At 37.7% G+C, this 72,089-nt stretch overlaps 2 protein-coding genes, 1 long non-coding RNA gene and 1 pseudogene across 3 annotated transcripts; all 4 read right to left on the bottom strand.

Moving 5' to 3' along the window:
* Positions 1 to 235: 235 nt before the first annotated feature.
* On the bottom strand, positions 236 to 6,599 carry LOC149043711 (uncharacterized). The gene is made up of 2 exons (XR_016187963.1): positions 6,333 to 6,599; positions 236 to 2,930 (listed from the first exon to the last, which is right to left on the bottom strand). It is a non-coding gene; the product is annotated as an uncharacterized LOC149043711 (long non-coding RNA).
* Positions 6,600 to 14,447: 7,848 nt separating this feature from the next.
* On the bottom strand, positions 14,448 to 18,656 carry LOC149043710 (cell adhesion molecule CEACAM1-like). Its single transcript, XM_089210636.1, has 2 exons — positions 17,486 to 18,656; positions 14,448 to 16,028 (listed from the first exon to the last, which is right to left on the bottom strand). The coding sequence occupies exons 1-2, from the start codon at positions 17,679 to 17,681 to the stop codon at positions 15,682 to 15,684; spliced, it is 543 nt and encodes a 180-aa protein (XP_089066762.1). The 5' UTR covers positions 17,682 to 18,656; the 3' UTR covers positions 14,448 to 15,681.
* Positions 18,657 to 26,029: 7,373 nt separating this feature from the next.
* On the bottom strand, positions 26,030 to 29,882 carry LOC149043709 (uncharacterized; annotated as a pseudogene).
* Positions 29,883 to 42,757: 12,875 nt separating this feature from the next.
* LOC149043708 (uncharacterized) lies at positions 42,758 to 67,723 on the bottom strand. The gene is made up of 20 exons (XM_089210682.1): positions 67,571 to 67,723; positions 63,493 to 63,840; positions 59,916 to 60,170; positions 56,552 to 56,824; positions 51,431 to 51,481; positions 50,514 to 50,602; positions 50,258 to 50,313; positions 49,153 to 49,331; positions 48,694 to 48,804; positions 48,554 to 48,572; positions 48,390 to 48,420; positions 47,337 to 47,640; positions 47,058 to 47,168; positions 46,417 to 46,607; positions 45,618 to 45,740; positions 45,308 to 45,378; positions 44,734 to 44,774; positions 44,448 to 44,544; positions 44,265 to 44,364; positions 42,758 to 43,857 (listed from the first exon to the last, which is right to left on the bottom strand). Exons 1-20 carry the CDS (start codon positions 67,635 to 67,637, stop codon positions 43,792 to 43,794), a joined length of 2,583 nt encoding a protein of 860 aa, XP_089066808.1. The 5' UTR covers positions 67,638 to 67,723; the 3' UTR covers positions 42,758 to 43,791.
* Positions 67,724 to 72,089: the final 4,366 nt, after the last annotated feature.

Below are 72,089 nucleotides of genomic sequence, written 5' to 3'. Positions count from 1 at the left end.
TATCATGTCCAATGCAGTGATCGAGGTTCATAGTATATTCGTTGAAGCTACAAACTGCAACATGAAGATCGTCGATTGGTAGTGCAATTTTTTGACAAATGCACACACGAAAAAAAAACTCTTGCTGTACTAAGCTCCTGGACTAACGCTTTGAAAATAAGTCATCAAGATAAAGAGACGGCCAAAACGGCGTGAAAAAAAATTATTTACAAAACAAATATCAATCGGGTGCAGACCAGTTTGCGATCTATGAAGTGAAACCACGCAGTTGAACCAGGGACAACCGAAGGAAAATCGATGGAACAGCTTGGTAAAGGACATGATCCCAGGACAAAGATCCTATCGAGTCAAACTTCTTCCCGAGTCATTATTTCATTGTACCTGTCATTAATGCATTGTGCCTTTTTAGTAGAACTACACCTTTTTTCCTTCCTATTTGTTGCAAGCGTTTATTTCCTTCTAGAGAGTAGAGGTAAAGTGAGATGACATAATTACTGGCCACACTAACATGACCTCAATGTCTTAGCTGTAACTTACGTAGGAAACACCTCTTTCATCTTCATAAGTCCTACAATTGAGAAAGCATAAAAATATTTATTTTGAGCAAAGAATCAGTTTAAGTGGAAGTTTGTTATACGATGATACCATATCTGGAACATTACATCGACACAATCCAAGTGCCAGTAAATTCTTACCTCTGTTTCCCTACAGCGCCTGAAAAAGAACGAAAGGAAAAAAAAGACAAATGATGTGGATGTGGGTCAAGATTTGCTTTTGCTTAATAAAGAATCTTGCAGCCAAACCCTCTATCATAGATTATGAATTTTTTACCTACCTTTCTTACGTAGCCAGATTATGTAAATAATTAGAAGAACGATTATGAAGGCAAGAACCCCATTTATGGCTAACGAGACGTTGTTAGATGGGCAGTTACATTCCTCAGGACCTAAAATGATTCATTTTACAAAGCTTGATCAGGTAACATTCAAACAACATTTACGGTGATCGTGGTCAGTACACTGCTCTCACTACCTAGCTTGCGCTCATAAACGAAAACCGTTAACTCTAATTGGCTAGGTACTAAGGAAAAGCAAGGTGCTACTCTCTCTATAATAATTTTTAAAAGAAAATTTTGTTCGATTGAATAAAAAAACAACAGAGACAAAAACACAACTTAGAAATATGTGACTAACAGGATTGAGTTGTTTAATTAACAGATACGGAATACAGTTAGAAAAAGTCCATCTTCGGGACGAATACGTGTAAACATTTAACAATAATATTTCTTGGTAAAATGTACCTTTCGTTGTGCTTTCCGAGTCGTCTGCGGGCATAAACACTTGTTTAATTGATTCTGGATCGACTTTAAAACCTCCGAATTTGTCTTGCCTCGCAGCATCCAACAGGACAGTCAAAACATTGCTGACGACTACAGTTCGATTGAACCTCATCATGAAGTCGAGAACAACACTGCCACACCTTGGTAAGGGGAGAAAGATGTAAAATGCCGAATCGAACACCGTGCCGAAAAGAGTAAGGTGCATTCAAATGTAGATTATTTTGCATTAAAGAAGATTTTTTCAGAGCAGAGACACCAGTTTAACGCTATAATACGCCAAACTGAGATAGAGCTCCTCCCCGCCCCAAAACACAGATTGCGTTAGCGTTTGTTGTTTCAGTGTCGAGACAAACTGCACCTTACCTGGTGTTCACGGTGTTGGCGGATGAGCAGCCAAACTTTAAGGCAATTTGACAAGCCTAGAAGGACATTTGAAAAAAAATGTAAATTCGAATACTTGTTTCATAGTTGAAAATCGTTCAGAATGTCATTTTTTTTTAACAGAAATATTGAGATTTCGTTCAAGAGCAGATTGATTAAGATTCCCTTTTGATTATAATGATAAATCTTATGACAGTATTGTGTAAACTCCGGTATATGGATCAAGTAGATTATCTAACCATTTCTGGAAATTTCGCAGCAACTTCTGAACGTCTGCTACAGTTCCCCTGTATTGTCGCTGTCAGGTAAACTTCTGTGCTTTCTGAAGCTAAAGGAAGGCCGTGTCCTTTTACATTTACAAAAAACATGAAGAGCCTTGATTCTCAAAAACTGCTGAGAAGTTGTTTCTATCTAGCAACAATTCAGCTTGAACATTGTCCAATAATCCCAGCAGAGATCGTTCTGACAGAGTTTGCTACTAAGCTCGAGAGTAAACTTATGTTTTAATGCACGCAATAGCATAAACATGTTACGATTAGCCTTTTTCACAATGTTTTGATATTTGATACAGAAACTAGTAACATGTGTAAGTAGGCACACAGAGGGATTGAATTATATTTTTTGAACGAATACTATAGTTCGTTCCCCCCCCCCCACTCCACTTGAAAAATAGTTTTGCAAATAGTTTTGCAGAGCCTCATGAATCATGTTATTTGTGTTTGAAGATGGCCAGCATAATAGGCCTCAAAATATTGGAAGGAGTCTTAAGAGAAATAAAAATAATACATTTATACATTTATAATTATGCTTATTCTTATTCCTTCCATAGTGGAAGGTACAGACTTTTACTCATAAAGATATTTTGAGTCGTGCATGACACCTGACGAGATTCACATAATCGTATAAGTTTGTCTTTGATGAAAGGTAATTACGGAATAGTAACAACTTTACAAACAAGTATTTCAATTTTGATATAGATTTAGCAGTCTGTGTTATGACTGTTTGTGAGACTAAAGTCCTTCGCTAAGTTCCAGACCCTTAGTGACTTAATTCACTCTTGGTCTTTTACTCAAACTCATTTCGTAACACCAAAGAACATGCTATTATGATGATATAGTTTTACATGGTGGCAAAACAAAACGCCTATAAAAACAGTTACCTGCGGGAGTTGTTTGGGATGAAGTGGCAACTGTACTTGAAACTGTTTGAACTGAGGAAAAATAAAATACGACTTAAAATGATCGAAAAGCAATTTTAAATTTTATGTTATCATCATACCAACCTCAAACCACATGATAATAATAATACCTTACCTTAAATATTTTTTTCACGGAGGTTTAGGGTATGATAGACTATACTTCCTAAAACTTTTATTATTACTCATATTATTGTCATCAATATTATTATCATTGATACTATTATAATTATTATCATTGTCAACACTACCACTAAAAAGGACCCAAAATGTTAGAGACCTACAGACAGGTCCATAAAATCTTAGAACAAAACTGACCTTTCAGTGTTAAACTCAATAAAAAAAAAGATATCAATGGACGGGGCCAAGTTTGAAATAAGATGGAGCAGCCTAATGGTTTCTTCTAAAATCAAGAAAAAGCGCATTTCCAAGTAAAATGGACAAGGTTTTCTAGCACCAGGTTCGCAGTGTTAAACTTTGCGTGCAGAAAACGTTAACTGATCGAATTAGGCCAGAGACCAACGGCTGACTTTAAATCGCTGCATTAGGGTATGTACCTCGCACCAATCAGATTGCCGCATAAGGGTTTGTATCTCGCACCAATCATATCACATTATTTGGATACCTTGCACCAATCACAGTGTTCTCTTTCAAATTGTGTCGTGGAATCAAGGGGCTGTGCACAAAGAATGACATTACCAGAAAGTTTGGGCTCATTCATTTAAGAAGTGTAATGGGTTATAGCCTTCGCAAAATCCTTGTCGATTAACGTCGAGGTTTATCAGGATATAAAAGATTCACTGTAATTAAAGACCATACGTTTAACGCCACAAAATGAATGCATAGCTAATCTGTTTGCCCGCGAGACGAATATTTAGATGTAAGGATGTGTACATGTGATTCGACTGAAAATAAATAATTAATACAAATATCTAAGCACATACATAACGACAACAAGACTAACGACAGAGCTACAAAAAATAGAAACGAACTTACAATTTGTGGCGTAACCAGGTCTGGTATTAAAACTCTTAAGCAAAAGTAACACGGCGTAAGCAAAAACTAACGAAACGACTGACTTATTTGAAATCAACTAGTAATGAGAATTGTGTAACCAAAACAAAGCCTATACTAGCGAGAAATATAACGCTACCAGCACTACGTAATTCTTACACAACCTCATGCAAAAACGCGAGCTTAATTGAATCGAAACAGAACATCACAATAGTAGTTCAATTGAAAGAAAAACAATATGAGATCTTTTCGCAATTACTTGACAATAGACAGAAAAGCAAATTCAAGTTGCTACATTCTAACCCCTTAAGTTTACTTTAAGTATTGGGTGACTATAATTCAAATAATAAATAACGAAAGAGTCCCTTAGGTTACTCCGCTAGTGTTCAAAGTTCACGCACATCTGGTGCACAGATTCAAAGGCTTTTTTCACTTTCAATAAACAACGCGATAGTCAGGTAGATGAAGTAGAGTCCTTCTTCGGGAGTAGGATCTCTTGTTCGAGGAAACAAAGCTTTGAGATTGGCCTCGTGAATGAAGAGGACTTTGTCGCAACCTCGACAGATCAGATAAATCCATCCCTTCCGAGGTGAATTTCGAGAACGCGACCCAAAGGCCATTGATTAGGGTGAACTCTTTCATCAGGAAAAAGTATCACGTGGTCTGATCCATTTCTGCCGTTCTTGCAAGGTACTGAACCTGCTTCCAGCGACGTTAGCAGTACAAATCATTCTTAACGAAGACTCCTGGTGGCTAATTTAAATGCGATCAAAGTAACAGATGGTTAGAAGTCAAAGATTCTGAATCAACAGGACTGCCACTGCTGGGAGTCAATGGTCGACCATTGAGAATTTCCTCAACTGCTGCCATCAACGTTCGGAGCGCCTTTCCAGAACCAACCCTTACCTAAGGACTCTTAAGATTTTTCTCACTGAACAAATCATGCGTTCTCAGACTCCTCCCACGTGTGATGCACCAGAGAAATTAAACTTCCACTTGATATTATTCTGGTGTGGGAAAACTTCTATCTTCTGCTTATTCCAGTTGTTTGAGGCTTCACGAGTTTCTCTCGGCCACTTGAGTTCATACCATTGTCACTCCTTATCATCTTTGGCGTCTCTCTTTTTCTGGTAAATATGCAAAGACCGCTAATAAACGAATCTGTTTCGAAAGACTCGGTCACTTTAATATGGATTGCTCGAATAATCAAGCAGGACAAAAGACACCATAATTTTCAACTGTCTTGCTCCACGTACAGTGGACAAAAGAAATCTATGCCAACGTTAGAAAACGGAGGTTTATCTGGAATAAGCCTGTTGCCAGGTAAATCTAACATTAATTTTTGGCCCTTGGCAGCATTTTAACTTCGGCATGTCAAACAGATACCAAGTACTCTTCAAACAGCAGCCCGTCCCTTGAAGATCCAGTACTTTTGTCTCAAACTGGTCAGGACATATTCTTGGCCTAGATGACCCCCAGACTCATAAAATCCATAATGAGTAGCTTGGTAACATGGTGCTTTGAGGGTAACAGTAATTGATGTTTCAATTGCTAATCCTGTGGAGAATTTTCAAGCCGATCACCAACTCTCAACATTCCCTCTCCATCCAGAAATGGTTTCAATTTAAAGTCTCCTGCATTGTCTTGGGCCGTCTTTCGAAGACCAAAATTGTCCCAACTTGGTAAAGACGTGCTGCCAAAAAGGTGTACTCAACATGCTCCTTAGATAAGTAATATTCAGGCCACCAAAGGAACCTTAAGGTATCAATATCGTTTGGATCAACCATAACTTGATGGAACATGGTTTCAATGTCTGAGGAGAGAGATACTGGTTCCTGACGAAATCTTAAGAGGAAACCAAGCAGACTGTTAATCAAGTCGGGACCACTTAGTGGTTGGTCATTGAGCAATGTCCCTTTGTAACGGGCTGTGCAGTCAAACACCACTTGCAGTTTCCCAGGCTTATTAGGATTGAAGCCAGCATATAATTGACTGGTGGTATCTTAACTCGAGGTTGTTCATTGTCGTTTTTTATAAATTTTGGCTCATTTCGCAAACCAATATTTCAATTCATTTCGATAAAATATCAGTTCAACTGAAACTGACATCGTACACTACGTCTGAAGAAAACATTCCCCATCCTCGAAAATCTGTTCAAAACACCAGGAACATCAACAAATGTCTTCATCAGCTTGAAAATACTACTAACTAGCACATGTGTTGGTTGCTAGGCACAACACGTCAACTTCATCACCAGGGTCCCTATTCCTCCCTGTTTGGGGTTGTAATGATTCACTGTGTGGAAAGTTTTATTGAGGCAATGTAAACTGGTATAAAACATTTTTCCCGTTTTGGATTATAATTCCAAAGTACCTAAAAATGCTTTAAGATGTATCTACTCACCCTTTATGTTAAGTCTCACGGTGGCTTTTGCTCCATCTCCAACGTCATTATGTGGGACACATTTGTATTCGCCATAGTGCTGAGATCGATTGACGTTATTGATAGTATACTCATTGTTGCTGTTCTCGCTTTGGAGGCTGCCATTGAAATAGAACTTGTAAATTGATACTTGTGGCACAGCAGCCATAACTATGCACTTGAATGTAACAGTGTCTCCTTCAGTGACGGTATTTTGTTCAACACTTGTAGTGAGCCTCACACTTTCAGGTTTGTCTAAAAATTTAAATCAAATCAAAATCTTAATCTCAGTTTATTTCATCGCTCGTATATTTCGCTCGGTTGTAAGTCATAACCTCTTTTAACAGTCTAGAGGGTGCATGACCATGCAACAAGGAAGGGTTAATCTTGTATCGTTCATGGAGTGCTTTGGCAGAAAGTATAACGCCCATGGTTAGAATGCTGACTATAAGCAAACCACTTTAACTTACACATTGCACACTGAAAAACAATGGCATTACTGCAGCAAGAAAAATAACACCAGCTATATTTTACTACTATAACTATTTTAAATCCTCTGCTAATAAAAATGAGCAATTTGTGAAGCTCAGCTTTTTGTCTTAACGGACATAAAACGTTGTCGCTCTTGAAAATTTTTGATGAAAATTCTTAATTTTGAGCCAGAAGACGAGTGCAACAGTGCCCTAGACGCTGCACGTGAGAGGATCTCATCTCGCAAAAAAGCGGAAACCCAATTTAAATCCAAGACATTCCTTATTTTCCTCAATTGGTACCAGAATGATGCGTTTATCTAAGAAATTCCTGAGGAACAAAGCCTCCCATGATCAATTTAAGAGAAACCTTAAGTCAAGTGCCTCATAGGCTAGAAGCTTCTCGGTAGAGGAGCATCTTCAAAACTATCAGGGTTTTTTGGCTCGACTCCACTACCAAAAATGCAAACAAACCATTCAATTTTTTGTCAACAATCCAAGCTTCCTCAAGTTTGCTGTTGCGAAGTGCTTTAGCAGCAGCAGAGAAATAGTATGTAATAATAATAATAAAGATCTTTATTAAGAGAAACACGTTCAGAAACAAAACGTCTGGACTTACAATTTCCTACATATATCTATCTATTATGTATATACAAGACTAAGTAACTACACAAATTCGAAAAGACATCTATTGAAAAAGCAACGTTTAAAGCGTTCGGTTCTAACTGGAGGCAGGATGTAATTACGTCTTCTTTTCCTGAGGCTCCTAGCTCTCTGAGCTGGTAAAAATTCATGTAATGGATTTGCGCTGTCAGAGGTTATCTCGTCCCAAAGAAGCCTGTCTTTCATTCTAATTACATCCATTATGGGAGTGTATTTGCTAGTGTAGCCATAACGTAAAGCTCTCTTACAAAACTTGTCAATATGAGAGAGATATTTACTGTAGTGGACAGAAGCCCACACCTCAATTGCGTAAGTGGAAAGTGACATAATTAGACTGTCAAACAGCAGTGTAAGTTCTTGTAGTGAGAAGCCGTAGTATTTGCAGACTCTGAGGATGTACAGTCTAGAACTTGCTTTGCTAAGCATATTTTCAAATTGAACGTCCCAGTTACATGGATCTTCGTTTACAGTAACTCCTAGCAGCTTTAGTTCGTTCTTTCTAGTTATTCCGTCCACGGGCTCTGGAAGGGGTATTGTGGTTTTACCTTTAACAACCATCTCAAAGGTCTTCTTCATGTTTAGTGTCATCAGGTTTTTATCCGCCCAACGTTTGATATTTTCTACTTCATAATGTGATGAATCTGTAAGATTAGAGCCAGTTGTGACAGGCACACTTGCTGTGATATCATCAGCATATTTGATCAGTAGGGTTTGGGGGCTGACCGGTGTAATATCATTCACCATGATAGAGAACAATAAGGGTCCAAGCACAGTTCCCTGGGGAACCCCTCTGTTGACGTTGAGAAAACTGGTAACCACTCCATCAACCACTACTCTCTGTCGGCGATCACACAGTAAGCTTATATCCAGTTCTTAATGTATGGATTGATGTCATACGACGCCAACTTGCTGAATAGAATGCGATGGGAGACTGAATCAAAAACCTTACTGAAGTCGAATGAGAAGGCTCTTACAAAAGCCGTATCTCGGTCTAGTCGCTCAAGCCAAAAATGTTGGCACTTAATAAGGGCCATAGTTGTGATGTGTTCCTTCTTATATGCGAATTGGTCAGGTCCAATCGCTGACTTGAGGATGGGAGATACTTCTTGTTTGCAAACGAGACGCTCAAAAATTCTCATTATGATGTTGGTTACAGAGATGGAACGGTTTGATGCCTAAGTGAGCAGTTGAAAATTTTAGTGATCACAGGTGCAAGATGGTGAGAATAATCGCGCCAAAGCCAATAGGGAAACTCATCAGGCCCCGAGGCGGTTCGTTTCTGATGCGACAGTAAGTTTCGTACATCACATTCGTTCACAGTCGGCAGACGGGTTCCTGCTGGTATTTGCAGACGCGTTGGAGCCTCATATTCGTCGTCAGTGTTGATGGTCTGGAAATATGTGTTGATGACGTCAGGTGAAATCACCGAGCTGACTGTCTTTCTGCCAGTTATTCTGTTGGCTGTGTCCCACCATCCTTTAGAGCCTCGATTATGTTTTAATCCCTCGTTGTTCACAGCGTTTACTTGGTTCGTGCGAATGAGTGCGTTGATTTTCTCTTGACGCATGATGTTCTCCGCTTGGTTACCCCGATGCGCTGTTTTGTTTCTGACTTTGCAGAGATGCTTTACCAGGGGGGACATGTAAGGCGGGTCCCTGGACGATACTCTAACCCGGACGAGTGGAAAACTCTTATTGAACATCGACCATAGGCTTGTATTTAGTAATTTCACGCTTTCTTCAGGATTATCTAGGTTGTTGATAGAATTCCAATCGAAAGCACTAAGCTTAGTCTCCATAGCAATTTTGCGGTGGTGTCTGGTATCGCGGAAACTGACATATTTCCGTTGAGGTTTAGCCGGGATAGAGGGTAGTACGGTGACAGCCAAATGATCAGATCTCACCAGACCCTTGTGCACCTAACCGGGCTTCCAAAGCAGTGGACAGTTAGTCAGAAAAACATTAAGTATTTTGTCCCGCCTAGTAGGTACTTTAACCATCTGATGCAGACCATGTTGTTGCATAAGATCTTTTATTTGCAGCTGATTTATGTCACCTGCAATTACGATCTTGGTGTTCGGATCATCGTGCAGAATCTGATCACAGGTTTCAGATAGGAAATTGAGTAGATCAGCTGGTTCGTAGATGGGGTCAGGCGGATGGTAAACACTGGCAGCGAAAAACTCGGAATTTGGAGTTGTTATTTTGCACCAAAGAGTCTCAAACTCAAACTGTCCATTGGCGTTGATTGCTTTTATTTTCCAGTCCTTCCTACAGATGACAGCAACCCCTCCACCGGCACGTATTCCATTCCGGTCTTTTCTAACCATCACATAGCCGTCAGGGCAGATCAAGTGGGACAGGATTTTCTTGTTTAGCCAAGATTCCGAGACAAAACAAAGATCAATATTATTACTGCTCAGTTCAGCATACAAGGCTGGGGCAGCATCAGCTTTCGCTAGAGAGCGAGCATTTATAACCATGCATTTCGGAACAACTTTAGGAGCAGTGGGAGTCTTTTCAATTTTCACTGAAATGAGCGATCGGGATAGATTTGTCGATTTATTTCGCATTGTCGTGTAACGCTTGTTGACGTTGCGTGACGGACGACGTGAAACAACAGTAGGAATATTTGAGAGCGAATTATTCCGCTTTTCCTTGACCCACTTGCCAGCTCTACAACCCCGATAAGCCGTTCTTCTGTGCATGTGGTTTAAGGTAGGGCGAAACTGTGGTGTAGATGTTCTATTTGGACGTAACCGGTACAGCTCATCTCTGGAATAAACGTAGCGACGGGTCGAGATGTCGCGGGTAAAATTAGCATAATCAGCATAACGTAAGTTGCCAACAACATGTTCAAAAGTTCCAGAAAGCTGTGGAACTGTTGCTTGATTTTGACTGTCGAGGCCCTGACATTGTAAAGTAGCGGTATTGGGGCCAGGATTGATTTCGACATCCATTGCCACGGTTAGATCCACTGCAAAGTGACGAAAAAGGCTGACATATCCGTGCTTAGTCCAAACGCTAACTGGGCGAGATGAGAAGCTTGAGTTTCGTAGCTTGCGCGATAGAACATGGCTAACTTTAACCCTACTATGCGCTGAATAGCCTCTTAAATTGTAGAAGAACGGGGTATTTCGAGTTAGTTCGAAAGCCCCAGCGAGAAAGGCAATAAAAAGTGCCGCCTTTCGTAACGTGGCCGCCATATTGGGCGCTAATGTAAACGGCTTGTTTGAATGAAAAACCTTTGGGAAACTAAATGAAGGAGGGAATTCATCACAAATCCCTGGATACCTTTATAGTAATGCTATCGAGTTGAAAAGAAGGCAATTTCCCAGACACAATTCAGGATATTTTTCCATACTGTATTGATATCATTTCTACAATTCCTGCTGACTGCCATCGTAATTAGATGTTGAAAGTAAATGAAAATAAACCAGTACGAGGAGAACAAGAAGTGTTATCAAGTTCTTAAAACATTTTTGTGAATGCGATATTTTATACATGGTTCTAGCTTTCTAAATCGTTCTTTTCTTCTGTCAACCTAACTCTTCTAACAAATCCAAAACTGTGATAAGAATACATGAAATACATTTCTCAACTGCTTAAGTTGAGTATATACTGCGATGATCTTCATTTGCTTAAAATGTATTTTCCGCAGTACAAATATATGACTTTCATGTATTCTTATCACACCTTCTCCATCTACGGGTATATAACGAACTCACAATTGACCAGCTCCCAGTTGGCTTGATAGCTCAGTTGGTTAGAGCGCTGCACCGGTATCGCAGAGGTCATGGGTTCGATTCCCGTTCAGGCCTGAATTTTTTTCAGGCCTTATTTCTCAACTGCTTAAGTTGAGTATATACTGCGATGATCTTCATTTGCTTAAAATGTATTTTCCGCAGTACAAATATATGACTTTCATGTATTCTTATCACACCTTCTCCATCTACGGGTATATAACGAACTCACAATTGACCAGCTCCCAGTTGGCTTGATAGCTCAGTTGGTTAGAGCGCTGCACCGGTATCGCAGAGGTCATGGGTTCGATTCCCGTTCAGGCCTGAATTTTTTTTTCAGGCCTTATTTCTCAACTGCTTAAGTTGAGTATATACTGCGATGATCTTCATTTGCTTAAAATGTATTTTCCGCAGTACAAATATATGACTTTCATGTATTCTTATCACACCTTCTCCATCTACGGGTATATAACGAACTCACAATTGACCAGCTCCCAGTTGGCTTGATAGCTCAGTTGGTTAGAGCGCTGCACCGGTATCGCAGAGGTCATGGGTTCGATTCCCGTTCAGGCCTGAATTTTTTTCAGGCCTTATTTCTCAACTGCTTAAGTTGAGTATATACTGCGATGATCTTCATTTGCTTAAAATCCAAAACTGTTAAAAATTTGAAATTATTTTTAAACCAGAAATGGATAACTGTGCTTGTGATAGAATAGTATGGTTTTGGATATGGTTATAGTAAATCAACAGTCGAATTATTGCTGTTTTGTATTACACTGTCTTCTAAACCTTAGCCAAAAATTCAAGTTCGTAAGAAATAGAAACTTTAGTCACAATTCCTAAAACTGTTTGTTTAAAATTGTTAAGATTATGATATATATGAAAAAACAATACTTGCAATGTTACACACGTGTTAGCGAGCGCAAGCTCTCTTCTGGGAGGAAAAATCCACTTGTGGCGTACTCCCCCTGAAGAGTCCTGACCTTAAGCCCATAGAAACCTTATGGCGTGAACTCAAGTTGTATTTGGAATCAAAAGTAAAACCTCACAACAAGCAGGTGCTTGTAAATTGTATAAAGAAGTTCTGGAAGAGGAAGGTCACGCCGGTGAAGCGTGCAAAATACATAGATCAGGTTTTTCAAAAGGTTGTTCCAGCTATGGTGGATGCTCGAGGTGCTGAAACGAAATATTACAAAAGGCTCTGTTAAGAGCCACCGCATCCTGCCCCACCAAACTCTCTGTTAGACATTGCATTATGGGTCGCTCAAAATGGCTCTTTCAGGAGCCACCGAATCTGATGACAGTCAACGATCAATATGATCTTTGTATCGCAAAGAATTTCCTACAATATTGATATAGTTAAACAGTGGGATATCGTTAAGAAACTTCGTTTCTCACACTAAAATTGTTAAATGAAACAAAGCATGCAGAAATTACAAAGATTATGATCAGTTTGCGTAAAGCGAAACGAAAAGGGAAAAAAGAAAAGAAAAAAACTCCTAGGTTGTGTGGAGCCATTCAATTATGGAACGTTAACCGTTAAATGAAATATAATTATATTGACATCACGAAGATTATGATCAGTTTGCGCAAAGAAAAACCAAGATGATTTTCGTCGAGTCATTTTCGCCAAGTGATTTTCGCCAATGTTTATTGAACCTCAAGAAACTTACATCGAATGAAAGCTAAGATGAAGTGGTATATTGCAACATAAAAAGAGCCTATAAATGCAGTGAAGTTCACAGAAACGGACTCGGCGTTCTTTCATTGTGTTAATCACAAAAAATGGCAACGTAACCTGTGACACGAATTTCGTTCTTACGACTGGATCGAATGAAATTCACGTCATATGTAAGGTTAGATCTTAAAGTTTAACTAATTTTTGGTTTTAAGGGTGCTAACAAACACGGTGAAATTTTTCAGAAAGTAACTTGCTTTCCTCTGGAAGTCTCTGCTGGCAAACGGATCAAACTTTGAAAATATTAGTTCAAAACACCATCTTTTTCTCGGGATTTGAAACTAACGTCATCATGAAGCAGGAAAACTGCTCTCGATTACCTTCCAATAGCAATAATAATACTTTACGGGCGAGTTAAGAATTATCACTATGCAGGTTTTTTTTGTTTTGTTTTGTTTTTTTTTTTTTAATTTAAACGACCTGAGACAAAACTATCAAGTGATAAAGGCTTGGAAAAATGCTTTCACGAAACAACGCCTACGCGTGTCTAACGTCATTATAATTATTTTAACAACAATTAGAAAGCGAAAGGACGCCAAACTTAATTATTGTCAACGTAAAGTTGCAAACAACTAGGTAGTTTGCATGTAATGTAAACCAAAAGAGACCAATCAGATTACAGACTTTTCGATCTGACTTAGCCGTAAGAGAAGAGTAAAAGCCCAAAATCGTCCGCTTCAGCCACTTTTATTATCACCATTAAAATTGAAAATCTATCATGGAAAGAAAGTTCTGAAAGCGTGAACAGTATTCGGACGTTTACCGTTCAACAATCATCAATTCGTCCCAGCTTAAAGAGCGGCAGAAAGTAAAGGTGATCTCGGGAAAGACTCGTAAGAAGCACATGGCAGTTGTGGATTGCTACCCCCGCTAGAAGTGGAGGTTCAGCAAACTTTCACAGAGAGCGACCTGCCGCCACGGCAAACAAGAGCAAAGAGGAAACTGGTAAGTATTCGTTCAACAGACTGCCTCTGAGTTCGACATACCTATACTTGTTAAGTTGAAGAGATTTTGATGCATTTTGATTTTATTCGCTGATTCCAGAGTCACTTTGGCAGAAACAAATGAAACAGCGGGAGAGAAAAGTTACAAACAAAAAAAACAGGAAAAACCTAAAGGAAAAGTAAGTATCAGCAAACATATATTTTTTCAATGTTAATAGAATTTGTTGCTAAACTTCAAGAAAAATAACACCAACTATGTTGTTACTAGTATAACTATTTTAAATCCTCTGTTAATAAAAATGAGCAATTTGTGAAGCTCAGCTTCTAGGATTCTTGTCTATCCAAGCAGTAAACTGACGCTTTTTATCACGAAATTTCTCTGAACTTTTGTTTCAAAACAAACATTCAACGAAACAGCACTCTTTGTTCAACGGAACTTTTGCTCAAAGAGCCTCAAATTGTCACTAGAACTTTCGCACGGAATTTCGACGAAAGTTCACTTGAACAAAAAGCAAAATTCGCGCATTTCCGTTGCGTTACTTTTGCACAGTACTGTACATTTAATATTTGTTTGCCGAAGGTGAAGTGAATATTGTTGAACGATCTCCAAGACGAAGTTGAAGCGATTATTCAACAATCTTCACTGGGCCCAATGCTGCAATCTCATTGGCTAGGGCGAAATGCCATTTCTGGGCATTTACGTCGTTTTTGTTTGTTTGTTTGTTTGTTTTTTTTGTTTGGTTGTTTTGTTTTGTTTTTTCTTTACCTGATAAGAACAGAAAGCGGTCCAAATTGTAAATAGACCCTGATCACTGAATCAAATTGGTTGTGAGCTACTAAAAATTAAATAGTAAATGCTGAAGGTGTGAGATGTGGACCCCATACCTGGCTTTGTATTGAACTTTAAGTTGTAACAGGTCATGTTTTGTATGTGGTGTACTCCAAGAAGGCTTCAAAATCTAGAGATTAGCATGCTGTTCAGGCTTGCTTTTTATCAGCTCCTGACAACAGAGGTCCAATACCTGCGCAAATGTGAACGCTGAAACAATTAGATATCTCTCATAGGGGGGCGGCGGCATAGTGCTTGCAAGTTACACAACCTCCAAAAATAGAATGTCATAGAAATCAATTACCCAAGTGCAGAGTTTGTCATTCCTTTCCCTGTCTCTAAATGAGAAAAAAGTGACGCTTGTAATCCTCCATAGCACAGTCCGTCACTTTTGTGTCATTTGGCAGTCGAGTATTTAGTATAAGGTGGCAAGGCTTACGAGTAATAAGATATAAAATAGATTCTCGCCTTGAAATAATATATTTTGAATGTCACACATGCAAATATGTGCGCAAATCTTGGGTATGCAGTTCTAGTTTGAGCCGATTTTCGCACCTGTTAGCTGATCTCAGCTATCAGTAAAAAAAAAAGACGTTTAATATCTCAGCTGACAGAAGTTTGACCAATTCTCAGCTTTCCATTAAGCCCCAACCAGAGCCCTCACACAGAATCAGAATATGCGCTAGACTTGTGCGCCAGTCAAACGGAACGAATTTTGGATTGTCACAATGATTCGAAAATGGTTTTAAGCCCTTTTCTGAGTTAAACACAGTCCAACTGACGCAATGACTTGGCAAAAAAATGTCATATCCTTCTCATTAACATAACATGAGCAATAATTATACGTAAATTCAATTGTCCCAACCAATAATTGGGACCAATGCATACAAAGCCGAAAAAGATTTGATGCGGAATTCTGTTTCCTTTCATTTTTGAACAGATTTTTCAGTTCCAGGTAACTGTCACCCCAATAACATTATTCGCACTGTAAATAAAGTAAATCCAGAAATAGAAAATTAAGGTTAAAATATACTTACACTGAACTACAATTGATGTGTCAATAGAAGTGACTTCCACTGAGTTATTGGCTTGACATGTATATTTTCCTGCATCTGTTCTGTTTATATTTTCGAACTTTAAAAACGTAGCTTTCTTCCCTGAACTTTCCATTACTCCATTTCTAATCCATGCTACATCCGGCAGTGGTCTCCCAGAAGCTCCACAGGCCATGGTGACAGGGGATCCTTCAATGTAATATTTTTCTCTTAAAGAGATGTTTATAAGTTGTGCCTCTGAAAGGTAAAAGAGATTATATCATTCCTCACATAGCGTAGCAAATCTTACTCGGACGGAGTCTTAAAATTTACCAAATTTCAATAAAATAAACAAAAGCATCCAGCAATTGGCCCCCAACAACCAACTAGCATAAGGAGGCTCAAACTTCATTCAGTAAAAGTTAACCTGTTGGCACTAGCTACTGGAGAACTTGCTCACAGGCTAAATTATAAAGTAGAGCCCCAACCTGGGGAATTAAGGGCTAATTCAGGAAGTTATACTCTTTGGGCTAAGGACCCAGTCTTCTAAGCTACTTCCATTCCTTAGGATAAAATGTTTGCTGCCGCACAAACAAATAGGAACAGAGCCAATCAAGCCACACCCCACTTGGAACTTGGTCTGACAAAGGATCTACAGGAGACATCCTCAACCCAGAGAACAGAAATTTTGATGAAAGAGAAACTATGGATTCTTCGCAATAAAAAGAATATACTAGTGGCATGCTGAATGCTGCCTGCCCATTACTTAAAGTTAAAGGAAGGTCCAGTCTTAGTTAAAAAAAGATGTTTGGCCCTGGATTTTTTCTACAAGTGAAATATGAGACATGGATTGGCTTTGGGCTACAAAAACCAAACACAAATGATGATTCTTTTGCCCCTTTTAAGCCATAATAACCTGGTATCTTTCTATTGTAATAAAATTCGAGAAGAGAAGTAAAGTGACAGTGTTGTATTACAGTTAAAATAAACCAACAGAACATAGCAAATGCATAATTAAAATAAAGGAAAGAAAGAAGATTATGTAATGGCGGGTGAGCTCAAACAATTTTTATTCATGAGTCATAAATGATTAAAAACAAGCAAGTGAACATAGTAAACAGTGAGTTTGGATTCTTCACAGGCAAGTACAATCGTTCAAGCAAACAATGAGTACATGAGTATTGAGACCTTACAAATGTTTTCGACTTTGATCATGGTCAAATGACAAGTCTCAATTTTTGTCCCTTGGTATCAGAAATTACTTGAGGAAGTCACCATTCTGTTGGCAAAATTTACATCTGGAAACCTCTAAGATCATAAAATCCTCAGAAAGCAGCAAATGGCACAGTTCCGACTTTCATTGCGTTTGGCAAGTCCTTTTAAAAGGCAGGATTGTTTCTAGATTTGACTGGCCATTTTTAATTGACAGCTTTGCTAAGAGAAAATCTCTGTACTCAAATTAATAATGGTTATCTATGCATAACAGAGCAACCCAGTAATTGGTGCCAGAAGAATAAAGCAACAACTCTCTGATAACTCATTGATTTCTTACTGATGAGAAACAGTAAAGTAAATGGTAGAATTACATTACAGCAAAGTAGTTTGTGCATATTTGTGTTATTGTTTATTTTTCCAGATCTCAGAAATATGAGAGACACAAGTTGAATACATTTGATTTATGTTTGATTATTGATGTTTATGTCTGTAATACGTACCTGCCACAATAAGCTGCACTGTACTTTCTACCAAGTAGGAAAAGCTTCCCCAAATCTCACATTTAAATTCAGTATTGTCTCCAGGGTTGATGTTCTTGATAACCAGGGTAGCTCTTCCTTCAATTCTAACTCTTCCTTTGTAAGATGGAGGAATATTAGGATTTTCTTGGACACCATGACTACCATTAACCATCATTTTGACAAATGTATCATCTACCAGAACACTATAGATAATGTTCTGAATGCTATTATGTGGATCAGTGTAGTCCCACACCAGGTTAGCTTCGCTACCTTAGTTAAAATAGCTTGGATCAGAAGGTTCCTGGGTAAAACGCACATCCACACCCTCTAAAATAGACAACCATAAACTGAACATAACATTCTCAGCTTTTGAGTTACAAGTGTGAAGATAATATTTAAGACGAAAGGCTTAAATAGAGTCCACCACCACAGAGGCACTAATTTAGTGTGAGCAATAACAACAATAAGTGTAAATATGCACTACATTGGCATATTCAAGCTAATATCAATCAGCTCAAAATATACTTTCATTTGCTAAGAAATAAGGTTCAATAACAGTAATGTGAAACTATTTGTGCCTTTTGGAAAATCATTTTTGACAAGTTCCACTTCCTTTAATTTCCAAAATGTGTAAAGTGGTGAATTTCCAAAGTTTAAATGAGGTACACTTGAAGAAATTTTTTGAAGAAGAATTTGTTGAGGTGGAAAAATGGAAAGTGGAAATTTCCACAAATATTACATGTAAAACCATTGAATGAGGGATTTGTTATTGCACACATTTCATTTTCTAGTCTTTTGGCTTCTAGTTTCGGAAAATTTGTATGGTCTTATCTGAGCATCCTTCCCACCACATAAGATGTGCAGGAAAGAAGAAAACAACAGAAAAGAAACCATTTAAGTGTTCTTGATGACCAGAACAAAATTCTTGCGGGCTTTAAAGTTTAGTGCTGAAAAATTCATGTCTAAAATTAGAAAAGAAATCAAAGTTCACACGCATCACTTCTGTCTGTATTCTTGCCCTGTTCTACAGTGTGCTACCAAGGCATATTTAGTGTGTTCCATTGCCTAATAGGGTAAAATAACAATTAATAGTGAACAAAAATTAACAAATATTTGCTGAAGGTGAAGTAAATATTATTCAATTATCTTCCCGTTGCCTTCAGCAAATAATTGTGTTAATATGATTGCTCAGGTACTTCTGAGGTCTGATATAAATTCTGTAAAACGGTAAAAAAAATTTGCGCACATTTTGTTACAGTTGTGTTGATTACTTGTATAAAGATGAGCAAGGAATTTTAAGAAGTTAATTTTTTTTAATACCAAAAACTTTATCCCTTTCTTTCAAAAAGTGTTCTGCTAATCTTTTAGCATCTTTTGTGCTCTTTGCAATTTAATTTTCTCCTATTGCATTTGTCACTCCCTCACAAACACTTGACAGAAGATGAGGCAGCGATTTTGAAATTTAGCACCCTTGCTATGAATCACCCTGCACACTGTGATTATGGCAAGATATGATGCAATCCCTGACCAATCAGAGCATGTGCATCTCTATAATCACCTGAGTGAGCAATTATACTAACAGTATAGTTATCTGAGTGAAGTCATCACATAACACAGGGTATTAGTTACAACAATGACAGCACAAACAACAATGCAATGATCAATATCATGTCACATGTGCAAGATTTTCTGAAAACTTTGGCATATTAAGCTGGCATAAAAATTCCAATGTTATAGCAATAGAAATAAGAAAGACACCAAACACAATTTTCTACTTTCTATAGCCTTGGTCATAGAAAGGATGTCAACAAAGGTCAAAACTTGTATTGTCCCTCCTTTAGCTTTAAATATCTTTGACCTCACTTCTACCATCAGGAAGGTTTTACATAACAAGCTGAATTCTACCTGCATTTTGATTGCTTCTTTCATGTAATTATGATCTATTAAAGGACAAATGCATTTTTTTGTCTTTTCATTAAATAAAACAAATAGATTCCATGTTACTGTTGCTCTGTACAGTTATAATTCACAGAAAATGTCAAAATGTGCTAAGAACATCAGTGACACACTTAACTGCCCCCAGCTTGTTCGAGGCATTCAGTGAATAAAACATGATAGCACAATAGTGAACTGTTCTGTAGTCTCCCTCGCTTTTTCACTCCTCCACTACTGTTGTGCCATTTGCTATTCTGCTCCATGTTAATAACTGACAACTGGAACAAGCTAAGCTGAATCTTATGTGCCACTTTTTTGTTCTTACAAAATTCTGATGTCATATGTCATCTATTACTGAACAGATGCACAGCAACTTGGAAGCTATTTTTCAAGTAAATAATGGAACATTATGGTGGATTTGTTTGAGTACTTTTGTATAAATTGATTTCCAAGCTCACTGGTGGTTAGGCACCAGCTATTCCCCTCAGCTCAGAGCATCCACAACTACAAAATGGCTTCCCACTCTCCAGTGTGGTTAAAGCTACGAAAATATAATTTCAATAAAAGAGGCAGCCATCACAAAAAACAACAAAAACAGCTACTAAATGTACTTTGATAGCATTGAATGGTGAATTAAATAACCTTTCAAACTTAAATTTCTTACAGAAAAAATCAGATTTTCTGACACTGTACTGCAAAGCTTTATACAAGTGAAAGATAAAAATTCAACTTTTTTTGTACCTTAGTTTGTATCACAAAGCATTCTGATGTGTTCTTATTGTGCCACTTTTTTATTCTTACCATATTCTAACATAACATGTGATCTATTACTGAACAGGTGCACAGCAACATGGAATCTTTTTTTTAAGAAGACAATGGAAAATCATGGTGGATTTTTAAGTGCTTTTGTATAAATTAATTGCCAAGCTCACTGGTGGTTAGCCACCAGCTATTCGCCTCCGCTCAAAGCATCGCACAACAACAAAATGGCTTCCCACTCTGTTGTGGTAAGCTAAGAAAATATAATTTCAATAAAAGGAAGAAGCTGTCACAAAAAATACAAAAACAGCAACCAAGTGTGCTTTGATAGCATTGAATGGCAAATTAACTAACCTTTCAAATCTTAATTTCTCACAGAAACTGTGCTGTAAAGCTGTACACAGGTGAAAAACAAAATTCAACTTTTTTTGTACCTTTATACTTTTTGTACCTTTGTGTCATTAAGCATTCTGATGTTCTACTTATCTGCAGGACAGCAGGACAGGTACGAAATGTACTTATTATGTGAAGCACTTCTGCCAAAAAAAAGACTGGATTTGGTAAATCCTTGATTAACCTGGAAAGCCAAATTTACTCTTGCTTTTTTCCACTGTGATAATCACATATTAGAAGCCTGAAAGAAGCCAGTTGGTTCATACACCTTGGGACCACAAATTATTAAGTGGTAGCATCTTTGTAACATCTTAAACTTAATATTAATTTTAGTTTATTCACTCGGAAGAATCTGTTTCCATTTACAACAACAGTAAGTTTGGAGCAAGTGCATTACCAAGTTTAATATTATACTTTAATTGGTATGACTGAGTTCCAAAAATGGTTAAATATGGTTGGGACATGTAAGAAATATAGATGCTTCATAGTTAGTGAGTGCGTGCAATTTCAATTCTTGAGTTGTGAAGAATAAAACAAAGAGTGAGGAACAAGCAAGTTTTTGGCTAGACTATAAGTAGATAAAAATCATACAAGCAAACTAAACATGATGAAATTTGAGGAAGTGTGGGCTGTGTGTGATTCATATGCAGAAAATAGAGGGACATTTACATTCCTGCAAGAACAAAGGAATGTCAAAAACAAGGAATAAATTAGTTGATTGAAAAGCCTTTCTTATATAGCATGGGAATTATAGTGCCAATATGAAACAGAAATTTTTGGTCATTCACGTAAGCACAAATCAAATTGCAATCATGGATTGCAATGTTTTCTTGTCAGAGTCAGAATCTAGGAATTTAAGTCTTTTATACCATTTTGGAGGAGATTCCACTTAAGTTCCCCAGATTAAAAATGTCAGGGATTGATCAAAGCATAGGTTTAGACAAAGATTGTGATAAGTTTGCACAAGACCAAATCAGAGTGAGTTTCTCCAACTTTCATGAAGTGCAGCTGACCTCTTGTTTTCAACCTTGAATTCATGATTCTACAGTTGTCAGCAACCAGCAAACCTTGCTGATATTCACTTTCATTAACTTTAGCAAGCCCCCACAAAACAAAGGCAAAAAACCCACACTATTTTTTCCAGTGGTCAAAAATTTCATCTTCAACTTGTGATTGGTCAGATGGTCATTTCTAAATTGTGAGAAAAACCATCCTACCTATAAGAATTTGTGCAGTTTATTACAAATCCTTTTTTGTTTTGTTATAATTTAACTTGGAGTAAATCTTGGTATGTATATGATAAACAAAGATATCTTCACACACATTTCAAAAAGTTTGGTCCTGGTTAAAACTTCTACTGTTTTTAAATATACAACAAAAATAAATCGTTCACAACTACCGGTGTGGGATACCACAATAATATGTGCATTCAGCTAAAAACTGGTCTAGTAAACAAATCACACATGAAGGTATGAGTAAATACTGCTCAATTATCCATCCAAGTGTATTATATAGTATCTTTACATGATTGCTGCCTGGAGGAAGAGTCACACTCAACTTAGCTAGCAGCAATTATCCTTGCTGAGGTCATTATGTGCACCAATAATGAGTGGAAAAATTGGTGACAGCTCTTCTCAATAATCAGTGATGGGTGGGAAGAAAGAGAGTTTATGTACAGATGGCAACTCTCTTCTGGGTTTGCATAGCCATTATGTTTGTAATGGAAAGCCAACTAACAAAGCAGTAACTTTTCTCATGGCTAAAAAGATGACTCACACTAATCAAAAAAATATTGTACTTCTAAGTTTCAATGTTTATGTTAAATCCTGAACGTATGGTATTGTTACACTTGAAGCATAAAATCCTTCGCTCTTGATTCCTATCGCATCATGGTTATTCAGACCTCATTTATCACACGATTGAAATCCCAACTACAGATCTAAATTTTGAAATACAGAAGCTGTTGAAAGCCTCCTTGGAGGTCGGAAATCATTTGACGAAAATCACGTTCGGTCGGCGTTTTCGATGTCTAAGCTTAAAATGGCACATGGTAAAAAAATATTGTCAAATCCTTGTACGGAAGAATAACTTCACACTCACCTGACCAGTGAAACTTTACTAGCAGAAGAAAGAGTAAGCAAATTTCATAATCACGCAAAGACACCATCCTATCAGACCTTGGCTGATGCTTCAATGAGGGAAGGTTATGCAAAAATCTTACGGAAGTCTCTTGAAGGGATGGGCTAGAAGGCCCTCTTCGTTTTGAGACTGGGACCGAGTGTCACGATCATAGTTGGCAAATTACCTGAACAACATGACGGATGGTGCGATTTATGGTAGAAAACTCCATTTATGCTAAACACTTAGGAAATTTGCATGAATTATGGAAACTTTTCTTCGGGAGAAACGTTCCATTCAGATTAAACAATGCGGGAAACTTGTGAATGTGTCGAATGAAAACAAAGGCACCGATCGATCACGCGCGCAGAGATAAAAGTCACGCAAATGAAGAATAACTTGTAACAGATAGATTTCAACTCCTCTTTCTTGTTTATCAACCGTGGATTCTTTTCCTAGGGCTACTAAATATAATCATGGTCGGGTTCCACTGATTTATCCCCTGTGGGAATGCACAAGAATACCCATATTCCTGAGGCCGGAAACGGAAGTCAAGTTGATTACAAGTGAGATAATAACGCAATCCAGACGCGCAAACTCAGTCAGTACATAGCAAGAAATGCGGGAAATTCAATTTAAATACATCTTTATTAATTAAGAGTAATTTTCCTCAATCTTGATATCAACTTCTTCGTGTATCTTTGAACCATGTCACCTAAAAATATCTCTAAGACTTTTAGTTTTGTGCCCGATGTAAAAAGGGACTTTTAGACACGGTATGGTGACTCTGTACTACGGCTACCTTGGCCGCGATAGACTAGGGTGAGTACGGCGTATTTCCCTCCAAATACGAATCGTTGAGTTACAGCGACACTACGGCGAAAAGCTCAGAGCTCAGTGCGTTGTTGTGCAGTCATTTTATTGGCAAAAATGTCATCCTTCAAGGAAGCAAGAGAGTTACTCCGCTTTTGTCAGGAGATAAATTACATTAGTGATGACGAATTTTTGTTGCTTTACGTTAGCTACGGAATCACAAAACCTAGAACTTCCGTACGACTCGTTCTCTTAATTTGACTTCAAAAAATTTTAGCGACGACGCATGTTTGGCACAGTTTAGATTTTAAAAAATGCACATACCGTAATATAAGATGCAGCCATGGGAAGGTTTGTGATGGAGAAGAAGCTTTATGTTTGCTGTTAAAACGCACGTGTTGTCCATGTCGGTACAGCGACATGGTACATTTGTTCGCCAAGCCTGTTCCTGTTATCAGCATGATAACAAATGAAGTGTTCACTTACATTTATGCAACTCGCCGTCATCGCATTCAACAATTGAACTATCAGCTGCTAAGACCCAGGAATCTAAAATACTACGCCGTTATAGTTCACTGAAAAGGAGCACCACTGGATAACTGCTTAGGGTTTGTCGACGGAACTGTTCGGCCTATATTTAGACCAGAATGTCACCAAAGAATCGTCTACAACGATTGCTAATATGTTTGGACCTGTTAGTGGGTACTTTAAAATGTTTGCATTCCAATCTTTATGTTTGCTTACATGTGTTTGAATGGTTTTTGTATTTGACCATCAACAAATGATTTATTCTAAGAGAGTGGCAACAGCAAATGCAACTTTGTTTATGACCTATTTACTAATTCTGATTTATCAACTAACATTATAGGGACCGCGTAGAGGGAGGGGCTGAGGGGGCTTCAGGGCCCCCCTTCACTTTTTTACAAAAACAAAAATAAATTAAACAAAAATTATTTAAGAAAAATAACGGAACCAAAATAGCCCCCCACTCAAAAAACTTGCTGTGCGGTCCCTGCATTGTATTTTTCAGAGGGAAGAAAACATGATGCCTGGATGTTGGCAGACTCCAACCTGTTTGCAGATCTCAACCGATATGCCCTTTCGCCAGCTGGACGGCCTCTATGTATATACGGTGATCCGGCTTATCCTTTGCGAGTGAACCTCCAAAGCCCATTTAGAAATGCAGTTTTGACTGCTCAGATGGAGGCATATAACGAAGCCATGAGCTCCGTTAGGTCTTCTGTGGAATGGCTCTTCGGAGACACTGTAAACTATTTCAAGTTTTAAGATGTTTCTACATAAACTACAATTCGCGGCTAAATATTGGTATATTGTCATCATGTTGCGGAAAGATATTTAATAACGAAGAAGAGTGACTTTACCCTATAAAAAATTGATCCTGTACAGGAATTTCCTGGAAATAACCCTCCTTATAATTTATCACTGATCTTCTAGTTTTTTTTAGGTAAAATCCGTGTCGAATTCCGGATCAAGAAAATAGTTCTTGAATTCTAATCTAGTACGTTCGACACCTCTTTTTCTTAGAGGTGACTTAGGGTGTAAACAAGTAGTACTTTTCATCCTCCGCACTGAATTTATAATCAGATAACTTATATGAACAGCACGTAGCTCTTTTAGGGGCGGTACCTTGGGCACGCCCTTTCTTCTCCGAATTTCCTGTTTATTCTGCTGTTATGTAACAGTCTTCGAGGACTATTTTCTCTTAAGATATCTTTTCAATTATGATTCTAATTCTGTCAGTGAGTTCATTTTAATTTTTATATTACCAATCTTGTTTAGTTATGACCAAACTTGACCACAAGAGTCAGAAATTTAAGGTAGAAAATGATTTTATAAAGCGTAAACATCCCGAAGGTTCCTACTTAGTATGTGAGCTCCGTTCTGCATAGCTTAAAGTGATTCACTCGTTAAGAATAAAAGGATGACGAAGGTTAGAGATTGATGGCTCAGTAAGCGTCACTTTTTTAAGCGGTGACCCACACTTTTTCTTGAGAGATCTGAGCTAGTTCCCGTTATAGTAACTTGTGTAGAAAAAGGAGAGAATAAAGAAATAGTCAACAGAACGAGTGTCAAAAAGAACATCTAACAATATCGTTTGCGCACTTTTAAGGAACAGCCTCACTTGCCTGTATGAAAATAACACTTCTAAGTTCTTCCGGTGTAAACCCTCCCGAACCTTTTTTCTTACTTTGCATAATACTATGCCTTTTTTTAAAACTGAATACAAAGAAAGTATAATTGTGAGCACTAAAATAATTTATTCATTTAAGATATATCTTGAATGATGTAAACCACTGAACAAATTTCCAGCAAAATGGGTGGAAATCATATTTGCAGAACCCAACAGAATTTACTCCTACTTTAAAAAAACAGAAAATGCAAAATGACATTTAACAAACAAAATCATTGACGTGAAGCTGCAATAACTTTACAAGGAAGAGTAAATCAGTGCAATGTCATCTCTGTCGGGGAACTAGTTAGTAATTACTTTTTCGCAAGTCTTTCTAACAACACCATCATAGCCTGTGTTTGTTGTTGTTGTTTCTGCAAAAAAGCCATTTGAAGTGTTTGCATCTGATCTTTTCGTTAAGCCATGTTTGCAATCATAGCCTCCTGGGTTTTAAACATTTGCGCTTGCTTCTCTTTTTCGTTTTCAACTTCTCTTGCTTACAAGGCAAGCTCCTCTTCACGGATCTTAGGCTCCTTTTCTGACTTTTCCCGTGGAAATTCGGTAACATCAGCTCCGCTTCTTTGCTGCCTTTTCGCTTTTCTTTCACAGTCTTCATTGGCCTTTTTTTAGTTTCATCAAGTCTTTCCAAGGCTTGGGAACGCATCTCGGTTTTTGTGCGATCTGTTTCTACGCTCTTGCTGCTAAACGATTCTCTCATTGATTCTACTAATTTCTCTCTCGGAAATTTCTTCTAACAGTACGCTGAACTCTGTTGGTTCGGGAGATGTACCACTTGCTTTTGCTTCTTCGCTACTTTGCTGTCGACATCTCCCGAGTAGCAAGTCAAATCTCTCTCTCACCGTCCATTGATTTACTTTGAATTTGACTGCAGTCACACTGTTGAGGTTTTCGGAAATTTGCATCCAAATTCTTCCTCTTTCATTGCTTCCTTTCCTGAACTTGTAAAACTCTTGTACCAAAATTTCTTTGCACAACAACACGTGGTGCGCTGTTGTCCACTAAATTGGCCTGTTGTAAAAATCAAAATTAACAGAAATAAATGAACTTTCTAATAACTTGTTATCAGTACCCACCAACTTAGTGCCGGAAAAGCAAACTGAAGAACTGTCCCTGGTTTTGACATCTTTTTTCTACAGATAAATTTTGACCAAATTTCGTTCAGCTATTATTTATCAACTCGTAAAGAAACGTAAGTAATTCAATCACATGTAAAAAAAATTCAAATAATTAAGACTTCAGAAAAAATATTATGGCAAATTCTGACGTACTGGCCACTACGGGAACGAAGCGATTTTGCCGAAGCAGATGGCAAGATTACGGCGCGAATTCCCGCCTAAGACATGCGCAGTTCGATGGGTTTTAAGTATAGACTTCCGGTCGCCGTAGTAGAGACTGCATCTTAAAGTCCCTAAAATCAGCCGAGAAGCTACTGCACGAACACGAAGTGGTAACAACAACTAGCTTTGTTATGTATTACTGTTACGGTGTTGGCAAAGGTAAGTCTAAAGTCAGAGGGGCGCCTTAGATGAACTCTGGTTACGAGGGGGAATGTTAAATGGAGGGATGCAGGGGTGTAGTGGTCATGGGGAGACCAAGGGATTAAAAAACATTCCATAAAAATCGCAAATTAAATCTACTCTTTATTTTGATTTTTGAAAGACAGGTGTGTCAAAAACGTGAAAAAGCTGTACCACGCTTCCTTATTAAGTCACTGTTTATTCACTTGATTTAACGATTTTACGACTACGCTTTGGAACAGTGCCATATATGGCGCGATAAAACACGTGCTGCATACATGTCCGTTTAGTTATGTATAGATATAGGAAATCTCTTACAAATGTCAATTAAATTAAGAATAATTAACGCATCGTACAGTTTCCAACACAGGTGCGTAATTCACTTACCTTGTTTTTTTTCTTTTATTTTTTTGCAAAAATTGGAAAAGATAGAAAGGAACAAAAAATAAAACCATTGCAGAACTTCAATAGCTAAAATGTGGTGGCTAACCTGAAAAAGGAGGGGTTTGTATGTGGTTGTCAATACCCTTTTTCAGATATGACCCAAAAGTCAATACCTGCAGCACATGCCTCTCGCACAGACTTATATTATTGACTAACTGACTGACTGACCACCAGACAAAATTGATAAATGAATGACTGAATGAATGAATGTCTCTTTAATGCCCCACTGATTTGTTAGAGAGAATGTGGAAATAAAAGGGAAAAAAGTATTTTTTAATGATCCCCAGACTTCAAAGTCTCCACCAAGGATCACATATGATTAAGTTCTTTTTATTATCACTGGAAAAAGGGAGAATGATTTCAATCAGGGCTCTGACAGGTATGCAGCTGATAAGCAACGAAGAAAAAAATGCTTTGGTAACAAACACGTGATTGTAATGTTTGAAGATATGTTATTCCATGAGCCTGTAGAAGCCAGTTTTCTGTGACCTTAGCCTGCCCTGAGGCCAGAAAGTAAATAGTTGAAAAATTAAAAAAAAAAAAATAGGACCAAAGCTGGGAAAATAGTTGTGCAGGGTGTGTTTGTTTATACAAATAGAATGAAGTAGAGGACACAGAAGACGTACATTTCTGCTTTCTAAGGAGTAATAACCACCTTGCTTTCTACTAAATGATGATTGCATGGCAAAATTGTTTTCTTAAACTGATTTCTAATTCTTACCAGCTAGAGGTACAAGACTAAATAAAAAAAGAGAAAATGTAAATTTATTCACGAAAATAGTAATTCCAGGAGCGTTCGACTCGTTTAGAATGCGGAAAAGTAATATGGGCAAAGTCGACAAAATATGCCAGCTGTACCTCCAGCCAGTAGTAAAAACTTTTTCACTATCACGTATTGGAAGAACCGTAGTTAAAATTAGGCAAACACGACTGACGTTGTGTTGTGCCGCTAGGGACGAAGGTGAACGAGAGCTACGTATAATTTCATCAGTCAGTTATTCTTTCTTTTTTTTTTTTTTTTTTTAGTATAATCGAGAACCATATTATTTGACATGCACTAGTTCTATTTCTGCTGCTTACATTATTATTGCTTGGGTATAATCAGGAAATTATGTGAACAACTGAGCACCTACCCCTCCAATGACCCAACAAAAGTCAACTGATGACAAGTTATGGTCAACGTTCTCTTAGGGGAAGGGGTAGGTAAGTATTTGCTCAGATACTGACATTTATCCACATGTGGTTACCCCTCCAAAACTTTGGATGCAAAAAGCCCACCTCGTTTTTCAGCAAACGTGCCTTCTTTATAGAAATTAATAGGGTATGAAATTTACGAATTGCCTTGAAATTTGGTCGGAAGACTCCCAAGATAACAATCCATAAAAAAAACTCTGTGAGGGAATTCCGTTTTTCGAAATTGGTAAAATTTTGATAAGCAAACTAGACAGAAAAATTGCAAAGCAACAAATAGCAATATCAAAAACCCCCGCACGATTTTGAAGAGCAACCCCTCAGGATTGGAATTGTACAGAAATTTAATTGTGCGGTCTGTGTTGATACCCGATTTTCTCAAAGAAACATCGTCTAATTGGAATTTTTGCACCTCAGTCGGTTTACGATTAGATCAAGCTAAAAGGAATGTTTTTTTCCTGATAGCGCATTTCATAACTTTGCCACTGATACATAGTTTATGGTGGTTGCGCTGTAACTAGGCGTTAACAGTATCCTTTTTTCGCGAAGGACAACCGTGAAAGTCGACCTTATTCTTAAATATGAAGCCGATCGGTGACACTGAGCATGCTCAAAGGTGTTAGGTTGCAAAAACAACAGGCGCGATCGGTAATAAGCAAAGATGGTGTAGATTATGTTGCATTAAATAATCTCTTTTCGGGCATAATCTTAAGGAAATATAACCCGGACATATAAACCCGTTTAAAAAATAAATCAATTGGAGAGTCTTGTCAGCAAGCGGTAATCGTCCAACAATACTTTCCAGCGTTGTAAACAGTGGACGGCTCATTTTATTACCAACGTACTTGCGTATACACTACTCTATAATAGATCACACATGAGCTACCTACCATAAAGATGCCCGGCTACATTTCCAAAATGGCTACCAAAACAACGAAGGAAAAGTGCCGATACTGCAAGCGTTTTCTGAATTGCTCACCTTGTTGTGACACATGTCTACTTAACTGTGCATTGCATGAACGAGCGAATTATTGCTCTTCAAATTCCTTGATTTGTCCGAACTTTTAAATCGATCTACAGGAAATTTCTAACGGCTTTTGAAGCTTTGTTTCCAGACGATGCGGTTGGGAGTGGGAGTTACTACATGTGATATTGCAGGTTTTTTTTTTCAGTTTTTCTTAGACCATAAGTTTTTAAACTACGAGTGTTTATCGTAATTGATTATAATATCGTAATGATTTTAGGCGGATACAGGGCCCCTCTGGACAACAGCCTCGTAGCTGTGGCCATGCGGTTTTAAACAAAGTTCACTCATACACTCATATGTCACGGGCGACGAGCCGGGAAATAAAAATAGTCCAAAATGTGAGTGATCAGCGGAGAAACAAGTTTTAACTATTTATATGGAGACAAATCATTTGCAGTTGCAGAAAAGAATCGTGTTGTAAAACCAAAATGTCACCAAGTTATACTTCGCTAATTAAAAAAGTTAAGGAATTTTCCAAACGCTTTGACTGTAAAAAAAATTTTTTACCGCTATATTAACCGGGAATAGAGATCGGTGACACCGAGAGAGGCATCAAGAAAAATTATATTTACGTTTGCTAATTTGTTGTGTGACGATAAAAAAGTATCTTGACTTCCAGTTGTTCAACGCGTTAATGACAGTTGGCTTGCTTTTCACTTGAATTTTGCAATCTAGATTCAGTATTTTTTCCCGGAAAATGAAAAGCTACGCAACTCTACTCTCGATTTTTATATTTTTGAGTTTTTAATAAGTTTGTATCCACCCATTGTTTATTAAAGCAATAAAGGATATATGTAAAGTTAACACTTTTGAAAAATAGCTGAACTTCTTATTTAGCGAGGTATCCTGTCAACAGAGAAAGATGTTTTCCGTCTTTTCACGAGCACGGGACAAAGAGGAAAATCTGAGTCCCCACACGGAATCGAATTTCAAACCTGCGGAAGCCGCGCTCCGATGCTCTACCTCTGAGCCATAGAGACTCTATGGTGAGCGAAGTCTATTGCGAAGTTCATATGACACGCGTCCTGCACGCGGCTGGGATCAGCGATGTCAATAACGTCATGTTTGTAAATAGACTAAGAGAGATGGTAAAGTTTTGAGCTTGGCAAAGAAATAGAGGAAGATTTTCTTTTTGTCCCACGTTTGTGACAAGACGGAAAACATCTTTCTCCATTTCTTTACTGAGCTTAAAACTTACCATCTCTCTTATTTTAAAGGCGCGCGTAGATAGTGCTGCGAACGAGTGAGATGTCGAGTTGAACACGAGAAGAGAAATTCAACCAAGCAACCATGTATTAATCTGTTTATCGTTTAAACACAACAGCCCTTTACTGACAAGAAAAGCCGACTTTAATAATGAATGAAAATAAAAGGATCAGCAATCTTCGAATAAAAATCGTAAAATGAACGACTAAAAACGATGAAAAATGCTGCGGTAAAACCGTGTATGACGACTACAACTGAACAACAGGAGAATTCTACATGCAAGTAAGCAAGGTTAGAGAGAATCTTAGAAAATCAAATGGAACGGAAAAGCACTTATTGGGGAACAATTATTGTTCTAACTTAGATGGCAAAATATGAAATAAAAACTATAATTGGAGCAACACAAACGAACGAAACGTGAGAATAAAACTAAGTAAAATATAGTCCAACAACAAGAGTAATAAAAGGAACAGAGGTTGGTTTGCAATAAACTGATTGAAATTATGACGAACTGTGCGAATATTGTGCAAACAAAAACGAATGAAGCGAGCACGTTTTTGAACAAAGGCGCGTGTCCAATTATAATAACATCAGATGAAAATAAAATGAGAAAGAAATGCAAGTAAACAAAAGACCGAATGTCCCTGATTCCTAACCACGGAAAAGCAAATGCAAAAGCGGGCTAAAAACAAATTATAATGAAACTATTTAAAACAGTGAAACAATAACTAAGCAAATTTGCGGGGTTTACGCGCTAGAGAACAAGATAAGCGACTAAAAGCGATTCGGTAATTAACAAGGTCAAGCACCTGCACTGAATGTAGCAAACACTATAAACAATCCTACCCTACCAGGAGCAAGTTCTCTAGCTCTTTAGCCTTCTCTCAAGCGAACAGTTCAGTAGGGCAGCACAAACTCAAAAGCATCGTTTCAAAAAAGTTTATTACAGGACTTTTTCAAGATTCACCTAAACAATAAGTAACTTTTTTTCTCTTTCAGCTGCAGACGAGTTGCCGTTAAAGTTGCTTCCAAACAACATCGCGTGATTGCTTTCATATCACCTCTCGCTACAGGTCACGCATCTTAAGATTGAAACAAGACACGCACGGCAGATTTTCCGCATCTCACATTGCAGTTAAAGACTTTCCGTTTTCGCCTAGTGATCTCTTTATTTTGCACCTTTCCTCTGGCAAAGAAAGATAATTTTTTCCCTTCTATAGTAGTAACATAATCCTTCGTGGTTTTTTTTTTTTGTATATTTGGGCGTATCAGCGTCAGATAGCGTTTTTCTGCCAAAACTACGAATGATGCGTTCGTCTTCTTATATTTTCAAAGTTTTTAGTGGCAGAAATCCGCCTCTCCCACCCACTACCCCTTTGAAACTCTAACGTTCCACGCTCGTAGTTGCGACTTAATCCCAATCAAAACTTTCCTCCTTCTCATGAATAATTGTTGGAATCTGATTAGTAGAGCTAAACTGTAAACCAAGCCTCTTAGTCTGTTCCTTTGACGTCTCCATCGTCGACCCATCCAAAGACTGGGCCAGAGGGACTGACATAGATGGACCTGATCAGAATATTGTACGCAATTAACACATAAAGAGAGCGTCGGATAATCTTGCGGGTATTAAACAAAGAAACTCTGCACCTAATTTTCAATTACGAGATGGTTGTATTCAAATGTATTCAGCTGAAGCTACAAAGGAAAAGCATAAAATTTACCAGATATATACTTTATAAAGCTATACTGAAGAATTATTGACCGTATTCCAATGACTTGCAATTTATCGGTGCAAACTCAATAGTAATAAAATCTGAATATAATCTCGAGTCAAACGCTCAGAAAGACTCGCTTCATGTTGTTAGGGGTCGCTCATTATTTATCGCCTATAGGGGGGGAGGGGGGTTAGTTACGCCATGATAAAATTTATGATTCCCCCTCATTGACAGTGAATTGGTGGTCAATCTTCTATAGTACTCCCTTACACTCTGTTAGAGACGACTGATCATCCTCCCTTCCTTAAAACCATGTGACCCCCCCCCCCCATCAAAGAAAAAAAGGAAGGGGAATCTCCCATCCCCCGGTGGTAAATAAATGTTTGGTCTCTAAAACTCTTTTCATGACTGTGGGAGCAAGATGGGTTGACATTCACTTTGACACCGAAGTTTGTTATCCATTCGCCGAATTTATTAAAAAACCGCTTTCCTACATATCCTAATTTAATACACTATTCTCTTTATTAAACTGTATAACTGGCTTCTTTCGTCTTTTACCACAGGTATTTTAGCATTATCTCGACCAATTCCTCAGCATCCAAGCAAACTTCTTCCATCCTGTTTCCTTAATATCGCATGTCAATGGAGTCGCCTCGGTAACAAAACTGTAATAATAATAGCGTGGTACATTTCCTCTATTGGAATGGAGCAGATATTTCAACAGAAATCTCATCTTTGAAAACGAAGTTTCGAAAAAGTTACACAGCTTACTGCAAACGGCTTGATTGTAATTCCATTATAGGGTGCGTGGATTAAAACGACTTTCAAAAGAAGGAAAAGCCATCAGGGTTCTTAAATCAGTTCAGCGCAATACATATGACATTGGTATATGAGAAATACTACCTTTTGCTCTCAGAATTGTTTCCTCCTTTTATTTCTCTTCCCAGGAGGATATGTTGGTGTCAAACATCAGAAGCCACTTCCAGGAAAGACTGGAAATGGGCTTTGACAACAAAAACAAATGAGATGGGAGGGGGAGGGGGAGGGGGGGTTAGAAGGGAGGGGAGGGGAAAACTAGTTTTCTGTTTCTTCCGCCAAGCTCTTATTAAACTTACTGATGGAGTTTTCAAGTTTTCCTCCCCTTGGAGCCCGTGTGGTCAGGCAATTAACGGAGGGATCATGGCTCTTGTAGGATAAGGAGTGGATGGGGGGTGGGAGGGGAGGGGAGGGGAGGGGAGGGGAGGGGAGGGGAGGGGAGGGGTTGTACGGGAAGTGAGGGAGCATAGCAGCGTTGCTTTAGCAGCAGTCAATTTCCTGTCCTTCCCAATCCCACTATTATGGCTTTGTTGAGGAAACATTAAGATTTTGCGATGTTTCGTTTCCTTTACATGTTTTTGCTGTTAGAAATTAAAAACCCAACGAAAAAAAAAACACTTACTGAGTTGTGCTCCAAATCGTTAACTGTGAATACTACCCGTTGTTTAGATCACTCCACTAACTAACAGTCGTCCACCTGGTCCTCATTGTTCGATAACGATAACCACTGCATAAATCTCCATCCGATGGATGGTACAGTATTCTTTGTTAACACATCCGCTGGATAGCGATGTATTCATTGGATAGCGTTATCCGCCCTTTGAACAACTGGGTCCTGTTCTATTTTAGAATCTATTAATTTTTTAAAGTATTTTTAAATGACTTCGAGGATGTCGGTTTACGTTTCAAATCCGTTGTCTCTATTTCTGATGAAAGTGAAAAGACTTTATCAGCTCTATCTTTCACAGAGTTCCTTATAAAATTTGTTCAAACAATTTTGTTTCAATCTGTTGACAAAGCTCCTCTGAAGGTGCACTGTTCTACTTGTATGTCATTTAAAACATGTTGAAGTCGGCGGATCTACACGAAACTACCCTCACACCGGTCATTTTTCATAAACATGTACGTTATCATGATGCTGTATTTCTCCGTGAAGTTTCTATCGGTCGCTCCAAAGAGGACGAGAAATGGATATTTTTCATATATTTTAGCAGATTTCCGCTTTCTGAAGTAAAAACAAAACAACCCCCAAAAAAAAAACTTCGAATGAACGCTAGTAAACACTGAAAATCTGAGAGTATAAATCGTAACTGTCAGCGGCAGTACCACATGTAAAACCCAGTTGCAATCGCAATTTGAACGACATGGGCATCTCCTTTCAAAGAGCAGATTCGGGCAGTTATCACTTCCTTGTGACAGGAACTAAGATATTTCGAATCATCTGAAAACTGTCGGAAAACTGTTAGAACATTTCCATAAGATATGACGAGGAGAGACTTATCACCGCCGCAGTGCAATCGAGTCAATCGATATTTCCTTCCATAACAAAGTTCGAAATAAAAGATTTAATGGAATCATAATGTCATAATTCCACCTTTCAAACAACTTATTATCCACACGCAAATCGCAACTTGTCACTTGAAAGAATTTTCCCATGGTTAATATGTAATCTGGATTGCTTCATGTCCTTCAGGAAAAAGAAGAGTCAAAGCTCTCTTTAATTTTCCCCTAAGGTGGCCGGCTCACCAGGAAGAAACAGGAGATCGTTCGGTCCAATAACGTTGGTCTGTAGAGATTATCGAGCTAATAACTGAGAAGATTGTGCCCTTTGGTTCATCAGTGACAGCATTAACTATTTCAAATCTGTATTTCTCGGTCCAACCGACACTAAAAATAGTTCCTTGTTAATTTTGTAAGCACTTTCTATAGCATTTTATTGTCAAGGAAAATAAATCTCAAGGCTCAAAGCCAATATAACGTTCGAGCACGTGAAAGACTCCCTGAAAAAAGCTAAATTTTTGGAAATTGATTGTGATAAAATCCCTGTTCCGTTTGTTGTACAGCAGGGATACTGAGTAATTCAAAATCTCCACTTGGTGATGATTTTCGTGCAAGTCGTACAAATTGCTATTGTGGCGACTGGGTTTTACATGTACCACTGCCGCTGACAAGTTGCGATTTCTGCCCTCTCAGTGTTTACGAGCGTTCAATCGAGGTTTTTTTCTTCTTTTTGGTTGTTTTCACCTAGAATGCGCGGAAATCTGCTGATATTTCGAAAAATGTCCATTTCTCGTCTTCTATGGGGCGACCGATGGAAACTTCATGGAGAAATACGGATTCACGCCATCGTGACAACGTACATGTTAATGACAAATGACCGGTGTGAGGATAGTTTCGTGTAGATCAGCCGACTTCAACATGTCTTAAATGACATACAAGTATAACATTGTATCTTCAGAGGACTTCAGATCGCTCAAATTCCCATAAAAGAAGGTGCAGCATTCGGAATCTGGATGATATGCACACGATTTGAGGTATATGTTTGTTGCTACGTCGAGTAGTCCTCCATGAAGGTTGATCAATTTTTTTTAAAGATGACTACTAGAGGTGAGATTTCTCTTCGGGATATTGTTCATAAGATAACATTCTTTCAAAGCCTTGAATGTTTCATTTTTCTGAAACATTTATTGTTGAGAACATTAGATGTAAACATCGCCAAATTATGCAATATCTGATTTTGAGCTTCGTTCGCGAATTTCCTCCATAAAAAGTAGAGGCAGGCCTGCAGAGATTTTTACATATTTCATAACTAACTAATATTATAACCAGCTAGGTGGGTAGTTTCAGTTGCAGAATCGGTGCACTTTTGGAGATATTCAGATAAACGTTTTCCCTGTTTTACCCGACAACAAAAATGACCGAAACTGTACCGAGATGAATAATCTATTGGTGTGTTCACATTCTCTCCCAGGGAAAATTGAATAAATCAATGTAGAGACGAGTGATGTTACTATGTATGATAGAAGTGCCAATTTGTGATGTTTTATTTAGCTTGAGATAGAAATAGAAATTTCACTCTTTTTTGCGACGTTTTTGTGTAAAAACGAGGCCCTTGGCCTCGAACAGGCAGCCGCTGTTACCATGGCAACAAGAGTGCTGCGACCTTTAAAAAGGGCATTTTTGTGCATCCCCCTGAGCGCCTAACTGCATGCAAAATTTGAAGGCAGGGTCGAAAATTTTCATTCCCTAAGATGTTTGATTCTTACAGAGACTTGATCTTAATTCGGCTGTTTCGTTCTGGTTAGCAGCTAAACCTCGTCGCAAGCGCCCTCCAAAGGTTTTCAACACAGCACCACCACCAGGTCCAGGATCTGCAAATGAGGATGTTCCTGTGGTAATTGTACATGATGTTGGTGTACAGGCAACTGGTGATGACGCCCAGTTATTCTATTCTGTTGAGGAAGAGGTAGAGGAAATCTCCAAAGCCTTGGAGTTGCCAGATTTGGATGCCGAAGATTCTGATTGTGGCTGACTTTGAGTTTTCATAAACTACAAAAAGTGTCAGTTTCACACTTTATCACTTTATAAGCTGAAGTTAAAGGCCCATTATCAACCTTGAGCCAACGCGTTCGTTTGTTTTCGTTTTGAACCACCGCTTTTGTTTAAATAGCGCCTCTGATTGGTCAGTTACTTTTACCTTGTCAGGTCTCAAAATACCTTCTGCCTTTTCTCCGATGAATTTGAAGAGCTTATCAAAATAATTCTGTTTAAAACAGTTCTATACGTTTTAATCCGGTATGGAATTGGATGAATCTATTGATTTAGTAGATTCCGAGGCAGTAAACACTTATGGATCGGTTGTTGCTAAAGAGAAACGCGAAAATCCTTGCGGGCATTTCGAAGAAGGTGAAAATGTTGATCCACCACGTTTTCATTCATTCATCAATTTTTTTAAATTGAAGTTTGCCATCCTTGTTAAATAGGACCAAGGGTCAGTTGAAGTTTCCTGCCCGTGGAGAGGAACTTGCGCTCGGAAGAGTGGTCGGGGTTGTTGTCCATGCAAAGCAGCAAATAAGAATTGTAACGCAAACTGTCAGTGTCGCTGACATTCGAGTTCCTGCAATGAAGTGACTACACTTAAAATAATTAAACGTCCGGCAGTGCGATATTTTTGCATATTTCTCTTCGAAATCCAAAAAATATTTATATGAAAATGTTCTACCTTTATGTACAATCCTCAAGCGCCTCCAGGCAGCCTAAAATTTTGAACTTGATGTTTCTCGCTAACCCTGTATACAGAGTACGAAGCCATCCAAGCGCTTAAAATTTCAATGACACGGCTGGACACGGTCCTTAAACAACTCCATATTTCTCTTTGAAATATACTAATTTTTCACTAGAAAATATTCTACCTTCATTTACAATCCTCAAGCGCTTCTAAAAAGTGAAAAAATGCCAACTTTCTCCGTTTCGCTGACCTTGTACACAGAGTACGAAGAGATCCAAGCGTGACACTAAGAAAATTTTCACCGGACACTACCGGACACGGTCATCAAATAACTAAACGTCCGGCAGTCTGATATTTTTCCATATTTCTCTTTGAAAAATACCAGTTTCTATAGGAAGTATTTTGTCTTCATTTAGAATCCTCAAGCGCTTCTAGAAAGTGAAAAAATTTGAATATTGTCCTTTTCGCCAACTCTTCACAGAGTACGAAGAGCTCCAGGCGTGACACTTAAAAATTTTTTTCTTAGGATTCTTCAAGACAAAATTCAAAATACTGTAAGGAAACAGTGAAATAACGAACGGCGAATGTATTTACCGTAAAACTGTTGACAATATGTTCAGGATGGCTCTTGAGAAAGACGATTTTAGAAGGGTTTCAGTGATCTGGGAATTTCGTGTTACAGGAAATTGGGTCGCAGCGCGAGTTGCATCAAGGTTGGAAATGGGCCTTTAACTTGTAACTGTGGGATAAAAAGAGGCTCCGAAAACAACAGTGAAATAAACAAATTCTCCCAGAGTACCATTCTTTTTTATTATAAAAGATTAAGTATGCATAATTGCAAGAAGATTTCTTCTCCAGATTGCAGGAAAATCCGTTTCTGGGAGACTTTTCTTTTAAAAATTTCCCGGGGGAGCATGCCCCCGGACCCCCCTAGAGGTTCGGGCCTTCGGCCCTCAATTTTCCAAGGTACCTGCCTACTTTAAAGGCAGTGCCCTTCTACTTGAAAGTTGTTTAAACCCTGCTTTAATTGCCTCAGCAAGACATTCCATTCTAAGACAAATACAAATTGGTTAGCGTCTTGTTCGCTTTTATTGCCTCAGCAATACATCTAGCACCCGCATCACTAATACCATTCCTACACAAATCCAAATTGGTTAGCGTCTTGTTCACTTTCATTGCCTCAGCAATACATGTAGCACCCGCATCACAAATACCATTGTCAGACAAATACAAATTGGTTAGCGTCTTGTTCACTTTCATTGCCTCAGCAATACATGTAGCATCCGCAGCACTAATACGATTCCTACACAAATCCAAATTGGTTAGCGTCTTGTTCACTTTGATTGCCTCAGCAATACATGTAGCACCCGCATCACTAATACCATTGCCACACAAATCCAAATTGGTTAGCGTCTTGTTCACTTTGATTGCCTCAGCAATACATGTAACACCCGCATCACTAATACGATTCTCAGACAAATACAAATTGGTTAGATTCAAACCAGTTCCAAACGACTTCGATAAATAAGAGTGAAAATCACTTTTTTCTCTTTTGCATTCGTTGATGGCCTCCAATACAATTTTTGCACCACGGCCTTTATTTTTGTTGACTTCATTTGTTAAACTCTTTACAAGAGCCACAACCTGTTCATCGCATTTCATGGCCAAAATTCCACACGAAAACAAAAGTATTTGTTTAAGTTTAACGAAATAATTTGGATCGGAAACTAGTTCTTCAGGTTTCATTTCCTTGCTTTGAATCTGAGAACAAATGAAGAATGCTGCAAAGAATTCTTGAAAACTTTTATGTAAGAAGGCATAATGTAGTGTTTGTCTCAGTTTGCTGCCACCAGGCTGCACTGACAGAAACCCAAATTCAGTCAGGTCTTTTGCATGGATACTCAATTCACTTTCATTTAAATCCAGCTTATCGTCAAGTAAACCATTCAACGCTACCTTTCCAAGGTGATTCAATTGCGGTTTGTAATGGTTTGTCAGGTCTTCGATCTTTTCGAGTAGTCCCTTCTTTTTTCTATATCTTCTCAAAACACATTCAACCATATCCAAGTACAGTTGAGCTCTGCTTTCGGGGAGTGTGCCCTCAAACTCTTCGCATAAAAGGCAAAGAAGTGCTGTGTTTAGAGGATTGGCCGCTATTTCTGTCAGGTTTTTATCTCGCGACATCCGTTGCGAGAGCTTGGTGGCTAAATCCGTCCTTTCTTTAAAGTACTTGGTGACAAATTCTATCACATGCTTTTCAGTGAATCCTTCGATCTGAAGCAGCGCGTCACAACATTTTCTCACCTCTTTTCCAGCTTCTTGTCTTGCTGTTGCAACTATGTGGCATCTGAGGAGTTCTCTTCCTTCAATTAATTTGGAAAACATCGACAATTTCCCGGATGGTAACTCATCCAATCCATCCAATATCAATAAAATGCTGGACTGATTTTCACGAATAAACTGAAAAAATTGTTTTTTGACTTTTTCATCGATGCCTAGGGGCAGCAGCTGATCATCAATGGCTTCCCAAACGTCAGAGTGGATATCTCGACATTTTAGCAACAATACCGCTTTAAATGCTATTGAGCCGCAGCCCTGAGGTGCTTGCTGTTTTGTGGCCCAGTCGTAGGCGTACTTTTTACAATGCAGCATTGCGAGTAAGAATCACATATCAATGATCAAATGCTCGCAATATGCAGGAAGTCTATCTCCAAGGACATAGGTAATCGAGCTAGCTTGCCACAAGTCTACTGTATGTAAGCGTTAGAGTGTCCGAAGTACTGAACGGAAGGTGGTAGGTTTGAGTCCCAACTGAATTAGAGACGTACGCACTCACTAACCATCTATTTCAATTAAATTTCAAAATCATGACATTTCATATTTCTAGTGTTCTTATTAGTTCTCTGAATTTCGGTTATCATCTGATATACAACCTGATATGGAAATGATTTATCTAAGTGTTGCTCAGCTGAGTCTACTTTTGGCTGGAAGCAATCACTTCTTTTGGTACATTGGAAATTAATTAAAGCAAATGATAGTCAACGTCATATCGGTAACAAAAAGTAAAATTAAAAAAGTTCAATGTAACTTCATTGAATGGTACTTATATTTGAAGTTTTACTTACAGCGTTTTCACTAGCTTCATATCAACGCTTTATGGTCAAGAAAAGGTATAACGTTGCCGCAACAAAAAAACAGCCGGTTACCTTAAAAATTTCATCATAGGAATTACGGAATAATGTTGAAATATCAACGCTCTAACAGGATCTTTCATTACAAAAACTCAACTTCGACTGCGGATCTGTTTGAGTAGCCATAATACTGGTTTCTCCGTTCGCTATCACGCAGCAAAACATTTGAACATTAGGGTATAACTCTCTTTACTGGTTTAACCAAATGTTTGTCTCAGTAGGAATATAACCCTTAACTCGTACACTCGAAGCGAGAAATTGAGGTCAGGATATTGAAACGAAAGCTATCCTCAATCACAAGCTTTGCTTCGTTCCAGTTAAACAAGACACTTAATCAACCTGTTCACAAAATTTTTTGCTTGCCTATTGTGTACAGCTGAATAAATTGCTTGCCTTGAATTTTCATTCAGCTTCGAACGTAACTTAACCGTTGCTTATGTGATTCAAGTTTTTGCCGTTTTGACGATCAGATATGATATTGACTTCAGGTGGCTTTAATTTGAAGAAAAATTGAGAGTTAAAACGGATTACCAAAAAGTGAAAAAATTTAATAACTCAATAATTCCATTGGCTCTTGTTTCTGACTTTAATTGAAATTTTGATGTCTAGAAAAGCCAAAGAAGTGTCCAAAATTTCCCAGGTATATTTCAAAGCCAGGCGAAATGAATTGATAACGGTTATTAATTGAGTCAGCTCATCTCTGGTAGAGGAGGTGGCGCTGATACAGTCGTCGATGTAGCGACCGCATAGTTCAGGTTTGGGGCCTTTGCATTGACTGAGAAATTGGTGTTCGATAAAATCTACGAAACAATTCGCGTAGCTGGGTCCCATTTTGCTTTATTAAAAGCAATTAACTTTTCTACCCCGCATTTTTTACCCCATGGCTTGGGTGTCATCTTTCCTTGAATGTTTTCTTCAATATACCCATTTCATTTACATAACGATAAAGCAAAAAGACCAGAGTGTCTATTAAGAAGCTTTTCACAAATCATATTTTATTCGAGCGTTAATCTGAACTACATATTAGCCTAAACAATTTTTTTCTGCTTTGTGAAGCCTCTAGGTTTGGGTTTGGGTTTTTTTAAACACTTCTCCCTTTTGCTTTCTTTAGCTACCCAGGTTTTCTGATGGGGTCAATTTTTTAAATTCAATCGACAGAATGAACCGACAGGAATTTATAGGTAACATTTCATCTGTACAAGCTCAGTGGTCAAGTCGTACGGTCAATTATTCCATAGGTTCCTGTTTCTGACTTGTTGGATACGAGATTGGTATAGCCAATCCATATCAGATGTGGGCTCATGGAACAACTGTTAAATATAGTACACATATTATAATAAGTACATACAGCAATTATACGAAAGACAAAGATTGTTTGATTACGGCTTACGTCCATTTTTTAAGCAAGACCACTTAATTAAAAAAAATGCGGGGACTTCGATTCATTAACCGGTTCCAGGCGTTCATCTAGTAAAACAGAACGAAATAAATAAACTGCGCGATAGTACCAACAAAACAGTACGCGACCTGACCCACCCCTTCCCCTGTTTTTTTCACTCAGCTGCTATCATCGCATCATTTACTATAATTACACTTTGCATTTGCAGGAATTGTTCGTGAAAAGTTAAGTGGTTTTTTCAAAGACAATACTCTGGACGCCAGTGATAGCAATGTGCACTGTATGTCCCGTTATAAATCCATTTATTTCCTCTTTCAGCAGTTTACGTGACGATAACTACCAATAATTCCCAGAGCACTAACTTTTGTTGACTGTTCCAAAATTGTATAGTCAGCACCCGTTCTTATTATTTTATTTTTTTATCCTCTCCAGGCTACTCGAGAGAGCACTAATGATTTAATAAACATCTCCAGGGGTAAAACCTGTGCATTTTAATGGTAGGTGTTAAAATATCATCACACTTTCGCGACATGCTTCTGATTGTGGCGACAAATCCTAGGAGATAAAGTTATTTACCTGCATAAATCAAATCTTAAAATTTAGCTTCTTGTGGTCTTACCATACCATGTATTTCACAATTTCTCTACATTTCGTTTCCCGTAGAAAAGTTAGGAAATAGTCATTTCCCTCTGGGCAAAAATCTTCAAAATTTTATATACAATTTTCAGCAAATTCATCTCTCAAAGCTAAGACGATTGCACAAGTAATGTGCCAATTATAATTTTTATTAGGATAAGGCTAATTTTTAATTAATAATACTTTCAGTGTAAAAGTATTTCGAGTTAGTACCGCAGGTAGATGCGGTCTTAGGAAAGCAGTTTATGCGCCGGATAGCTTTCCTAAAACCAAGCGGGTTTTGCGGCAAAACAATTTTTTAGCAATTTACTAAAACTGCAGACAACTACGGCACACAGAACGAGATCTCGTCAATCTAGTTAATTGGATATTTTCCGCATTATCCTGCCTTTCAGAATTGAGTCAAAAAATAAACTGAACTCCAACGCTTGTGTCGAGCATGCGTGTAAGTGCTAAACATGTAAAAGAGAAAATGAGAGTATACTTTATCGGTAAACTGATAAAAGCGTTACAGCGTTTAAGAATATAAAATCAATTGAGTTATAACGTTCCAGCCTAATTGCTTAACACAAAATGGCTTTTTCTACCAAATAAGCGTGTGAGGAAAAGATGATTCAGCCCTGAAACTTGCTGAGGCAAAGTGTTCAAACTGTTAGCCGGTCATATACCGCGGAAATCTATCTAACTACACCATTAAATCTTCGACGTTTGCATACAACTGCTTGTCGTACATTGTCATGTTGATCAGCTTCTGCAGAAAAGAATAATATAATAATTGGCATCATTAAAAAAGTGTTCCTCTTACCTTATAAGCGTTTATCCTCCCGAGTGGTCAACTTTTCACACCAAAACAAATTCAAGAAAGTATTTTACGGTGTCGTTTGCTGCTCTTTGTGCGTCTCAATAAAATTTTGCAATAATCATACCATCTTTTAAATAACCATAATGAGTCAATTGTCGCAAGGACATTCTAGTTCGCTTCCTCCTTGTTTTTCGTGGAGTGCTAGCTTCAGTGACATAACAAGAAGATGCAATCCCAACTTCGTAAAAAGTACGCTATCTAAGCTAAACGCTATTAAGTTTAAAACCCTAATTAGCTAAGCCTAAGTTAGTCGGTCTAACGTGAAAAGAAACTTTCATGTTGAAGAAAATTCTCACCTTGTGTAGGGTTTCCATGTCCTTAAGCTGATTTTTCAATTCAGTAAAAGTTGGTCTTGCATCTGGGTCATTCTTCCAGCACTTCATCATAATCTGATACCTGGTATTGTTCAAATGATCTGTTAGAGATTTAAAGAACGTTTCCTTGTAGGATGAGAGAGAACGAATTGAAAAAACACTTACAATTCCTCATCAACGTGTTGTGGTTTAGGCATCCTGTATCCTTCCTGAAGTAAGTTTGCAATTTTTCTTCCATCCATTCGTGGGTAAGGTGAACCACCTGGAAGAGCCATAAGACCATCGAAATATAAATGTGACGAAAAAACGACCTTCACTGAAACACCACCCATGTCATTTGATGTTTGAAGCTTTTTACGTTTCTCTAAGTGAACACCTTACATTGCTTAATTGAACATGGTATATAGCAAAAAACATATACAGGGCCTTATAAATTTCCATTCGATGTTACCTATGGTAAAAATCTCGTACAGCAAAACTCCATAACTCCATCTGCAGAAAGACAAATCAAACAAATATATATTGGGTGACTGAAGACATAAACATTTTATACGACAACTAAAATATATGTATTCTTTGACAAAGCATAGAATTCATGTCCTGATTGAAACTGAAAAAATTTGAGAAAGATGTTTTTCGTCTTGTCACGATTGTGAGACGAAGGAAAAATTTTGAGTCCCCACAAGGAATTGAACCTCAGACCTTCGGATTCCGCGCTCCGATTCTCTCTCTTATTTTTATTTACAAACATGACTCTATCGACATTGCTGATCCTTGCAGTATGCAAGAGAATAGAGTCGTAGAGTCTCTGTGGCTCAGTGGTATGAGCATCGGAGCGCGGAATCAGATGGTCTGAGGTTCGATTCCTCATGGGGAGTGAAGAATATTTTCATTGTCCAACGCTCGTGAGAGGATGAAAAACATCTTTCTCTATTTCTTTACCGAGCCCAAAACTTACCCTTCCTCTTATTCTATTGGTAAAACTTGTTGGAAAATTGCTACGGGTAATAATCGGGTATACTTACACATCACTTTTGGTGGTATATTTACCATACATCAAGGCCTCATAAGCTGTCCACTTCACTGGAAGACGGCCCTAAAGATTTCAAAGATCACTTTTTTGAAACAGCTAAAAAATTATAGGAAGCGACCGGTCAAAGACAGTGATATTTAAAATTATACTCGTATACAAATGGCTGTTTTCATTATGGTCCCATCCAAGGATTTTGTCATCGAGATCAGGAGTATATCAGCTTTATCACAACAATGATTGTGAAAGATAATTGAACTGAACGATATTTAGTGCCGCCCCCACCTCCCCTCTTTCTTGATTACCTTAGTCTTTCGTTCATAAATATTTTCCTGCTGCACATCTCTGGCCATTCCGAAGTCTGTCACTTTACAAGTTTCCTTTTGTCCAACCAACACATTACGAGCCGCAAGGTCTCGGTGAATGATCTAAGAAAGCATTGATACGAGAGCAAAAATTAGCGATTTCAGAAGAAAAAGAACTGAAATGAAATGATTCAGATAGGAATATAGAAATATCCAGCGACATAATATGGTGTGTGTATTTCTCTTTCTTCCAGATGGCAGAAAATTAAAATTATTATAGTTACTGCTCCATCTTCCAAAGGGAAGCAAACTACTTCATTTCTGCAATACCTAATTATTTCATAGAAAGCTTATCTTAAGATTTTATTCGAAATAGGATTCTGTAATGTAGCAGTTTAGCAACCAAAGACGAATTTTTGAATTTCAAGTCTTAATTCCTTTTCTTTCTTGTCACTAAAATGGATATTCGTTGTACACTCAGTTTAAGCTGAATAAAAGATCCTATTCATTCACATCTCTGCATTTTCCTACACGAGAAAAACCCAGATATTTAATTTCGATGAGGTGCACTTGCAGCGAGGCACAAATATCGCCATTCGCACACTGAAATATAACTTTGGTGATGACGTCAAAACTGGTAGGGTTCCCGGAAACAGCCTCAACGAGACGGTAAGAATACGTTTGCATATCCCGGGCGTGATCTTGTGAAGACATATTATTCTATGCAAGACATAGCTTCACATAATGATACACCTTGTTTTAAAATTGTTCTTCTTTGGTGCCTTTGTAATTAACTTACAGATTTTGAGGACAAATAACTCATTCCATCAGCAATTTGCCACGCAAACTTCATCAGCTGCTGTGACGTCAGATTTGTTAGTGGTTTGACTTCCGGGTCTTTGAAGTAAGTGTCTTTTAATCCACGGCTCTTTCTCAGGTAACCCAGCAGATCCCCAAAAGGCACATATTCAATCAAAACCAGCAGCTGTTCTGAAGAAATTAAACAGTTTCATTTATATATTTCTCCCTCTAAAAAAAATTAGCAATAAGTAAAATAAATAAATAGCACAGTCAGGTTCAATACTTTTGAAGAAATCGCACGAAAACAAGATGTAGTTTTACGAAGAAAAGCTGAAAAACTTTGTAACGGTCTCATAAGAAGATACAGGCCAAATATTCCCTTAGAAAAAACGATTCTGCTCATACAACAGAATGGCTTGTACAATGGCAAATATTTGGTCTTCGTCTATCAGCAAATCTAAGAGCGTCGCTGTTAGCTAAAAAAGGATAAAATTACCATATGCGATGGTTGTTTTTTGTGCGCGATTGTGAAGCAGTGAATCTTCCATTGAAGCAAATTATCAATGACGAGAAAGCGTTACAGAGTAAATCAGATGCAAAATATGTACAGCAAAATTGGACCTCATAATCAAAGCTTACCAGATTCTGTAACGCATCCCAGAAGTTTAATGACATAAGGATGTGGTTTCAGCTGCTTCATTGTGTCAAGTTCTTTCATCAAATCTCTCTTGTCCGATTCAGTAGCGTTTGCTGGAGCGTTAAAAACAAGGAGTAAAATTTAGTTAACGGAAATAATATGCAAAATGTCGAATAGCGACACAAGTTATCGAATGACAAATAGCCAAAAGTTACGTAACCCGGTAACAGTATATGACTGTAGGCCAAGACTGTCATTCAATTTACAGTTCAAGAACTCACTTTTAAGCATCTTAATAGCCACTGTGGTCGCTTCAGGACTCCCTTGAAGTCCTACTGTTGTTCCCTTGGCAACCTGACCAAAAGCACCTTTACCAATAATTTTTTCTATGGTCACGTGGTGTCTTGGAACTTCCCAGCAGCGTGTTAACGGATGAAGAGGCACGTAATCAGCACCTGAAGCGGCACTTTGTGCTTTTCTATCATGTTTGTTGACTTCTATGAGATCCATGTATTCCGCAGGAGGCTGGGTGAGTTTTGCTGTATCGGGTAGACTTGGTTCGCTATCTTCTAATCCTGTTTCATTCTATTAAACCAACATACCGTTAAGGTATTCATATACAAGTCTGTTATTAATCCCAATAAAATTTCCTACATTTTTATAAAAATCAGTTTACCCGTTTTCATCAGACAAGCGTTTATATTATTTCATAACAAGAGATTATTAGTAGTTTATAATCTCTTGTCCTTAAATATTACTAATATTTATTATTACTAACACTTTGTTCTCTGCCATTGAAACTACCATGTCCAATGCAGTGATCGAGGTTCATAGCATATTCGTTACAGCTACAAACTGCAACATGAAGATCGTCGATTGGTAGTGCAATTGTTTGACAAATGCACACACGAAAAAAAAACTCTTGCTGTACTAAGCTCCTGGACTAACGCTTTGAAAATAAGGCATCAAGATAAACAGACGGCCAAAACGGCGTGAAAAAAAAAATTATTTACAAAACAAATATCAACCGGGTGCAGACCAGTTAGCGATCTATGAAGTGAAACCACGCAGTTGAACCAGGGACAACCGAAGGAAAATCGATGGAGCAGCTTGGTAAAGGACATGATCCCAGGACAAAGACCCTATCGAGTCAAACTTCTTCCTATATTCTATTGTACCTGTTATTAATGCATTATGCCTTTTTGGTAGAACTACACCTTTTTTCCTTCCTATTTGTTACAAGCGTTTATTTCCTTCTAGAGAGTAGAGGTAAAGTGAGATTACATAATTACAGGCCACACTAACATGACCTCAATGTCTTAGCTGTAACTTACGTAGGAAACACCTCTTTCATCTTCATAAGTCCTACAATTGAGAAAGCATACAAATATTTATGACGAGCTGAGAATCTCATCAGTTTTAAATGGAAGTTTGTTAGAAGATGATACCATATCTGTTACATTACATCGACACAATCCAAGTGGCAGCAAATTCTTACCTCTGCTTCCCAACAGCGCCTAAAAAAGAACGAAAGAAGAAAAAGACAAATGATGTGGATGTGGGTCAAGATTTGCTTTTGCTTAATAATGAATCTTGCAGCCAAACCCTCTATCATAGATTATGAATTTTTTTACCTACCTTTCTTATGTAGCCAGATTATGTAAATAATTAGAAGAACGATTATGAAGGCAAGAACCCCATTTATGGCTAACGAGACGTTGTTAGATGGGCAGTTACATTCCTTAGGACCTAAAATGAATTATTATACAAAGCTTGATCAGGTAAAATTCAAACAACATTTACAGTGATCGTGGTCAAGACACTGCTCTAACTACATAGCTTACGCTCATAAACGAAAACCGTTAACTCTAATTGGCTAGGTACTAAGGAAAAGCAAGGTGCTACTCTCTCTACAATAATTTCTAAAAGTAAGATTTTGTTTGATTGAATAAAACAAAAACAGCGACAAAAACACAACTTTGAAAAATGTGACTCACAGAATTGAGTATCTTTAATTAAACAGATACGGGATACAATTAGAAAAAGTCCATCTCCGGACGAATACGTGTAACAATAATATTTATTTGTAAAATGTACCTTTCGTTGTGCTTTCCGAGCCGTCTGTGGATATAAAAACTTGTTTAATTGATTCTAGATCGACTTTAAAACCTCCGAATTTGTCTTGCCTGGCAGCATCCAACAGGACAGTCAAAACATTGCTGACGACTATACTTCGATTGAACCTCATCATGAAGTCGAGAACAACACTGCCACACCTAAGTAAGGGGGGAAGGATGTAAAATGCCGAATCGAACACCGTGCAGGAAAGAGCAAGACGCATAAGTTATAACTGATTGTACAGTCGGTATTAAACAAAACGAAATCGTGGGAAGAATTCACTCAGGTTTGCAAGTAGTTTCTTCATCCGCTTTTACATTCCTCACCTATTCAAACATTTATCAACTTTGGAGGATAGAACTACATTACCTTTTCCTAATATTTGCTTTATCTCTCCCATGAAAGCTTATTACGATTACAATACAAAGCCAGTTGTTACAATAAATAACATTTTCATTATAGGACCTTGTTGTTGTCTTTGTTACGTGAAAAAAATTGTCGCTACCTCAATTAAAATAACGTTACTTTATGAATTAGGAGACCCGCATTACTCAATATACGCGACGTTTCACTTGGGTATATAGGCGTCTTGTGGTCTGTTTGGACTTTTTATGTAATGAGTAGCCTAAAGATTCGAAAGAATCCAGCGCTAAACAAAGTATGTTACCGAAAGGAAAGCGTTTACAGCGAGAGCAATTCGACGAAGGCGTACCTTGCGTGACAAAAATTGAGTAAGCACACAGCTTCAATTGCATATATAATCAATCATAATTTATGCATCGTGCTCTTTACGGCACGGTGTTCTATTCGGCATTCTATTTGTACTTTGGTGACTTTTAAGTGTTAAATACATTGAGATCTAACTTAATAAACCAAGGTCAATAAAATTAATTCGTGTCATTGCTGTACATTAAATAAAATGTACTTCAAATGAAGATTATTTTGCATTAAAGAAAATTTTTTCAGAGCAGAGACACCAGTTTAAAGCTAAAATACACCAAACCAAGATAAAGCTCCTCCCCGCCCCAAAACACAGATTGCGTTAGCGCTTGTTGTTTCAGTGTCGAGATAAACTGCACCTTACCTGGTGTTCACGGTGTTAGCGGATAAGCAGCCAAACTTAAAGGCAATTTGACAAGCCTAGAAGGACATTCGAAGAAAAAATGTAAATTCGAATACTTGTTTAATAGTTGAAGATCGTTCAGAATGTTATTTTTTTAACAGAAATATTGAGATTTCGTTCAAGAGCAGATTGATTAAGATTCCCTTTTAATTATAATGATAAATCTTATGGCAGTATTCTATACACTCCGGTATACGGATCAAGTAGATTATCTAACCATTTCTGGAAATTTCGCAGCAACTTCTGAACGTCTGCTACAGTTCCCCTGTATTGTCGCTGTCAGGTAAACTTCTGTGCTTTCTGAAGCTAAAGAAAAGCCGTGTCCTTTTACATTTACAAAAAACATGAAGAGCCTGGGATCACAAAAACTGCTGAGAAGTGGTTCCATCTACCAATAGTTCAGCTTGAACATCGTTCAATAATCCCAGCAGAGATCGTTCTGACAGTATGCTCGAGAGTAAACTCATGTTTTGATGCACGTAATAGCATGAACATGTTACGATTAGCCTTGTTCACAGTGTTTTAATATTTGATACAGAAACTTGAAACATGTGTAAGTAGGCCCACAGAGGGATTGAATTATACTTTCTGGAACAAAAACCATGGTGCATTGCCCCCCCCCCCCACCCCCCTTGAAAAATAGTTTTGCAGCGTCACATGAATTAAGTTATTTGTGTTTGAAGATATCCAGCATAATATGCCCCAAAATATTCATTAAACTACACCTGGATGGGTTCTTTAGAGAAATAAAAAGAATACTTTTATACATCTGTAATTATGCTTATTCTTACTCCTTCAATTGCAGAAGGTACAGCCTACTACATAAAGATCTTTTGCGTCGCTGCATGACTCCTGACAAGATTCACATAATTGTATAAGTTTGTATTAGATGAAAGGTAAATACGGAATAATAACAACTTTGCAAAAAAAATTTTTCAATTTTGATATAGATTTAGCAGTCTGTGTTGTGACTGTTTGTGAGTCTACAGTCCTTCGCTAAGTTCCAGACTTTTAGTGACTTAATTCACTCTTTGTCTTTTACTCAAACTGATTTCGTAACACCAAAGAACAAGCTGTTATGATGACATAGTTTTACATGGTGGTAAAAAAAAACGCCTTTAAATAAACAGTTACCCGCGGGAGTTGTTTGGGATGAAGTGGCAACTGTACTTGAAACTGTTTGAACTGAGGAAAAAAAAAATAAGACTTAAATTGATCGAAAAGCAATTTTAAATTTTATTTAATCATCATACCAACCTCAAACCACATGACAATAATAATAATAAGTTAGCTTAAATTTTTTTTCACGGCGGTTCTGGGTATGAAGGAAGGTAAAATGTTAGGAGGTTCAGAGAAAAAATAATCTGCCATACATCTGCAAGATTTGATGTAATTATTTTAATTACAAGAATATTAACTGATACTAGGAGATTTAATAATGTTAAAAAAATAATAAATTTGTTGGAAAAATTGGAATTCAGCACAGGCTGGATAAACAAGGTTCTTAGAAAAAGAAATGCGTACTTATGAAAAAGCTATGCAAACTTTTTTTTACAACACCTGCCTGTACCTATATGGCATGTAGTAAAGTCTTTTGAAGTAGTCATAATACCAGTTTCATATGTTGAAAACACATGCACATGTAGATTTCCTGTAAACCTATAGTTTAAGCCTGTGATGACTTCGAAATTTTGATGCACACCTCAAAAGGAGAACAAATAAAAAGGAGGTTCTGGGTGTGAAGGAATATACTTCCTAAAACTGTTATTATTATTAATATCATTGTCACCAACATTATTATCATCGATAATTTTATAACTCTTATCATCATTATAATTATTATCATTGTCAACACTATCACTAAAAACCATTCGAAATGTCAAAGAACTACAGAGAGGCCCATAACAAGAACTGACCTTTCAGTGTTAAACTCAATAGAACACAGATATCAATGGACGGGGCCAACTTTGAAATAAAAGGTTAAGTGACAAAGAGTCAAGTGTTAATATGCTAATATGATATATTATAATAATTAATTCTATTTAATTTTAAGATGAAGCCGAATGGTTTCTTCTAATATCGAAAAAAGTGCATTTCAAAGTAAAATGGAGAAGGTATTGTAGCGCCAGGTTCGCCACAAAATGAATGCACAGCTAATCTGTTCGCTTGATTATTTTATTGATTATAGACGAATATTTAGATGTAAAGATACGTTGATGTGTAGTTGTGTACATGTGATTCGACTGAAAATAAATAATTCTTACAAATATAACAACAAGACTAACGACAGAGCTATATGAAATAAAAACGAACTTACAATTTGTGGCGTAACCAGGTCTGATGGTGAAACTCTTGAACAAAAGTAACACGGCGCTTGCATGCAAAAACTAACGAAACGACTGACTTATTTGATATCAACTAGTAATGAGAAGTATGCAACGAAAACGAGAAATAAAATGCTACCAGCACTACGTAATTCTTACACAACCTCATGCAAAAACGCGGGCTTAATTGAGTCGAAACAGAACATCACAATAGTATTTCAATTGAAAGAAAAACAATACAAAATCTGTTCGCAGTTGCTTGACAATAGACAGAAATGCAAATTCTAGTTGCTACATTCCAGCTCCTTAAGTTTACTTTAAGTATTGCGCGACTAGAATTCAAATAATAATTAACATAAGAGTCCCTTAAGTTAGTCTGCTAGTGTTCAAAGTTCACGTACATCTGGTTCGCAAATTCAAAGGCTTTTTTCACTTTCAATGAACAACAAGATAGTCAGGTAGATTAAATAGAGCCCTTCTTCGGGAGTAGGATCTCTTGTTCGAGGAAACAAAGCTTTGACATTAGCCTTGTGAATGTAGAGGACTTTGTAGCAACCTTGACAAATCGGATAAAGCCGTCTCTTCCTGGGTGAACTCCGACAACGCGACCCAAAGGCCACTGACTATGGTGAACTCTTTCATCAGGAATTAAAACCAAGTCACCAACAACAAAACTATGACGTGGTCTGATCCATTTCTGCCATCTAGATATTGAACCTGCTGGCAGAATACGTAGAATACCGGTATTGAATACGTCAGCAAGGTATTGAACCTGCTTCCAGCGACGTTAGCAGTACAAATTATTCTTAACGAAGATTCCTGGCGGCAAATTTAAATGCAATCGAAGTAACAAATGGATCGTAGTCAAAGATTCCGAATCAGTAGGACTGTGTGCCATTGTTGATAGTCAATGGTCGACCATTAAGAATTCCCTGAACTTCTGCCATCAACGTTCGCAGTGCCTCTCCAGAACCACTTGTTACTTGAAAAGGACTCTTAAGATCTTTCTCACTGAATGAATCATGCGTTCCCAGACTCCTCCCATGTGTGATACCCCAGGGAAATGAAACTTCCACTTGATGTTTAGCTGGTGTAGGAAAACTTCTATCTTCTGCTGATTCCAGTTGTTTAAGGCTTCACGGATTTCTCTCTCTCCGCTTCTTATGTTCATACCATTGTTACCTCTTATCATCTTTGGCGTCTCTCTTCTACTGATGAATCTGCAAAGAGCGCAAGTAAACGAGTCTGTTTCGAGAGACTCGGTCACTTCAAGGTGGGTTGCTCGGATTGTTACTGCGGCATTCTCACTTAATGATTTCTTTCTTTTTACGTCCCTAATAACACTTTTGTGCTTTTACACGCACATTTTTCTTATTGTTTCCGCATTCCTTTCATTCACCGTGATTTGTATTCTGTTAGATTTTTTCGCATAATTCTGCTTTGTTTTATCTCATTCATAAAAAGTTTTTCAAAAAATTTAACATCGGAGTATCAGTGATTCCTTCCCTGCGATCGTTTTTAGCTTTTCCGTTCTTCGTGCTTACAAGTCATACAACGTTGTAAGTGTCTTCCCTTGTCCGATCGTATTTCCTCTGTTGTTTTGCGTTTTCCTATTCCTTCTACTTCGTAATAACTTGTAATTATTTGTTCCTTTTGCGACCACGATCAACCGTAATGAAAATAGATTTTAAAGCGTTAGTGTGTTGAAACTTGACTTTGTTGGCAGTCACACGGATAGTTAAGCAAGAGAAAAGACACCATCATTTTTAACTGTATTTCTGCCTTGTTTCACCTACAGTGGACCAAAGAAATCTATGCCAACGTTAGAAAACGGGGGTTTACTGAGTACTTTTCAAAGACCAGCCCGTCCCTTGAAGACCCAGTTCTTTTGTCTCAAACTGATCTGAACATTTTCTTGATTTAGATGACCCACAGACTGATGAACATCCATAATGAGCAGCTTGGTAACATGGTCCTTTGAAAGTAAGAGCAATTGATGTTTCGATTAGTAATCCGAAGAAGAATTTTGAAGCTGACCACCAACTCTCAATATTCCAGCTCCGTCCAGAAATGGTCTCAATTTGTACACGGAACCAAATGAGCCGAAAATCTCTAATTTACACATCCCGGATTCTCCTGGGCTCAAGTCTAGGAGGGCCCTAACCACTAGCGAGAAAACTAATTTTTGCACGTAAGGGATTATTTGAGCCTCTGCATGTCGTAATCCGTCTATCGACAGCCTCCCACAAGGTAATGGATCAACAGGGTCCTCTTGTAAGCACCTCTTGCTTTTAAGGAATTCTTCTTAAATCTCAGACGCTAAGCAACTCCCTTCTTAAGCTTAAACCATGACGAATATTGCAGAACCACTCGGTCCAGAGGTTGTTTATCCTCCGTAAGAGTAACATGGTTTGTTCGAGCTTGACCTCTGACAGCTGGGTCTTACTCAGAAATGCTGACTGATGAGACTGGATGGTTGGGCTACAATGTTTCACTTTCCCACAAAAATTTAGGGCCCCTGAACCAAACTTCCCTCTTTAATAACTGGGTTGATGCTTGTTGGCTCAAAGTTCTACTGGGAAGGTTCTGAGCCATCATTTTTCACTGCCAGGCGATTGGCCACAGACATGCAGAATCGTTTGTCTCTTTGCTCAATGCAACACTTGAAAGCATAGGTAGATCAGATAGTCATGGTCTCCAAAACTTATATTTCTCTCTCACTATCTCTTCATCCTAGGTGAGTCCTTGTTTGCAGAGATCTTGAAGGACCTTTTTAGCTAGTAAGGTGATTGGTGATACTATAGCAAGTGGATCATAAATGGTGCTAGGCACTGATAGAATCCCTCTTTGTGTGAAGGGCTTATTCTGTGGTACTTTGAAGATAAATATGTCGCTATCCATGTTACAATGAACACCATGGGTTATTTCAATAAGGAGTACACCAGAATTTAAATCCAAATACAATATTGTTGAAGCTCTATCTGAGGTTGGAATGGATTTGAGGTCTTCCCTTCTGTTACACAACCGTTAAGTCAATCCAAATCCACCTCTTGACAATAGGACACACAAATCTTCTCTCAATTTACAGGCGACTTCATTTGATTGCACCGATTTCAATCAGTCATCCACATAAAAGTTCTTCAATACTGTGTCGATCACGTCATTGTCAAAGTCTCCTGTATTGTCTTGAGCTATCTTTCGAACACCAAAATTGTCCCCACTTGGTGAAGACGTGTTACAAAAAAGGTGTACTCAACAGGCTCCTTAGATAAGTCATCGTCAGGCCACCAAAGGAACCTTAAGGTATCAACATCGTTTGGATTAACCATTACTTGATGGAACATTGCTTCAATGTCTGAGGAGGGAGATAGTGGTTTCTGACGAAATCTTAAGAGGACACCAAGCAGGCTGGACCACTGAGTGGTTGATCATTGAGCGATGTCCCTTTGTATCGGGCTGTGTAGTCAAACACTACTTGCAGTTTCCCAGACTTATTAGGATTGAAGGCAGCATATAACTGACTGGTGATTTCTTAACTCGAGGTTGTTCATTGTGATTTTTTTAATTTTGGCTCATTTTTGCAAACCAACATTTTAATTCCTTTCGATAACATATCAGTTCAACTGATACTGACATCATACATTACATCTAAAGAAAACATTCCCTACCCTCGAAAATCTGATCAAAACATCAGAAACAGCAACAAAATTCTTCATCTGCTTGAGAATACTGCTAACTAGCACATGTGTTGATCACCAAGCACAAAACGCCAACCTCATCACCAGGGTCTCTATTCCTCCCTGTTCGGGGTTGTAATGATTCACTGTGTGGGAAGTTTTATTGACGCACTGTAAACTGGTATAAAACATCTTTCCCGTTTTGGATTATAGATCCAAAGTACTTAAAAATGCTCAAAGATGTTCCTACTCACCCTCGATGTTAAGTCTCACAGTGGCTTTTGCTCCATCTCCAACGTCATTATGTGGGACACATTTGTACTCCCCATAGTGCTGAGATCGATTGACGTTATTGAGAATAAACTCACTGTTTCTGTTATTGCTTAGGAGGCTGCCATTGAAATAGAACTTGTAAATTGACACTTGAGGCACAGCAGCCATAACTATGCATTTGAACGTAACAGTGTCTCCTTCAGTGACGGTGTTTTGTGCAGCATTAGTGGTGAGCCTCACACCTTCAGGTTTGTCTAAAAGTTTAAATCAAATCAAAATCTCAATTTTAGTTTATTTCATCGCTCATACATTTCGCCTGGTTGTAAATCATAACCTCTTATGAAAGTCTAGAAGGTTCATGATAATGCAACAGGAGGGGGTTTTAATCTTGTACCAGTCCATGGAGTGTCTTGGGTAGAAAATATAACGCTTTTGTGATGGAAAATTGTAGCAAGTCATTTACCTATGGTTAGAATTCTGACTTTAAGCAAAATACTTTAACTTACACATTGCACACTGAAACACAATGGCATTTCTGCAGCAAGAAAAATAGCACCAACTATGTTGTTACTGGAATAGCTATTTTAAATCCTCTGTTAATAAAAATTAGTAATTTGCGAAGCCCAGCTTTATATTTTAACGGACATAAAAATGTTGCCGCTCATGAACAACAGCTTAATTTTGAGCCAGAAGACGGGTGCAACAGTGCCCTAGACGCTGCACGTGTGAGGATCTCATCTCGCAAAAAAGCGGAAACCCAATTTGAATCTAAGACATTCCTTATTTTCCTCAATTGGTACCAGGATGATACATTTATCTAAGAAATTCCTGAGGAACACAGCCTCCCTTGATCAATTTAAGAGAAACCTTAAGTCAAGGGCCTCATAGGCTATATGCTTCTAGGTAGAGGAGCATCTTGAAAATCATCACGGATTTTTGGCTCAACTCCACCACCAAAAATGAAAACAAACAAAGAATTCAATTTTTTGTCAACAATCCAAGCTTCCTCAAGTTTGCTGTTGCAAAGTGCTTTAGCAGCAGCAGAGCGAAAAACCAAAACGTAAAACCAGGGAGATTTTGGTCAGGTGGTGTTCATACTACCGGGGCTCGTTTTACTTCCTGAGAGTCTAAAATAGGCTAAATATGATAAGTGTTTTAAATTTGCACTGGCAATAGTATGTAAACTACTTGTTTGAATGAAAAACCTTGGGGAAACTAAATGAATGTAGGAATTCATCACAAATTCCTGGATACCTTTATAGCAATTCTACTGCGTTGAAAAGAAGGCAATTTCCCGGACACAATTCAGGATATTTTGCCACACTGTATTTATATCATATGTATAATTTCTGCTGACTGGCATCATAATTAGATGTTGAAAGTCAACGAAAATAAACCAGGACGAGAAGAACCAGAAATGTTATCAAGTTCTTAAAACATATTTTGAACGCGATATTTAAATATGGTTTCAGCTTTCTAAATCGTTCTTTTCTTCTGTCAACCAAACTCCTCTAGCTAATCCAAAACTGTTAAAAATTTGAAATTATTTTTAAACCAGAAATGGATAACTGTGCTTGTGGTAGAATAGTATGGTTTTAGATATGGTTATAGTGTATCAACAGCCGAAGTATTGCTATTTTTTATTCCACTCTGATCTAAAAATTGGACCAAAAAATTAAGTTCGTAACAAATAGAAATTTCAGACACAATTCTTGAAAACTGTTTGTTTCAAATTGTAAATATATATTTACAAAAAAAAAAATACTTCTAATGTCACCCACGTGTAGGCGAGCGCAAGCTCTCTTTTAGGAAAAAAGTTCAATTGGTGGCGTAATCCCCCTGAAGAATCCTGACCTTAAACCCATGAAACCTTCTGGCGTGAACTCAAGTTCTACTTCGAGTCAAAGGTAAAACCTAACAACAAGCAGGAGCTTGTAAATTGTATAAAGAAGTTCTGGGAGAGGAAGGTCACGCCGAAGAAGCGTGCAAAATACATGGATCATGTTTTGCAAAAAGTTGATCAAACTGTGGTGGAGGCTCGAGGTGCTGAAACAAAATATACAAACGGCAGCCAACGCGCCCTGCTCCACCTAATTCTCTGTTGACATTGCCTTGTAGGTCGCTCAAAATGGCTCTTTAAGGAGCCACCAAATCAGATGAAAGTCAGTGACCAATCAGATCTTTGTATCACGAAGAATTTTCTACAATATTGATTTAGTTAAACAGTGGGATATCATTTAGAAACTTCGTTTCCCACGCTAAAGCTGTTAAATGAAACAAAACATGCAGAAATGACAAAGATTATGATTTGCGTAAAACTCTTAGGTTATGTGTAGCCACTCAATTATGGAACGCTACCCGTTTAATGAAATATAATATGTTATTGTCACGAAGATTATCATCAGTTTACGCAAAACGAAACCAAGGTGATTTTCGTCAAGTAATTTTCGCCAAATGCTTTTCGTCAATGTTTATTGAACCACAAGAAACTTAAGTAGAATGAAAGCTAAGATGTAGTGGTATATTGCAACTAAAAGAGCACATAAATACAGTGAAGTTCACAGAGACGGACTTGGCGTTCTTCCATCATGATAATCACAAAGAATGACAACGTAACCTGTTACATGAGTTTCGTTCTTACGAATGGGGTTCGTTATAAGATCGAATGAAATTTATATCATATGTAAGGTTAGATCTTAAAGTTAAACTAATTTTTGGTTTCAAGAATGCGAAAATTGAAAGTGTTCACAAACACGGTGAAATTTTTCAGAAAGCAACTTGCTTTCCTCTGGGAGTCTTAGCTGTCAAACGGATCAAAGTTTGAAAATATTAGTTCTAAGCACCATCTTTTTCTCGGGATTTGAAACTAGTGTCATCATGAAGCAGGACAAGGGAAAACTGCTTTCCATTATCTTCCAATAGCAATGATAATTCTTTACTGGCGAGTTAAGAATAATCAACATGCATAATTTTTTTTACATTTAAACGACCTGAGACAAAACTATCAAGTAATAAAGGCTTGGATTAGAATGCTTTTACCAAACAACACCTACGCGTTTCTAACCTCATTATAATTACTTTAACAACAATTAACACGAAAAAGGACGCCAAACTTAATTATTGTCAACGTAAAGTTGCAAACAACAAGGTAGTTTGCATGTAATGTAAACTAAAAGAGACCAATCAGATTACAGACTTTTCGATCTGAAAGGTTTAGTTTCAGCCGATTTTCGCACCTGTCAGCTGATCTCAGCCATTAGTAAAGAAAACTGTAATTTCTCAGATGACATAACTTTTACCAATTGTCAGCTTTCTCTTAGAAAATTAAGGTTAAAATATACTTACACTGAACTACAATTGATGTGTCAACAGAAGTGACTTCCACTGAGTTATTGGCTCGACATGTGTATTGTCCTGCATCCCTTCTGTTTATATTATCGAACTTTAAAAACGTAGCTTTCCTCCCTGAACTTTCCAGCACTCCATTTCTAATCCATGCTACATCCGGCAATGGTTTCCCAGAAGCTTCACAGGCCATGGTGACAGAGGATCCTTCAATGTAATATTTTCCTCTTAAAGAGATGTTTATAAGTAGTGCCTCTGAAAGATAAAAGAGATATTATCATTCCTCATATAGCATAGCAAATCTAGCTTGGACTCAGTCTTGAAATTTACCCAATTTCAATAAAATATACCAAAGCATCCAGCAATTGGTACCCAACAACCAGCTAGTATAGGAGGCTCAAACTTCATTCAGTACAAGTCAACCTGGCACTAGCTACTGGAGAACTTGCTTACAAGCTCAATTATAAAGCAGAGCCTCAGCCTAGTAAATGAAGGGATAATTCAGGAAGTTACTCTTTGGACTAAGGACCCAAGCTTCTAAGCTACTTGCTTAGGGTTAGGGTTTAGACATGGATTGGCTTTGGGATACAAAAACCAAATGCAAATGATGATTCGTTTGCCCATTTTAAGCCATAATAACCTGGTATCTTTCTATCGTAATACGATAGGAAAAGAGAAGCGGTGTGACAGGTACTGTACTACAGTTTAAATAAGCCAACAGAACTTAGCAAATGCATGATTAAATGAAAGAAAAGAAAGAAGATTATGTAATGGCTGGTGAGCTCAAACAATTTTTGTTCATGAGTCATAAAGGATCAAAAACAAGCAAGTGAACATTGTAAAAAGTGAGTTTGGATTCTTCACAAGTGAAGAAAATCGTTCCAGCAAACAATGAGGTAAATTGTACATGAGTATTGAGATGTCACAAACGTTTTTCAACTTTGAATCACAGTCAAATGACAAAGAAGTTACATACTCAATATCACACTCGTTTAAATGTATTTAATGTTGTTAGGACATCTTAGATACTGTAGTCCAAAATGAAAGGTAAACACTCAGAAAGAAGATGAAAAAGTTTGTTCAAAGAACATTTATTTGGGCTTCCGTTTTATACAGTATTGTGCAAAAGTAATGCAAACGGAATTCGGCGAATTTCGTTATTTGTTCTAACGATCTTTCGTCGAAAGTTCGAGCGAAAATTCGATCGAAAGTTCGAGGCCTCTCAAGCGACATTTCGTTTGAACAAAGGGCGCTTTTTCGTTGAATTTTCGCCTCAAAGCGAAACTTCGCGGCGGAAAGTGTCTCTTCGATCATTAGTGTTCGAAATTTCGCTTCGAACTGACAATAGACTTTCGCGAGTAATCAAGTTTGTTTACTACTCATGTACGCAACACGAAATATATATATAAACGTATTTCCAGTCTTTTTCAGTCACTGGGACGGAGACACTTCATATTTAAGGCTAAACACAGTAGACAAAAGGTCAAAATATCGAAAAGCATCACGCCCGATTCTGGGCTCGATTTGTGTTTGACAACGAAAGTAAATCGGAAAAATTGTCCCAAGCGTCACATCAACTTCAGTTTACTGACGTTTAAAGAGGCCTAAACCATCATATCCAATTCAGAGTTCGATCAGTTTACAGCAATGAAAGTAAATTGGGATGAATAGCAATTCCGATCAAGAGACATGTATTTCATGGAAATAAACTCTCAAATGATTGCAATAGTTTTTAAAATTAACCTAAGTACAACGCTTTTGAAAAGCAAGTGCGGCGATACGCCTGAAGGAAAATCGAACACTCGTCGCTAAAAATCACGTTGTGAAAAGTGTCACCACTTTCTAGGACGCGTTGTGCGAATTCTAATCGCTTGACTTTATTTGCGTCGCGGATTAGCTGGCAGTAGGCGGTCCGCTGCAAAGTCCAACCTTGCTGTTTGCGTGCTCTACGAACAGTGGACGCACTCACGCAGATTCCATGTCTCTCCAGCTTCTTCTTTATCGTATTGCTGGTCGTCTCGTCATCCCTGCGCATTTGCTGATCTACGAAAGTTTTTGCTTCCGTATACAGCTTTTGAGGTCTTCCCGATCGAGGTAAATTTGCCACGGAACCGGTAAGTCGCAACTTTTTAATGATGCGCGTAATACTGGAAAAGCTCACCAGCAACCCTTCGTGTTTCAACGCTTTCAGTATTTCAGCTGGGTGGAGGCCTTGCTTGTGAAGGATCTCGATTCTATTTCTAGAATAATTTGAAACTTTTGCCATGATTACTATCAAAAGTAGAGTACATAAATGATCCCAAACGCATCGACACAATTAATATACCGAGTGTTGCGATGGTTGTAAACAATATAGGGCGCGCGGAGACTGGAATCGTAGCGGGAAATTTTATGGGAGTATTACATAGTGTAGTAACCAACCACAAATTCAACCAAATCTTTTTGAGAAGAATGAACAATACAACGAATTTTCGCCCCGAAAATTCGCCACATAGAACGAATTTTCGCTCGAAATTTCGAGTCGCATTTACGCCATCAAGGAATTTGTCGCCGAAAGTTCGAGCCGTTCAAAACAATACATGCCTCGAAAATTCGCGGAAATGTCGTCGAAGTTTCGTTTCGGTCAAGAATTCGTCGAAAAGCCAGGAATTTCGCCGAATTTCGTCGACAGGTGTTTGCATTACTTTTGCACAATACTGTACATGAAAAGTTTTCTGAAAAGTTTAGGTTACATAAGCTATATTGACTATTACATCATTCTATATTGAATAATTTTCTTTTTGCATGCTCAGCGTCTTTCACAGGCATAGAGAGCTTGAATTATGGACTTCATCCTTTTGCTGCTTTCAAAACTTTAGGAAAATTGCGCTCCATCACACAAATCTTCAAGTCTCAACTTGCTTCTTAGTATCAGAAATTACTTGAGGAAGTCACCATTCTGCTGGCTAAATTTACATCTGCAAACCTCTAAGATCATATAATCCTCAGGAAGCAGCAAATGACGCAGAGCCGACTTTTATTGCATTTGGCAAGTCCCTTTTTAAGGCATGAAAAGCAATACAATCTTTTTCACACCATTTTAATTTCACATGCTGCCTGTGATTGGTAATGCAATATATTTTCCTTCATTGATTTTGCAAAATCATAAAATCAAAACCAGTTGGATTGTTTCTAGTTTCAACTGACCATCCTGAATTGAAAGCTTTGCTAAGAGAAAATCTCTGTACTCATATATTAGTAATGGTTATCTATGCATAACAGAGCAACCCAGTAATTGGTGCCAGAAGAATAAAGCAATAACTCTCTGATAACTCATTGATTTCTTCCTTGTGACAAACAGCAAAGTAAATGGTAGGATTTCTTTTCTCCTTCTAGGAGTGTGGTGTTTCATGCGAAGTAAAAGAAGCGCTATTGTTCCCAAAAGTCAGGTAAGCTAGCCACTTTCTGCCCTGCGTATAAAGGTTTGTGCACATGTATGCTATTGTTTACTTTCTCCAGATCTTAGAAATATGAAAGACATGAGTTGAATGCATTTGATTTACGTTTGATTATTTATGTTTATATCTGTAATACTTACCTGCCACAATAAGCTGAACTGTACTTTCAATCGTCCTTACAAAGCTTCCAAGCATAACACATTTAAATTTGGTATTGTCTCCAGGGTTGATGTTCTTGATAACCAGGGTAGCTCTTCCTTCAATTTTAACTCTTCCTTTGTAAGGCGGAGGAATATTAGGATGTTCTTGGACACCACGACTGCCATTAACCATCATTCTGACAAATGCACCATCTACCAGAACACTGTAGATAATGTCCTGAATCTTATTATGTGAATCAGTGTAGTCCCACACCAGGTTGGCATCACTACCATTGTTAAAGTAGCTTGGATTAGAAGGTTCCTGGGTGAAATACACATCCACACCCCCTAAAATAGGCAACCATAAACATAATATTCTCAGCCCTTTAGTTACAAGTGTAAGGATAATATTTAAGAAGAAGGGCTCAAATAGAGTCCACCAAAGATGCACTTTAGCATAAGCATGCAGTTTAACAATAATAAGTGTAACTATGCAATTCATTGGTATTCATTGATATCAATCAGCTCAAATATATACTTTCATTTGCTAAGAAATAAGGCTCAAAATTTAAAAGTGGTACACTTGTAGAAATCTTTTGAAGAAGAACTTTTTGAGGTGGAAAATAGAAAGTGGAAATGCCCACACATATTATATGTTAAAACATCAAATGAGGGATTTATTATTCCACTCATTTCATTTTCTGGTCTTTTGGCTTCTAGTTATCAAAAATTTTGTACAGCCTTATCTGAGTACCCATCTTACATAAGATGCGCATGAAAGAAGAAAAAGGAACCATTTAAGAGTTCTTGATGACCAGAACAAAATTTTTGTGGGCTTTAAAGTTCAGTGCCGAAAAAATTATGCCTAAAATTTGGAAAAGAAATCAAGAATCACATGCATCACTTCTCTCCCTATCCTTGCCCTGTTCTGCAGTGTATAACCAAAGCATATTTCATTCATTTCATTGCCCTAACAAGGTAAAATAACATAATAGTGAATAAAAATGAACAAATATTTGCCAAAGGTCAAGTGAGTATTATTCGATGATCTTCCCTTTGCCTTAATTCAGCAAATAATTGTTTTAATATAATCACTCAGGTGTTTTCAAATTCTTTAATAAATTTTGTAAATGAAAAAAGCATTGCACACATTTTTTTACAATTGTGTTGATTACCTGTACACTGTATCAAGATGAGCAAGCAGTTTTGAGAGGTTTATTCTTTTATACCAAAAACTTTATCCCTTTGTTTTGAAAAGTGTTCTGCTAATCTTTCAGCATCTTTCATGCTCTTTGCAATTTAATTTTCTTCTACTGCATCTATCACTCCCTCACAAACATTTGACAGAACATGAAGCAGCCATTTTGAAATTTAGGGCTCCTGCTATAATCACCCTGTTCTCTGTGATTATAACAAGATATGATGTAATCCTTGACCAATCAGAGCATGCACATCTCTATAATCACCTGAGTGAGCAATTATACTAATAAAATATTTATCATTGAAGTCATCACATAACACAAGGTAAAAACAACAATGACAGCACAAACAACAATGCAATGATCAATCAGCTGTCACTTGTGCATGATTTTCCAAAAACTTAGGTGTATTATGCTGGCATAAAAATTTCAATGTAATCAAAATAAAAAAGAAATCAAACACAATTTTCTATTTTCTATAACCTTGGCCATAGAAAGGATGTCAACAATTTTCAAAACTTGTACTGTGCCTCCTTAAACATCTTTGAATATCTTTGACCTCATTTCTGCCATCAATAAGGTTTTGTATAATATGCTAAATTCTACATGTATTTTGATTGGTTCTTTCATGAAATTATGATCTATTAAGGGGAAAATGCATAGGTGATGTCACCATTAACAATTTTTGCTTCTTTATTAAATAAAACAAATAGGTTCCTCGTTGCCCTTGCTCTGTACAGTTATAAATCATAGAGGGCATCAAAATGTGCAAAGAACATTTATTTAGTGACACACTCAACTGCCTCTAGCTTGTTCTCAGCATTCAGTAAGTAAGCAGAGCACCATAGTAAACAGTACTGTAGTCTCCCTTGTTTTTTTACTCCCCTACTACTGTCATGCTGTTTGTTATTCTGCTCTCTTTTCATAACTGACAACTAGAGCAAGCTTAGAAAGCTGCATCTTATGTGCCACTTTTTTGTTCTTACCATATTCTGACATCATATGTGATCTATTACTGAACAGGTGCATAGCAACATGGAATCTATTTTTAAGTAGATGATGGAAAATTATGGTGGATTTGTTTAAGTACTTTTCTATAAATTGATTGCCAAGCTCACTAGTGGCTTGCCACCAGCTATTCACCTCACCTTAAAGCAATAACCAAAGCAGCTGTCACAATAAATACAAAAACAGCAACCAAGTGTGCTTTATATTAATAGCATTGAATTATTAATTAACCAACCTTTTAAACCTTAATTTCTTACAGAAAGAACAGATTTTTTCTTACACTGTACTGTAAAGCTTTATACAAGTGAAAGATGAAAATTCAGCTTTTTTTTGTACATGTACCATTGTGTCATTAAGCCCTCTGATGTTCTACTTGTGTGCAAGACAGCAAGACAGGAATATAGTTCTGCCATAAAAAGAACAGGATTTGGTAGAATCCTTGATTATACCCTGAAAGCCAAATTTGCTCTCGTCTTTTTTTCCCTATCAAGTATTGGAAGCCTGAGATAAGCCAATTTGAAGCACAAATTTTTGCTCATTCACATAAGCATGATCGAATCAAATCACAAAGGTGGATTGCAATGCTTTCTTGTGAGAGTCAGAATCTGGACATATAAGTCTTTTGTACCATTTTAGAGGAGATTCCACTTTATTTTCCTGGACTGCAAATGTCAGGGACTGATCAAAGCAAAAGAATAGTAGATCAGTAGACAAAGATTGTGATCAGTTTCCATGAAGTGAAATCAGAATGATTTACACAAATTTCATGAAGTCCAGCTGACTTCTTGTTTTCAACCTTGAAGTCACAATTCTACAGTTGTCAGCAACCAGAAAACCTTGTTAACATTTACTTTCATTAACTTTGGCCAGCCCCTACAACACAAAGGCAAAAAAACCCATGCTACTGTTTTCAGTGGTCAAAAATTTTATCTTCATCTTGTGATTAGTCAGATGGCCATTTCTCAATTGTGAGAAAAACCATCCTACCTATAAGGATTTGTGCATTTTATTACAAATCCTTATTTGTTTTGTCAATTCAGCTTAGAGTAAATCTCAGTCTGTATATGATAAGCAAAGATATCTTGACAAAGATTTCAAATGGTTAAAATCTTATCTGTTTTTAATTATACAACAAAAATAAGTTGTCAACGACTACCATTATGGGATACTACAATCATATGTGCATAAAGCTAAAAGCTGGTCAAGTAGATAAATCCCACTTGTTGGTGTATGAGCAAACAATGCTCATTTATCAATCCAAGTGCATTATGTAGTCTTTTTACCTGATTGCTGCCTAAAGGAAAAGTCACACACAACTTAGCTAACAGCAATTATCCTTGCTGAGGTCATTATTTGCACCAATAATGAGCGGAAAAATTGGTAACAGCTCTTCTCAAAAATGAGTGATTGATGGCAAGGATAAGAGTTTATGTGCATATGGCATTACTCTCTTCTGGGTTTGCATAGCCATTATGTTTGTAATGTAAAGCCACCTGACAAAGCAGTAACTTTTCTCATGGCTAAAAAGACAACTCACACTAATTAAGAAAGTATTGCACTTCTAAGTTTCAATGTTTATGTTAAATTCTGAACGTATGTATTGTTACACTTGAAGAATAAAATCCTTTGCTCTTGATTTCTATCGTATCATAGTTATTCAGACCTCATTTATCACGGGAATGAAGTTCCAACAACATATCTAAATTTTTAAATAAAAAAACTGTTGAGAGCCACCTTGGAAATCGGAAATCATTTTGACGAAAATTGCGTTTAGCAATAAAGGTCGGCGTTTTCAGTGTCCAAGCTTAAAATGGCACATGGTAAAAAAATACTGTCAAATCCTTTGTACGAAAGAATAACTTCACACTTACCTGACCCGTGAAACTTTACCAGCAGAAGAAAGAGTGAGTAAATTTCATATTCACGCAAAGACACCATCCTATCAGACCTTTGCTGATGCTTCAATGAGGGAAGGTTGTGTCTAAATCTTACGGAAGTCACTTGAAGGATGGACTAGAATGCTCTTCTTCGTTTTGAGACTGGGACCGAGTGTCACGATCATAGTCGGCAAATTGCCTTAACAACATGATGGATGGTGCGATTTATGGTCGAAAACTCCATTTACGCTAGACGCTTAGGACATTTACATGAATTGTAGAGACTTTTCTTCCGGAGAAATGTTCCATTCGGATTAAACTATGCGTAAAACTTCCGAATGTGTCGAATGAGAACAGAGGCACCGATCGATCACGCGCGCGTAAATGAAAGTCACGCAAATAAAAAATAACTTGTAACAGACAGATTTCTACTCCTCTTTCTTGTTTTTCAACCTTGGATTCTTTTCCTAAGGCTACTAAGTATAATCAAGGTCGGGCTCTATTGATTTATCCCCTGTGGAGATGCACCAGAGTACCCATATTTCTGAGGCCGGAAACGGAAGTCAAATGGATTACAAGTTAGATTATAACGCAATACAGACGCGCAAACTCAGTCAGTACATAGCAAGAAATGGGGGAAAGTCAATTTGAAGACATCTCTTTTTAAGAGTAATTTTCCTCAATCTTGATATCAGCTTCGTCGTGTATCTTCGAACCATGTCATCTAAAAATATCTCTAAGACTTTTAGTTTTGTGCCCGATGTAAAAAGGGACTTTAAGATACGGTATGGTGAATCTGTACTACGGCTACCTTGGCCGCGATAGACTAGGGTGACTACGGCGTATTTCCCTCCAAATACGAATTGTTAAGTTACAGCGACACTACGGCGAAAAGCTCAGAGCTCAAAGCGTTGTTGTGCAGTCATTCTATTGGCAAAAATGTCATCCTTCAAGGAAGCAAGAGAGTTATTACGTCTTTGTTTCAAGATGAACTACAGTAGTGATGACGAATTTTTGTTGCTTTCAGCTAGCTACGAATCGCAAAACCTAGAACTTCCGTATGACTCGTTCTCTGAATTTGACTTCAAAAATTTTAGCGACGACGAATGTTTGGCACAGTTTAGACTTTAAAAAATGCACATACCGTGATATTAGATGCAGCCAAAGGAGTGTTTGTGATGGAGAAGAGGCTTTATGTTTGCTGTTAAAACGCATGTGTTTTCCATGTCGGTACAGCGACATGGTACATTTGTTCGCCAAGCCTGTTCCTGTTATCAGCATGATAACAAATGAAGTGTTCACTTACATTTAAGCAACTCACGGTCATCTTATTCAACGATGGAACCATCAGCTACTAAGACCCAGGAATCTAGAATACTACGCCGTTGTGGTTCACAAAAAAGGAGCACCACTGGATAACTGCTTCGGGTTTGTCGACGGAACTGTTCGGCCTATATCTAGACCAGAATGCAACCAAAGAATCGTCTACATCGGGCATAAACGTATCCATGTTATAAAATTTCAGTCAATCGTAACCCCAGACGGAATGATTGCTAACAAGTTTGGACCTGTTAGTGAGTGCTTTAAAATTTTTGCATTTCAATCTTCATGTTTGCTTTTATGTGTTGGTATGGTTTTTGTATTTGACCATTAACAAATGATTTATTCTAAGAGTGTGGCAACAGCAAATGCAACTTTATTTACGTCGTACTTACTAATTCTGAGTTATCAACTAACATAACAGGGACCGTGCAGAGGGGGGGGGGGGGCTGAGTGGGCCTTAGCCCCCCCCCTACTTTTTTGCAAAAACAAAAATAAATTTAACAAAAAGTAATTTAACAAAAAATAACGGAGTCAAAAATAGCCCCCCGCTCAAAAACTTGCTACGCGGTCCCTGCGTTGTATTTTTCAGGAAGGAAGAAAAGATGATGCCGGGATGTTGGCAGACCCCAACCTGTTGGCAGATCTCAACCCATATGCCCTTTCGCCAGCTGGACGGCCTCTGTGTATATACGGTGATCCGGCTTATTCTTTGCGAGTGAACCTCCAAAGCCCATTCAGAAATGCAGTTTTTACGGCTCAGATGGAGATATATAGCGAGGCCATGAGCTTTGTTAGGTCTTCTGTGGAATGGCTCTTCGGAGACATTGTAAACTATTTCAAGTTTTTAGATTTTCAAAAGAACTTAAAATTTGGTTTTGAGCTCAGTAGGGAAAATGCATATTCTAAAAAGACAAAATTGGCATCTAGCAAGCATTTTCATGATAGGTGTTTTTTGACTTATTTAAATGTTGGAAAATGAATGGAAATAAGATATTGCCATAAGCCATTCAGTAAAAATTATAATAAGCCAGTAGATCATTTCTTATTCCTTTTGGCGGTCTTACCTTACAGGTAGAATTTCGGTCGCCTTTTTCTTAATTTGATCGCGAATTTGACATGGAGAAAGATGTTTTTGCGTAAACTACAATTTGCGGCTAAATATTGGTATATTGCCATTAGGTTGCGAAACGATGTATAATTACGAAGAAGAATGACTTTACCTTATAAAAAATTGATCCCGTACAGGAATTTCCTGGAAATAACCCTCCTTATACTTTTACCACTGATATTCCAGTTGTCGAATTCCCGATCAGGATAATAGTTCTCAAATGTTAATCTAGCACGTTCGACACCTCTTTTTCTTAGAGGTGACTTAGGGTGTCAACAAGTAGTACCTTTCATCCTCCGCACTGAATTCATAATCAGGTAACTTATATGAACAGCACGTAGCTCTTTTAGGGGCAGTACCTTGGGCACGCCCTTTCTTCTCCAAATTTTCTGTTTATTCTGCTGTTATGTAACAGTCTTCGACGACTATTTTCTCTTAAGATATCTTTTCAAGTATGATTATAATTCTATTAGTGAGTTTATTATCATTTTTATATCACCAATCTTGTTTTAGATATGACCAACCTTGACAGCAAGATTCAGAAATTTAAGGTAGAAAATGATTTTGTAAAGCGTAAACATCCCGAAGGTACCTACTTAGTATGTGAACTCCGTTCTCCATAGCTTAAAGTGATTCGCTAATTAAGTGTAAAAGGATGACGAAGGTTAGAGATTGATAGCTCAGGAAGCGTCACCTTTTTAAGTGGTGACCCATACTTTCCTTGAGAGATCTGAGCTAGTTCCCGTTATAGTAACTTGTGTAGAAAAAGGAGAGAATAAAGAAATAGTCAACAGGACGAGTGTTAAAAAAAACATCTAACAATATCGTTTGCGCACTTTTAAGGGACAGCCTCACTTGCCTGGGTGAAAATATCACTTTTAAGTTCTTTCGGAGTAAACCCTCCCGAACCTTTTTTTTTACTTTGCATAATACTATACCTTTTTTTAAACTGAATACAAAGAAAGTATAATTGTGAGCACTAAAATAATTTATTCATTTAAGATATATCTTGAATGGTGTAAACCACTGAATAAATTTCTAACAAAATAGGTAGAAATCGTATTTGCAGAACCCAACAGAATTTACTCCTACTTTTAAAAGAACAGAAAATGCAAAATGACATTTAACAAACAAAATCAGTAACTTGAAGCTGTAATAAATTTACAAGGAAGAGTAAATCAATGGAATGTCATCTCTGTCGGGGAACTAGTTAGTTATGACTTTTTAACAAGTCTTTCTAACAACACCATCATAGCCTGTGTTTGTTGTTGTTGTAGTTGTAAAAAAAGCCATTTTCGTTTTCAACTTCTCTTACATTCAAAGCGAGCTCCTCTTCACGGATCTTAGGCTCCTTTTCTGACTTTTCTCGTGGAAATTCGGTAACATCAGCTCCGCTTCTTCGCGGAGATGTCTTTTCGCTTTTCTTTTACAGTCTTCATTAGCATTTCTTTCCAACGCTTGGGAACGCATCTCCTCAGCTTTTTTGCGAGCTGTTTCTACGCTCTTGCTGCTACAAGATTCTCTCGTTGATTCTGCTAGTTTCTCGCTCAGAAATTTCTTCTAACAGTACGCCGAGCTCTGTTGGTTTGGGAGATGCACCACTTGCTTTTGCCTTTTCTCTACTTTGCAATCGAAATCTTTAGAGTAGCAAGTCAAATCTCTCTCTCACCGTCCATTGATTTACTTTGAATTTGACCGCAGTTACACTGTTCAGGTTTTCGGAAATTGTGTCCAAATTCTTCCTCTTTCATTGTTTCCTTTCCTGAACTTGTAAAACTCTTGTACCAAAATTTCTTTGCACAACAACACGTCGTGCGCTGTTCTCCACTAAATTGGCCTGTTGTAAAAATCAAAATTAGCAGAAATGAATGAACTTTCTAATAACTTGTTATCAGCACCCAGCAGCTTAGTGCCGGAAAAGCAAACTGAAGAACTCAACTGAGTCAAAAAGAATAAAACGAACTAAAATGATAAAAAAAACTTACGATTGCCGCTTGGCAGTGTTGGCGGCGGAACCTACACTGTAAAATTAAAAGAGCTGATTTGGCCCCAAAAATGGGGCCAAAACGAGTGAGTCCAGTT

The sequence above is a fragment of the Pocillopora damicornis genome, chromosome 6 (assembly GCF_964200805.1).
Source record: "Pocillopora damicornis chromosome 6, jaPocDami1.2, whole genome shotgun sequence".
NCBI classification, from domain to species: domain Eukaryota; kingdom Metazoa; phylum Cnidaria; class Anthozoa; order Scleractinia; family Pocilloporidae; genus Pocillopora; species Pocillopora damicornis.
The sequence above is the reverse complement of the archived record's forward strand: the minus strand, read 5'-3'. Positions and strand labels throughout refer to the sequence as shown.

Coding starts and splice junctions, on each gene's coding strand:
- LOC149043710 (XM_089210636.1), bottom strand. CDS start 17,681: ATGATGGTTAATGGTAGTCATGGTGTCCAAGAAAATCCTAATATTCCT. Junction 16,029..17,485: donor AGTGCAGCTTATTGTGGCAG/GTACGTATTACA, acceptor TTTACCTTTCAG/AGGCACAACTTATAAACATC.
- LOC149043708 (XM_089210682.1), bottom strand. CDS start 67,637: ATGGTGTCTTTGCGTGAATATGAAATTTACTCACTCTTTCTTCTGCTG. Junction 56,825..59,915: donor CACATCAATTGTAGTTCAGT/GTAAGTATATTT, acceptor TTAAACTTTTAG/ACAAACCTGAAGGTGTGAGG. Junction 47,641..48,389: donor ATGAAAGAGGTGTTTCCTAC/GTAAGTTACAGC, acceptor TTGGTTTAATAG/AATGAAACAGGATTAGAAGA.